This window comes from Pelmatolapia mariae, linkage group LG16_19 (genome assembly GCF_036321145.2).
Source record: "Pelmatolapia mariae isolate MD_Pm_ZW linkage group LG16_19, Pm_UMD_F_2, whole genome shotgun sequence".
Taxonomy (NCBI): Eukaryota; Metazoa; Chordata; class Actinopteri; order Cichliformes; family Cichlidae; genus Pelmatolapia; species Pelmatolapia mariae.
Window position 1 is genome coordinate 9,523,520 of NC_086241.1, and position 60,948 is coordinate 9,584,467.

Below are 60,948 nucleotides of genomic sequence, written 5' to 3' on the forward strand. Positions count from 1 at the left end.
GCTGACACTCACCAGTCCCCGGCCTCCTTCCTTCCGCTTAGCGTACAGCCTCAGGATGCTGGACTTGGGGTGAAACCCTCCATGCATGGTAAGGAGCTTTCTTGTCTTCATGTCAGTGGCTTCTATCTCCTCCTTTGGCCAGCCTATTACCCCAGCAGGGTACCTGATCACGGGCAGGGCGTAGGTGTTGATGGCCCGGATCTTGTTCTTACCGTTCAGCTGACTCCTCAGGACTTGCCTGACCCTCTGCAGGTACTTGGTGGTTGCAGCTTTCCTAGTGGCCTCTTCATGGTTCCCATTCGCCTGCGGGATCCCCAGGTACTTGTAACTGTCCTCTATGTCTGCAATGTTGCCTTCTGGTAGTTCGATCCCCTCAGTTCTGACTACCTTCCCTCTCTTTGTTACCATCCGACTACACTTCTCCAGTCCGAATGACATTCCAATGTCATTGCTGTATATCCTGGTGGTGTGGATCAGTGAATCGATGTCTCGTTCACTCTTGGTATACAGCTTGATGTCATCCATGTACAGGAGGTGGCTGACAACTGCTCCATTCCGTAGTCGGTATCCGTAGCCAGTCTTGTTAATGATCTCACTGAGGGGGTTAAGGCCTATGCAGAACAGCAGTGGGGACAGAGCATCTCCTTGGTAGATCCCGCACTTGATGGTGACTTGTGCTATGGGTTTGGAGTTGGCCTCTAGTGTTGTCCGCCACATCCCCATTGAGTTCCTGATGAAGGCTCTCAGGGTCCTGTTGATCTTGTACAATTCTAGGCATTCCACGATCCAGGTGTGGGGCATTGAGTCATAGGCCTTCTTGTAATCAATCCAGGCAGTGCACAGGTTGGTCAGTCTGGTCTCGCAGTCTCGGCAGACTGCTCGGTCTACCAGTAGCTGGTGTTTTGCGCCTCTGGTATTCTTGCCCATACCTTTCTGTGCCCCGCTCATGTATTGACCCATGTGCCTGTTCATCTTAGCCGCTATGATGCCTGACAGGAGCTTCCACGTGGTGCTGAGGCAGGTTATTGGTCGGTAGTTGGAGGGGACTGGCCCCTTCTGGGGGTCCTTGAGGATCAGGACTGTCCGGCCTTCGGTTAGCCATTCTGGGTGTCTCTCGTTAACTAGCAGCTGGTTCATTTGTGCTGCCAGGCGCTCGTGGAGTGCAGTCAGCTTTTTCAGCCAGTAGGCGTGAACCATATCAGGGCCTGGTGCTGTCCAACTCTTCATACTGGAGACACTTTCTTGGATATCTGCCACTGTGATGATTACTGGACCCTGTTCAGGGAGGTCACTGTGGTCTACCCTCAGATCCACTAGCCACCGAGCATTGCTGTTATGGGTTGCGTCCTTCTCCCATATGCTCTTCCAGTATTGTTCTGTCTCCAGCCTTGGAGACAGAACAATATATAACAATATATAACAATATATATATATATATATATATATATATACATATATATATATATATGCTCAGTATGATGTCCTATAGACAATATGTAGTTCCTTGATTATGCTAAAATCAATACTTTTTCACTTTACACACAAGTTAGCAAGGTATTTGGCAGGTAGTATTTTCCATACAGACTTGGTTTTGCTAATTGTGAGTTAGCTCCACAAATCTGCCAGTGGTTAGCTTGGAATGTTAGCTGATAAAAGGACAACTGCAATTCAGAAGAAAGACCACTCAGCATTGGATTTATTCCCAAAAACCACATGACCTCCATGAATCAAGTGCACAAATGAACCTCTATATGCAGGATTTTATGGAGGCTATTATACAGAACCAGTGAGGGTTCATAACTACCCATAGATCAGTCTAATGCTTTACTTTCTACATTCTGGTCCAAGCACTGAGCGGAAATATCATTCCAGATTCTCACTCATTTGTTAGTAACTAAGCAGTTTTGCATGTCCCTAATTGTAAAATGTGAAACAGACTTGTATTGCCATCACCGTGTGAAGGCACTGAAGCAAGAAGCAGCCTGTATCACACTTTACCAGCAGCCAAACTGAATTCGAACAACTTTATGCAGTCATTCTCTTATTTACTTCACTGCAACTTCAATCAGTAAATAAATCCTATCAATAGATAAATAGACATGCTCACTCGATATGCAGCTGCAATAAAGATCAAAAACATCCATCAAAGTGCACTCAAGACATCTCTGTTGTCTCCACGCAGTGACTTAGACCCTCAAGTGGTGCAACAATTTGCCAGAGCCTTATTTATCCCAGCTGCATTCCTAATACTATAGCTTTCTAAACAGTTTTTAAAAAGAATATCTGAAATCTATTTACTGAGGTCCTGCTTCCACCTTGTTTCAGGCGCTTAGGGGCTTCCTGCGTGTTGCTGCACGTACATTATATAACTATTTCACAGCTCACTTTAAATGTCAGTAAATAACATGCAGTTCTGTGCTGATCCCAAAGCTTCCAAAGATACCAAATATGTCAGGCTGAATAATGATGATTTCGATGCAAAAAAAAAAATGTTTTGAGTGTGAATGCCAAAAACATCGTGTACATTCCTGACAGTAAAAGTGTGCACTGAAGTACAACAAGATAAATCACTCAAAGTAGAAAAGGCGGCACTCCATGAAGGCATGTTTGTGAGTATTTAATTATAATTCCAGGGCTGGATCGAGCTCCTACAGCCACACAATAAAGAATATGATGATTTTAATGAGCCTGAAGCAAGTTACAGGGAATTAAATTTTGAAATAGTAGAAAGGGAGCCTTTTTTTTTTTTTGGTATGCAGAAAGAACATCAACTCCAGCCTATTTCAACACAGCTAGAGTCAATTTAATACTTAAGACTTTTACAAAGAAAATGAACATGTGTTAGAAGACATGAGACAAGTACAGCTGAAACAACCAGTGCCACCTTAAAGTGATTTTTCATATTTGTTTAATTTACAAAAAATCAACATCATAATGATTTTTAAACAAATGTAATGAGCATTTATATATAGATAGCATTTTAATAGAGCATTTTATGGTGTGGCATTTATACTTTCACATAATAGATCTTCCTATTTCTATTACTTTGGACTTGAATTTAAAGAAACTAAGTAACTTCAGTAAAGAAAGACACATTGTAGTAAAAGTCAGTAGGTGTACTTACTAACTGACAACTTGTGTAATGTGAAACTGTTATGAATGGTGGGAGGAGCCACAGATGTTGATCATACCAGCACCACAAACTGTATAAAAGATGGGAGCAGCTTCCTGATTTAAAAAGGGAAGCCAAACCAGAATACCTCCATTCTCTCTAAAGGTCAGCAGGGGGCGACTCCTCTGACTGCAAAAAACACTTCATAGACATCTATTCGAAAATGGCTCTCAGCTCCCTTGCTTTGTGACCTCAGTAAGCACTGTTGACTTCACTGGCTCATTCACCACTTTCAGTTCATAATAAAAACTTGACATTATGCTAATCGTTAGGCTCAGAAGGAGAATCATCTAGGGCTTGTGGTTTGCTCAGTTTCACAGTTTGACAGTAACCACTGTCACGTCACATCCAGCTTAAAAAACACCAAGAAGGTGACAGTGAAAATGCTCAGCTCAAGGCTTCATAACCAATGGGTGACCTCACTGTGGCTGCGTCCATGTTGTTTATGGTCAACACTAGAGAGTGAGCCATTAATGAAGCTGTAAAGAGGTGAGCATGCAGAGCAAAAATATAACTTGCAGGGAAAAAATACTAAAACATTTTAAACATTATTTTTCTAGCAAAATGTTTCTAGCAAAACTTTACTGAAGCAACAAGAAAGAACAAAGTGTTGATCACAGATTAAATACAATTTTTTTTATATAGAGACAATTCTTGTCTTCAGACACTTTATCAAACCTATGAGAAGCATTTGCAGTGGCGTGGAAAAAGAACTCCCTTTTAACAAGAAGAAATCTCCAAAAGAAGCAGGCACAAGGAGGGGCAGCAGTCTGCTGTGCTTGAATGTGCGGTGAGGTAAAAGAGAAGAGAAAAAAGGAGAGTATAGGGAGACTAAAACAAAAGAACTATAACAGAGAGAAGACAAAATTTAATGGCATGTAAAAGTGGCAGATTAACACACAGGGAATAAGAAGAAGGGGTGAAGGAGAAGTGTTCAGGGCTTCATGTGATTACTCTACATGCTCAGCAATCACCCAAATGAAAATAACAGGGAGGACAGGACTCCCGGAGTCCATTCCCCATGTTGGAGGAGAGTTAGTGGATATGTGATAGAAACTTCAACACTCTGTGGACATCCAGAGGGATAATGTGAGGGTCTGAAAGACAGAGAGAAAAATTCATGTTGATATTTAAAGAACCAGGTCCAAGAACAGGATCAAAGATCAGTGGACAATCACAGCAATGCTGAAATTGTGAATGAAATGATTTTGACAGCGTGTGAAAGGGAAAGTGATGGTGCACTGAAAACAGCTGGATAAGGGCAGAATCTTCCTGACTGAACTTCTGCTTTGTGGTAGAGGTCACACACAGGTCAGAGAGCATGCACAACCTGACTGATACACTCAACATGTCACATCAGGCACAGGTGAGCCCCGAGACAAAAGGACAGGGAGGAATTCTGAATTGGAAAGTGAGCAGGAAAGAGAGGGAGATTGAGAGAAAGCCCTATTTTTCTTTCTATGGTTTCCATAAAGGCAAGCTCTCTGATTGCCTGTGTCAAAGTGACAGAGTCTTTTATGAGCACTTGGCGGGTCCCCGCCCTGGTTTGTATTGCCGGGCAGTGATAGCAGTGGCCATTGTTGGACTAAGGAGAGAGGAGCGGCCCCGTGCTATTGAGAGGGGAGGAGCCCAGCCCCGCTTGCCCGTCCGAGGCAGTGTGTTGGTTGAATAGGCAGCTAAGGTGTCCATGCCCCCCAGTGCCCTTCAGTGTGGGAAAGCCAGTGCAGAAAGCACCTGCAGCACCTTGACAGCAGCTGACACAGGATTGCGTGCTAGCTCTGGACGCACAGGCCACGTGACCTGACACTCCATGCTGACGGGTACACTAGGAGTGTCACACTCCCATGCCGTGTTAACATCTCTGGTCAGAGATCAAACAGATCAAGTTCACACACACCATAACATAGGGTACACACTGCATTGTGCATGCTCATAGAGATATAGTATAAAATACACCAGCAGTGTAACCAGACACTCTTTGTGGTACAATAGATATACAATTGCTCTGATACAATTATTGCAGTGCACATGTATACAAGTTATCCAGGAACAAATTACAGCACATAATGCGGCACGCTTCAAAGCCACTCAGAAAAATGTGCTTGAAAAGGTGCTAAAAAAGCTTTTGTTTTTAAAAAACGAATAGAAGAGACACATACAAGGACAACATTCACAACCATGACACTAAAGTTGGAGGAAGCCGTGAACACTCCTGATGACAGAGTTCCTGGAGTTAGAGTTGATTGGGTGATTTTATTGAAAGTAAATTGGCTGATTTACTGTAACCATAGCCTGCTCAGAGGAGGATTTTTGCCAACTAACTCATTAAATAGGGAGCAGTGAATGAGTATAACCATAGTGAAAATATCCTACATACCTAACATTTCTAAACTATCTGACAGTAAGAGAGTCAACGCAGGCAGTAAAATAAAAGTGACTCAGGGACCTTTAGTCACTGTCCATGGAACAGCAGCTGGATGGGACTGCTTTGGGAAAGTAACACAAGAGATGACGTCGTTTTCCAAATGTAGTCATTTCTGTCGAATGTACGGCCTCCATCTAGGCTCAGAATCACCAACAATATTTTATACTGATTTCAGTCAGAGCATCAGTCATTCTCAGTCATGTGTTCCCTGTAAGGTTTCTGTATTGCAGACTTGACATTCTTCACATTCCTCCCTACGATGCACAAATGGGACCTCACAGAAAGGCAGAAAGACTGTAAACCAAGATGACATTCCTTTCAGCTGCAATCTATACTGTAGGTAAGCACTGCAGGAGAAAAGACGGCCATCTTAAAGGCAGTGTTGCATAATCTTTTAAAGAAAAAAAATTGTCAGTATTACAGTTCACAGGTGTGGAAAGCACAAGAGAAAAAAAAATAAGAGAAGGTACTAGCAACTTTTCTTATTTTGAAAATATATTATGTAAAGTGAATCTGTACTAATTTGGCCGTGCATATTTGGATATACAGTGGAACCGCGACTTACGAAATTAATTCATTCCCGAGGGTCTTTCGCAAGTCGAAAATTTTCGTAAGTCGAAGCACCCATCGCGCCTTTTGAGTGAACGATGTCGTTCAAGTGGAACAGCGCAGTGCAAGTACGAAAGCCAAGGGGGTTGTCACATGATTCGGAAGGCATTGTGGGCATTGTAGGCATTCTGGGCTCAGCCAATCAGAGCCAGCGGATTTCGTTACACGGGCATTTTGCCATAACACAGGCAGAAATATTGCCGTTAAGTGCCTTCGTAACTTGAATTTTTTGTTAAATGGGGTATTGGTAAGTCGGAGTTCCACTGTATTAGAAACAAGGAGTTCACAATAAGGAGATGATGACACACGTAATGAAAAAAAGAAACTAAATAATTAATTAGTAGATCCTTCAATCACTTATTTTAACTCATTCAGTTAAAATAGAGGGGGGGGGGGGGTTGGAAATGACTGAAAGATTAATAGGCTCTGTTTTGAGTTTTGTTCAAAAAAGAATGACTTCATATAGGGAAAAATATATATCACATATGCAGGACACCTTAAACTAGTTTTTTAATTAAGCAGCAAGGCAGAACAAAGTCGGGGCTGTATCAAGACACGAGGACTAAACCCCAATTCAACCAGACCTAGAACTGATCCGGAATTAAAACAGGACTACAACAGTTCAAAATCAGGACTACTTAGGACTTCACCAAAACAGAACCAGAATCAAAACTAGATGATAGTAGCACTAAAAATCATCATAGACCTACACTACACTTATTTTTTAATTCTACCAAAGTACACTATTTAGATTGAGAAAAGTTTATATAATTATTTAGCCTTGCTGTGCAAACAACCCTGCATAACTTAATAAATATAGTATTTGAAAAATAAAAAACCTAAAAAGAAACACTAGGTACGAGATACATGAGTACCTATGATACGGTGATACTTTTGGTAAACAACCATTTGACTAACATGCAATGTTCCCTCTAATTTTTCACGTGTCTGAGCGAACACACAAACTCCCTGAGCGGTCCCTTGGACCGCTGTGAGCAACAGCAGACGTGTGCACTGTGGTCATGCCGGCATCTAATCCATCCAAGTTACATGGTTTATTAAAATAATCAAATTACAGCATTTACATTTATGTTAGACTACTTTTAATTAACTGCTTTAGCCCACTTACAATGAAAATGCAAAAAAAAAAAATCTAGTCATTGACCTGTGCAGTATGTTAACACTATTGGAAGTAAAAATAACTTGAACTCCAATTTCGAAAACACAACTTTTTTTTTTTTTATAAAGCTCTGACTTATTATGAGTGTGAGTCTGTGGTCTGGGAGAGAGTCCTGTAACTCTCTGTCTGCAAAATATAGTATATAATGACCAATGTTGGACAATTAATTATATAGTTACTTCTTCAAAAAAGTAACTCAGTTTGGCAAACAACAACGTTTTTTGCAGCTATTTTTTTTAAATGCAGCCGAGGCATTTTTAAATAAACATTTCAAACTATTTAAACATTAGCTGCGTATATACGAATGTGAATCGCATCATTGGCTGGACTCTGGGATAAGGTGGCATCGTTCTAATCCCACACGGGAGCAGCCAGTCACTTACTGACTAACACTGCAAAACAGAATTGTTAAAGTTTTAATTTTAATTTCAGTTCAGGTTAGATTTTTTTGTGCGCAACGCAGATTTTCTGTGCGCAGAGACCGTGCCAGCAGTGCGCAATTGCGCACGTGCGCAGCTTAGAGGGAACATTGCTAACATGTCTGTCTCACCTGGCTCTTGTTCCATCTCTGTTCTGTCCTCATTCTCCTCTCCATCTCCCTCTCTGTTCCTCTCTCTCCCTCTTTGTGCTGACAATCAAGCCAAACACCAACATCATCAAATATACAGTTGAAACCAGATATTTACACACTCTTCAGATAAAAACACAAACACTTTTTTAATTGTAACATCAAATCAGACTAAATGATTATTTTTTTAGGTTGATAAATATAAAAAACATATTTGTTAACTTTAAGAGTAAAGAGAGAAACTATCTGTATTTCTTAATTGTAAATGGCAAAAATTGTATTCAGAATTGAGCCACACTTTTGGAGCTCCACAATTCTTTTCCTGGTGTTTTGGTTGATATCTCTTGATTTTCCCATTTCGAAGAAACAGGCTCTGTGTTTTGGGGGTGCCTTATATGCATCCACAGGTGTGCCACCAATTTACTCACATGGACTCTACTAACCTATCAGAAGCTTCTTCAGCTCAGAATGGAATCGTCTGGAGTTTTCTTATTAATTAACAATAAACTTAGTGTATTTGTACTCCTAAATTTGATGAAAGTGATAAAAATAGACAGCTCTGTCTCTCTTTATTCTGACATTTAACTAATTCAAAAGATATTTCAATATTTATTTATCCAAAACAAAACAAGTTTACTCTAAATTGATGTTGTACAGTAAAAAAATGTTCTTGTGTTTTCCATAAAGTGTATGTAAATATCTGGTTTCAGCTGTGAATATACTGCTGTGTATTGAAATTCCTCTTGTTTTGCACTGAAATATACTGAACAACATACAAAGCATAATATATAAAATAACATTTATCTGAGTTTTTTCTTTGAAAGAAGCCCCTTATGTCCATTGTTGTGTTCATCAGTACATAACTGAAACCAATTTAGAGTGTTTTATTTAGCCGTGGAGGGTAACAACTGAAAATATGAAATAAACACATGTAATCTAAGACTCTCTAAAAAAACAGCATTGTTGTTCGGCTTTTCATTTCGCCATTTGTTGATTCAGTCGAAGAGCAAGTAACGTAATATGGGACAAGTGATCAGTTTGATATCAATCTTTTGTGATAAACCGTCATATTTACATTATTTGCACAGTACCAATGATTTGCTTTGGTACCTGGTCAAACTTCAGTTCTCCTCTGTCTGCCTGGCTGCGTTTCTCCAACAGCAAACTCGCAGGCAGCAGCTCCCCCGGCCCCTCACTCAGTCGCTTAGTGTCTGAGCTCGGATCATGCCAATATTAGGGGGGATTTACGCACAGTCGTAAATTCCCAGAGTGTGCACTATGTGCTTCGAATATTGTGTGTAGTTTTTGTTTTATACAGTTGTCAGCCAGGCATCTAACTGTGAAAAAATTACACTCCAAAAGACCCCGGGCTTCTGAAAAAACAACCCGGGCTTAAGCCCAGTAAGCCACCCCCCCGCTCCGCCACTGGTTGGAACTAAAGTCTGCATTTGGTTGATGCCTTTTTAAAGAATTTTGTCTACGTGGAAGAAAGAAGAAAAACATCTGACAATAAATCTGTGCTGCTAAAATAAATGCATGACCTAATTTAAAATGTAACATCTTCACGTTTTCCTATATGTGCTTATTTAGCACAAACGCAACACTAATCCTACCTCTAACCTTGAGAAAGGTGTGGGTTAGGTTTAAGGTCATAATTAAAGAGAAATCAACCTCTCCCCCCAGGTGTCCTTTGGCACATCTGTTTAGTTAGTCAGCCATCTTTCAGTCAGAACCTTTTTCTACTTTCTAAGTATTCATCCAAACCTTTTGCTTCTGGCGGCCTTGTATTGATATGCTTGCCTGAATGTGTGGTGAGGTAAAAGAGAAGAGAAAAAAGGAGAGTATAGGGAGACTAAAACAAAAGAACTATAACAGAGAGAAGACAAAGTCTAATGGCATGTAAAAGTGGCAGATTGTGGCACACAGGGAAGGAGGAAAAGGGGTGAAGGAGAAGTGTGATTGCTCTACATGCTCAGCAATAGCCCAAATGAACATAAGAGGGAGAACAGGGCTCCTGGAGTCCAGTCCCCACATTGGAGCAGAGTCATTGGTGAGACATCTAGGGTTGGAACTAAAGTCTGCATTTGGTTGATGCCTTTTAAAATAATTTTGTCTACGTGGAAGAAGGAAGAAAAACATCTGACAATAAATCTGTGCTGCTAAAATAAATGCATGACTTAATTAAAACTGTAACATTTTCTTATATGTGCCTATTTAGCACAAAACTCAACACTAATCCTACCTCTCACCTTGAGAAAGTTATTGGTTTAAGGTTTAAGGTCATATTTAAAGAGAAACCAACCTCTCCCCCCAGGTGTCCTTTGGCACATCTGTTTAGTTAGTTAGCCATCTTTCAGTGACAACCTTTTTCTACTTTTTCTACTTTTCTATTCATCCAAACCTCTTCCTTCTGGGGGGCAAAGGCCTCTTATTGGTATGCTTGTGTTGAGGACCGTCTGCAGAGCCCGATGAAGCTCTCTCCAGTAATGTTGCCCTCATGCCCAGATCACTCTTGAAAAGGAGGGGTTTTTTTTATTTCAGTGAGACTTTTAGCTGGAGAAATAAAGGATTCATTATATATTATTTATTCTGAAAGTGTTCACATACCCAGAGAGTAAGATGAAAGATTGAGAGCTACGCTCCTCCAGCATAAAGTTTTACCATTATCATGGCATGCTTTCATGTGAGGTGATAGAGAACTGAGCAATGTTTTCCACAAAAATGTTGTCCATGCTTGAGGTTTTGTGCTTCTCCGCTGAACTGGATAACTGGTATCTGCCATCTCTCCCATCTTTTCTTTATTTGTTGCGTAGTGTTTAGACTATGGATGCCGCCCCTCTTTACCATGCGTCTCGGATGGGTCTTTGAAAAGTTATTTAACGATGTATTATTGTAGGGTCTTTACCTTTTAAAATACAGTAACACACCTTGAGGTGACTGTTGTTGGGATTGTATGATGTAAATAAAACTAAATTTAATTTAATTGGTTCACTGACTTCTCTGCTTTCTCTCCTTTTCCCTGTAATAACTTTACATTTTGCGAAGTTTTTTTTTTTTTTTTTTTTGGAGAATTTATCTTATTTCCTGTATGATATTTAATCACGAATAGGAAACCCCTGCAAATGTTGGTAAAAAGGACAAAAAAAATCAGCTGACATTTCTGAAATCTCTCTTTTATGTAGGATTAATATTATCAGTCATTCTTTCTCTGAGATGACTCCTGATTGGTCGCCGCTGTTTCCTGGGACAACAAGCGGCAAAGCCATTTGACACATGACAAGCAGCTTGAACTAACTTGTTTTCTGATGGGAGGGGGGACTCAACTGGGTTCACGGCAGTGTGGCTGTTGTTCCAGCACAGAAGGATTACAATTAACCAGCCACTCCTGTTGGGCTTAATGACCGAGCACGGCAAAAGCCAGCAGCAGGGACACTTCCTGAACAGCGCCGGGTTAGCCCTAATTGGTTCTGGCACAGCAATCCTCACTGCTTATCTCATAGCCAGCTGAGAAAAATCAGCAGTGAAGTGTGAATCAAAACATGTTGATTGCAGGAAATTCAGCAGCATACCTGATGAAAAGGCTTCTTTTTATGGCATCATGAATAGTCACACTTTCTCAGTTTTGTTTTTTCAGACTGCTGCATTCCGATTGTGTGTTTGTGTATAATTATTATTTACATGAAGTAAAATGGAGAATTTATTTTACATATGTCCTGTAGAGGGCTTTAGAAAAAAAATAAAGCCATAAATAACATATGACAGGGACTCCCGGAGTCATTTTTTTAATATAATAGGGACCCTGTCAACACATGTCCAAGCTCAGAGTCAAATGGGGCTGGGGGGCTTTGGATGGGAGGTCCAGGGGATTTGGGTAAACCATCTGTTGACCAAAGCTTTTGGGAAAGAGCACTAATATGGATTTAGGATATTATTCTCTCTGCAGGTGGGATGGTTAAAAACCCCTGTGGATTTCTCTGTGAGGAGGGGGGGAGCCTAAAGAATAAAAAAAAAGATTTCAAAAGAAGGAGAAGGCAGCATAAGACCAGACAAAGGCACTGCATTACTGAGGTTTTCCTTAAACCCTACAACATGCTGGAAGCGGAGTCAAGTAAGAGCAAGATAAAATGGGATGGAACAAAAAAAATGGAAGAACAATGAAATATTTCACTGCAAATATTTGCTTATTTTTGAGGTGCAGTTTCTTTCCTACTTTCAAATCCTTGCCAGAATAGCAGCAGCAACATTTGGAGCATCTGGGTGGATACCCATATAAGCCAAGACCTTGGACTTTGGTAAACCCAGAGACTGACCCTAGTGTTGGGTCAGAATCTCTTTGGTTCACTTGCCGCCTGGGGTTATTCCAAACGCATCCGTCTTTACTGGGCTTAACTGTGATTTGCCCCCTTTTGCTTACTTGTTTGTTTATCAGGATTGAACTCCAGAGCTTTAAGCTGCCAGGTGCTTTCACTCTATCTCCAGCAGGAAAGATGCACAGCTGCTCGCATCTGCATCGAGATAGCAGCAACAGGACTGTACTTCCTGTGGCCACAAATAGGCCGGATGGCTGTTACAAGTTTAAATATAATCATAATCTCCTTAAACTCCCAGACTCCCAGTAAACTGGCTTCCATGTGACTCTAAATATTACTTCTGTCTGCAACCTGCAGCTTCTAGCCTATGTCAAAACAAATCATTAATGGTATTTGCTACAAATGCTTAACTGAAGACTTAACAAACTCTAAGCCTTGAGAAAAAAAAGGATTTTCGAGTCATGTAACGCCCAGTAACAAAACATGACTTATAGAGCAAGGTTGAATTCAAGATGAAAATGTGAAATATCTTCAAGATTGTGCCATATGGTCCAGTTTTTTCCTGACACTAATATTAGACACTCAGCTGAATAAGATTGCCAAGCTATAGCATCTACCATCATGCTATAGCTCAACATTAAAGCAAAACACTTTGAAGAATTCAAATCACCAAAGAAAAAAAAAGGTGGTGATAATGGGAAGCTCTTTCCCAGCTCTCAGTCAGTAAATTACAGCTTCACTCTAATCCGGCTTTGATCCCATCTCTCCCTCCCTGGCATCCTCCCTCCCACCACTCCATTTCCCAATCTGAGATACTGAGTGAATTGATTCCGGGAAAATGTCTATTTCAGGAACAGATTGTGGCATTGTTGTTGACACAGTGTGTTAATGTAGAAGTAGACATAGCTAACACACCGGGGTACTTTAATGATTAATGAGACAGAAACACATCTGTCATGTTGGCTTTCCTCTTCTGACCTTATCATATTTAAGGCATTTTAAAGCAGATCTTTAAAACATTGGTCATCAGAAAAACTCAGGAAAGCTTGGTTGGATTAGAGATGAACTTTGTACAGACATTTATCAAATAAGTGATGGATTCCTGTGGAAATTTAAAGCAGATTAATTCACTGTTTTGCATTTTGTAGCCTTAACTTGACCATTACTACAGTCTTGCCTTAGCACACCACACTCTGCTATATATTATCACTTCTGGCCCCATAAGCATAGCTAGCCGGGTAATGCTAGCTAACTTAGTTTTCAAGCTACATCAGTAGACTGTATCGGTGTTTCGCAAAGACACAAATATCTGCTAATCTGTGCTTAGTAACATCCAAATAAAATCCTAGTATTTCACTCACCAAAACTGGAGCTCAGACTTCTTGACTGGTTTATGAGTACAATTAACTCCATAGCTAGTCCCGAGGTCCAGTTCAGGAACTCTAGCTGAAGTGAAGCTGACAGGTAGCAGCTTTCCTTAGTGAGGAGTTGGCAACTCCTCAGTAAGGAAAATCGCTATTGGCTGTCCTAAAAGTCGCTAGAAGTCGCTAAATGATGTCATTGCCTAATTTGCATATTTGGTCATGCTAATGTAATTGTAACCTACGCTGTTGGAGAGAGAAATAACATCGTGGCAGAGAGATAAAGTCAGTAAAAAACATCTTAAATGCATTTATAATTTATTTCTTTTAGCAATTATTGTTTTTTTAATGTCACAATTCCAACCCTGCTCCTTTATCCGGGCTTGGACCGGCAAAAGTGACCCGAAATAGGCACTCTGGTGGAGTTACTTTGTGTGTGTGTGTGTGTGTGTGTGTGTGTGTGTGTGTTTATAAGCAGTTTTAAACCTTGTGGTCCACAAAACAACATAACAGTAAAAGAACTGACTGCGTTACAGTCAGTGCGGGAGCAGCGGCTTCGCTCATGCGCGATTCATTTGCAGTTTGGACGCATAGGTTTGAACGTCTCCTGCCCTGATAGCAGCTGGGGAAGGACTATCCTCCGCCTGTGAGCGCTTTGGCATGGGCGAGGTGCCCACGGCAGCACCCGCTGCTTATTGAGAGTAAGAGCGATACGCGTTTTCACATCAAAAAGTCGTCATAATAAGGCTCCAATAACACCAGAAAAAGTCGCCAGATTTGTCGCTAGTCGCTTTTTAGAAAAAAAAGTCGCTAAGGGGGTCTGAAAACTCGCTAAATATAGCGACAAAGTCGCTAAGTTGGCAACACTGGTAGCAGCTACAAATGTAATCATCTACCTGACACTCAAAGAGGCCACTCCCCCAAAAATATTAATCTTAGACTTTAATAAAATATTTCCCCAAAAAACATTTACAAGAAAACTACTCTGTATAGGAAATTAAGTGCAGAGACCAAAACTTATTTATAATTTAATGCTCAGATTAGACATTTTAAATATGGAGGTCTATGGATTAACATCCAGTGGTTATTTGAGTGTGTCAGCATTGGGCAAACTGAAATTTTGACCTGAAAAAGTACATTCATCATGATCTGTGTTCCAATTTCCAAATAGGCAGTCTAAAAGCTAATATTTTACTCAAATCTGTCAATCACCTCACACTGGTACCAGAGTAATATGTACATCAGATGCCAGTCAGTCCAGTAGATTTTGGGGTATTTTACTGGATAAATACAAACAATAATACAAGATTACCAAAGTATTAAAAGGTTTCATGTCAATCCATTTAACTGCTGTAATTATTATAGTTTAGATCACAGTGGTAGACATGTCTTAAAAACACATCCTTGAAGTGACATCATTCATGTAGGTAAAAATACTAAAATTCTAACGTCAAAACAGCGAACATTAGAGGGGTCTGTCAAAAATGGAGAAAGAAAGCTCTTAGATGGATTAATTGCTCCATCATTAAGCCATTAAACACCCATCTCGGTCAAGTTATTTGTGGGGGGCCTTGGAATTAATTCATGGTCAATAAAGATGACTTAAAGCCTGATTAGTGGACTTTACCCCTGCTAGATACAGGATCTGACTGGGGTGAACCCATAAGGATATGTGAATACAGCCACTTAGGGGTCTCTGCGGTTTAGGGTTGATTAGTTTTGCGGATGTCCTTCCTGATGCTTTGGGGATATCCTGCTGCTTTCTGGTAAACATTTCTGGTTATACAGTGCAAGAAAAAAAGCATTTCCCAGCAAGCAGTTTGATCAAAACTGTACATGATCTTATAACCCAGATTTCAAAAGATTTTGCAGCTCAACATAAGACATAAAACTCTCTAAAAATGATTGACAACATTTTGAACTGCACATTAGGCTCATTTGGCTCTCTGGAAAGTGGCCAGACAGAATATTTTGAAAGCTCCATGTTACCCATTAGAAAAGGAAGAGCACGTCAAAGTAGAATGTGAGCTTGATTAACCACGAGTGATGTGCTGATCAGGGACACATGAGACACTGTGTCAAGGAAACAAGACAAGGAAATACAATCTCTCAAACTGTAATTCAGAATAATAGGGTAACTTCCTCTAGGAATGGTTCTGTTTGATTGTTTAATTGTTTGCAGACATGCGAGTGAGCTAAGTGGAATCTGGCAAGATTTTTCTCTCAGGGATTAATAAAAAGCATGTTTGGAGGAAGCCCAAGAAGGTCTTACAATCTAAAACCAGTCATTACAGCAGAAAAACGATTGGCATCCCATTGAACTAAGGAATACACACATTAAGTTTTTCCAACTTAGATCAAAAATACCTATCAATATTTCAGATGAGTATATATGCATTGTGTATATGTGCAATTGTTACAGGTTTTTTTTATATTTTAATGTCAGTGTGAGTTTTCAATCCCCTTGTTTAAAGCCATTTTAATCTCTACCTACCAACCTTCATTTAAAATAGCCTTTCAGTAACAACATTAACATCAGAGGTATGCTTGCTTTTAATTCTGTGTTTGAGATAGCTGCCTCTCATATCCTGTATCCTTTTAAAGTGTTAGTTGCCCATTGATCCATTTTCTTACACTTGTCCAATTCATGGTTGCCTACGGCCTGGTGCCTATCCCACCTGCTAAAGGGTGAGATAAATCATGGACAGATCCCCACTCTATCTGTGGATTAGCACATAGAGACAGACCACCTTTTTCACTCAACACATGCAAATCCAGGCAATGCTAACCTCCACAACACTACTGTTCCCAGAGTCAATCTGTGACTTTATAAATGAATGTAATGTGATGGAGTCCATAGGCACATTACCAGACAGGATAGCAAAAAATTTGCCAAGTTATAAATATAGTTCTAAAATAATATCTGGCAAGAGCTCAGTACCATTTTAGGAATTGACACAAAAACCTCCAAAAATACATGGAAGCAAATCCTAAAAGATTAGGTCCATGCACAACACTACAGGATGGAAAAAGGAGTGGGAATAGTGTCTGAATTATGTGCAGTGTTCAGTCATCAGACTCCTGTGGTAGCTGGTGATTCAGAACTATGAATTAAAATTGAGCACATATGGGTCTGATATCTCAGATTAGGCCCAAACGTGGTGCCTAACTCAGAAACTTCTCTACTGGAATACAAAAACACAAGTGGTATGGAGGTTAGCTATATTTATGACACAGCTGAATGTTTATGCAAACAGTGGTTAAAAAGTGTATCTCCGGTTGAAGGCTTTGTTCCATCTGCACCCAAATCAGATTCTTAGGACAGGCTGCCCTCACTGACATTTGCAAGTGTCCTTGATTTGTGTCTAGCTAATTTGCATGTATTAACAATGGAGGCATCAGTAACTATGTAGCTATGCTGGTTTCTAACAGAAAAATGAGAAGTGAAAATCCACCAAACATGTGCACTGTCGTGAAGCAGAAATATATTTTGGTTTGTCATCTGTCAACATACTGTCATCCTCCATGTTGTCCTCCATAGCCATATTCTAGTGGCAGCAAGTATTATGCTCAGTGCAATATGATGTCATCCTTTCATGTGCAGCCTGTTCTCATACATGGGACATCAATTAGTGGCATTTTGTCAAGGTTCAAGGTTCTTTAATCGTCACATGCGTAGCAGCATGTATGCAGCATGTTGTCTTCACTGGGTTATGGTTTTGTGAAGTGGGTCTGTCATTCACTCATTGTAATATTCTGGGTTGCTGCAGTTTTTTGTCCATAAACCCAACCAGTGAAAATGGAAGTGAAAAAGTGCAAAACACAGTGGTCTCAATGTGGTATGAACCAGAGTCTCCTGGTTGACAGACCTGGAATTTATGTCACTCCTCAGCCTCCTAAAACAGACTTTGGACAGTGTCGTAAAAATATTTCCTCTTCCTGATTTATTAGTTTATTAGTGCATATTTTTCACACTTAAACATTTCAGATAAAACTAATAATACTGGTCAAAAATAATCCAAGAAGACACAAAATGTATTTTCAAATGATTATTTTATTCATTAAGGGGAAAAATCTTCAAATCTACCTAGCCCTATATGTGAAAAAGTAGTTGCCACCTAAACCTAACCCAGAAAAACTTCTGAATGAAAAGCAATGCTGACAAAAAAATAACACAAAAGACTCGTCTCACATTTGCCAAAAAATATTTTGATCATCCCTAAGATTTTTGAGAAAATATTCTGTGGACCAAAGAGATAAAAGTTCATCTTTTTGGAGGATTTGAGTTCCATTATATCTGGTGCGAAAACTAACAGCATTTCATAAAACGATCATTATATCAACAGTCACTTTAGGACCTGGATGACTTGTTATAATTGATCCAACCATGAATTCTTCTCTCCACCAGAAAATCCTGAAGAAGAATTGGGTTATGCAGCAGGAGAACGATCATTGCCAGTTATAACAGACATGCGATTGCAGTTCTTGCTGCCAAGTGTGGCACAACCAGTTATTAAGGTTTAGGGGGCACTTGCTTTTTCACAGAGGACCAGATAGCTTTGGATGTCTTGATTAAGAAGGATTTGGGGGATTTTGAGTGCAATCACATTTCAAACAACCTTCAATGGCATTCTGAAGACAGTCCGAGTCTGTTTGTCCATCCGTCCATATACTAGACCTCTCCTGTTCAGGATCACAGCTGGAGCCTCTCCCAGTTAGGATAAATCAATAGGCAGGGTACACCCTGGACAGGTTGCCAAACCAGTGATGAATTTCTGTAGGAATTTATGTGTTTAAGTTTGAGAGAATTAGATTTTGAATTTTAGTCTGCTTAAATGCCAAATTGTGTGTTTTTAAATTAAAACATATATACTTGTATGTGTATTGCTCCTCCTCAACGTGAAAAATGATGGCGTTTTCCATAGTGGTGTGCAGTATTTAAAGATGGTGAGTGAAATCAACTTCACATAGCACACTACAGTACAGGAGCTCTACCTTATTTCAAAGTTAAAGCACTTTATACAACGTTAGTTTAGCAAACATTATAATAAATAGACTCCAAAAATATCACAATAAGGGGCCTAGTTTTTTTTTTGTTTTGTTTTTTTAGACATATTCTTCTTGGTGTGTCCCATACACCACACAGTCACAGTAACACTGGTTTTATTAACAAATGTACTACAACTCTGGACATAAGAACTGACCGGGAGTCAATAAATCACAGCAGCCTGTTATTGGCTAAACATTGACATTGTTCTTGGCCACACAGTCACTGTAAACCATTTTACAAGTGAAATAATGATCTCAAAATGTATTAAAGGACTTTAAGGTAAACAGTCTTTTTCACTTGCCACAGCAGTGTTCCACACCTGAAATGCATTCACAATTAGTAAATGAAACAAGTCTCACAACTACACTCCTCAGTATGCTGATAAAAATGACAGTATCATAAGGAATACCTCAATATTAGCAAGTAAAATCACAAGGGCTTTGTTTCCATTTACAGTGTAAAAAGAGTGATGAAAAAGCCAAGACAGAAGAAACTGGAAGAATAAACTGAGAACATGAAATAACTGTATCGAGTAGTTGTATCCAGAAATAATATATTTCCAGTGTCAGAGTTTCACTGCAGCTCTAATATTAGCAGACCACAGTGGAATGAGAATGCTGATCTGAGGGCAGTACATCAGACAGAACCACTAAACACTAAAACAACACTAAACTGACAGAGCAGCATGTCTGTCCCCTTTGTTAACACTAATATGCTTTATGATATATACACGCACAGTATATCAGGCTTAAGTACAAGCACTATTCCTGTTTCCTGCTCGTTGTAATGGAAGATTGGAGCCAGCAGTGTGCTTCTTTGCAGCTGTACTAACCATTCAAATATTCCTGGTTAGTGGTCATTCACCTTCAGTTCTAGTCAATTCAATTCAAGTGCCAATTTACAGCAGTTGCATCCAGGCTCTTTACATTGTAAAGTAAAGAACGGAATGCTCTGAAAGCTCTCCCATCCATTTTATTTTCAGAAACTCTATTAGGATAATAAGGTAGTATGAGGTCTTTAAGATATGATGGAACCTGATTATCCAAGACTTTGTATGTGAGGAGAAGGATTTTAAATTCAATTGTGGCTGTAAAAGGGAGTCAATGAGGAGACGCTAATATGCAAGAAATAAGTTCTCTCATTCCAATTCCACTTAGTACTCTCACTGCAGTATTATGGATCAACTGAAGGCTTTTCGTGTAGATGTTAGAGTGATCTCATAATAATGGATTACAATAGTCCAGCCTAGAAGTAATAAATGCATGAACTGACACTTCAGCATCACTCTGAAAAATTATGCTTTTAATTTTAGAGATATTACACAGATGAAAGAAAGCAGCCCTACATATTTGTTTAATATGCACATTGAGGGACATACCCTGGTCAAAAATGACTCCAAGAGTGCTCATGGTGTTACTGGCTGCCAAAGTAATTAAAGCTAAAAATATGTTGGTCCTGGCACAGAACCCTGCAGAATTCCACAACTAACTTTGCGAGCGAAGAAATTGGAGTCTATCAGATAGATATGATCCAAACCACTGTACCACATTTCCTTTAATATCCGCTGTGTTTTAATCTCTGTGGCCAGAGTGCAGTCAGCAATACTGAATGCTGCACTGAGGTCTAACAGGACAAGCACCGAGATGAGTCTACTGTCAGAGGCCGAAGATCATTGGTACTTACTGGTTGTAACACTTCACTGCCACTGCTTCGGTGCTATGCTGAAAAATACATCTTGACTGAAATTCTTCAAATAAAAATGAGACTAATAATGTAAACAAAATGGCAATGAGAAACTTTTTAGCAAGTTTGACATAAGAAAGAGCATTCTTGTATTTAATACTCAGTTCACAAAATCCCTGAAGTCTAAACGAGAGTTAGCTGCACATAGATTCCTACTGTTTGTTACTCTCAAGTCACACTTTTCTTTAGTGCGCTTTCATTTCATACGCTGTGTACTTGCTTTTTGCAGCGCACGAATTCTGACTGGATAATGTCTGCAACCTGTTAACAGAACGCAGCTGACCTGTAACTACAGTATCTGCTCATATCTTACTTACGTATTTTTGTTTGTTTTGCCGGATTACAACATAATTATAATACCATACAGGAGACAAGAAGGAACAAATGTTCTTATCAAAATAAGTGTGCAGTCAAACATGACATACAGATGGAAAATATGCTTCTATAAATATGGCAGTTTATCTAATCAGGTGACGGTGACATGATAGCTCATAACAAACTGAACATAAATACGGGTGTTTTCAAATTATATCATGCTAACTTGAAATCAAATAAGTCGGAAAAGATGAAGTGCAGTCTTTGGTTTTGTTATAAGAAACAAATACTTTTGAACTTCGTTTTAAGAAATCACAGAACTTTTCCCACCTTTTATAGTGAATGTGTAATGTGATCTATGTAAAAAGCATTGAGGATAGAACTACAAAGAAACTTTGAAATGGGAATTCACAGAAAAGAAAATACTTTTAGAAATTCCCGTTGTGTAGCTCTTCTTTCATGTTCACCACAGTACCCTTATCAAGTCTTCCTTCAAGCTCACACAGAAGTATCTCAGGGAATCAAGGGAAATTCTATTTGCCACCCAAAACTGCCAGGTGTGGCTATATGCTGCTGGGAATGCATTACATACAGTTAGGTGCATAAATATTTGGACAGAGACCATTGGTTCTGTACATTACTGTGGTGTATTCATAATTGTCTCTGGTACATTTGTTGTATGGGCAGTATGTGTTCATTGTTGATTGTGTAATTACGTGTTACGCACTGGCAATGCATGCCGGGAGACGGTAATACAGGAAGTAAAGAGTTGGTCTTACCGCACACAGTGGCCCGCGTATTTATTCAGATTCAGAGTGAGAATCACACATGGTGTCAGAAGTGCTGTGTGACTTGTAAGACTCCATACATCTGCCGAGTGTGAGGAGAAGGGGAAGGTGGAAACGAAATGCCGAATGACGACGCAGACGATCGTCCGAGGGCAGGAGTTAGCACTGCGGCTAGCACTCCCAGCGCTACGTTTAGCATCCAGCCACCGGAGCCCTTTGATTTTTCCAAACCACACGAATGGACAAGATGGGTCCGTCGCTTCGAGAGATTCTGTCAGGCAAGTAATCTGTCTGCGAGCTCGGGGGAAAATCAAGTGAACACTCTCATATATTGTATGGGAGACGAAGCGGATGACGTCCTGAGAGGACTAAAGTTAAGCGATGTAGACCAGCGGGACTATGCTAAAGTGAGAGATGGCTTCCACAACTTTTTCATTGTTAGGAAAAATGTTGTTTATGAGCACGCACGTTTCAATATGCGCAAACAAGAGCCGAATGAGACTGTTGATGCATTCGTGACTGCCTTGCATGCATTAGCAGAGCACTGTAACTACGGACCGCTCCACGATGAGCTGATAAGAGACAGAATAGTAGTGGGCTTGGCCGACACGAGACTGTCTGAGCACATGCAGATGGAAAAAGACTTGGACTTGGATAAAGCTATAAATATGGCCAGGCAGTCAGAAGAAATCAAAAAGCAACAGTCAGCTTTGAGAAGTGAAACAAATGTAATGCAAGTAAATGCAAAAACAGTTGACAGAGTGATACAAAAGCACGACAAAACAAAGTTCAACATGTTCAAAAATAAAACTGTCAAAACACAACAGCAATATAGCAAGAGACAAAGTAATAAGTGCTACAAGTGCGGAGGCTTTCCACATCCGAAACCCGAGTGCCCAGCAAATGATGCAAAGTGTCATTTATGCGGAAAAAAAGGTCACTACCAGCGCGTCTGCAGACAAAGCAAGACAGTACAAAGTATTGAGGAGGAAGAGGAGCAAGGTTTCTTCCTAGGCTCAGTTTCCAGTGACGGCCAGGCGTGGACAGCCATCATACAAGTGAAAGATGCAAAAATCACTTTCAAACTGGATACCGGAGCAGATGTGACTGTAATAGCTGACTCGGACTTATCAAAGATTTTTGCTAACGAACACAGACCAGTTCTCCAGCAGCCAGAAAAACCTTTGTTAGGCCCTGGAAAAACTCCACTGGACGTTGCAGGTTTTACAAAGCTACAGCTCAGCTGTGGAGCAAAACAGGCAACAGAGAAGGTCTATGTTGTAAGAAACCTGAGCACTCCACTGCTAGGCCTGCCCGCCATCACGGCTCTTGGCCTGCTGGTGCGAGTTGACGCGGTTTCAATGGACACTCTGAAGACTACTTACCTTAAACTTTGCAATGGTCTAGGGAAAGTGCAGCGGGCCTATCACATTAAACTCAAACCGAACGCTGTGCCGTACTCGCTCAAAACTCCGCGAAGGCTTCCTCTGCCTCTAATGGGAAGAGTAAAGGAGGAACTCCAACGAATGGAAGAGCTTGGTGTCATTACCCGTGTTGAGGAACCAACGGATTGGTGTGCCGGCATGGTTGTTGTTCCAAAGAAAAACAGCCCTAGGCTGAGACTTTGCGTAGACTTTACCGGACTAAATGAGTATGTGTGCAGAGAAAAATATGTGCTGCCATCAGTTGAACAAAGTCTCGGAACGCTCGCAGGAGCCAGAGTGTTTAGTAAACTGGATGCCAACATGGGCTTCTGGCAGAGTCCTCTGTCCGATGAGTCTGCTAAACTCACCACCTTCATCACACCCTTTGGGCGGTTCCATTTTAATCGCCTACCGTTTGGGATCAACTCAGCGCCCGAACACTTTCAGCGCATGATGGCGGAGGTCATCGAGGGTCTCGAAGGAGTGGTGTGTCACATTGATGATGTGTTGGTGTGGGGACGTAACCATCAGGAGCATGATTCCCGTCTCCATGCTACACTGCAAAGATTGGAAAAAGCAGGCATAACGCTGAATGTTGAAAAATGCGAGCTCTCCCAGAGCAAGGTTGCTTTCTTGGGTCACATCATAGCGGACACAGGAATCAGTCCTGACCCGAAGAAAACGGAGGCAATTACAGAAATGACAGAGCCAACTAATGTGTCAGAGTTGCGCAGTTTTCTAGGCATGGTGAATCAAGTGGGCAAGTTCATCCCCCATTTAGCTGAAAAAGACAAAGTCCTGCGAGATCTTCTTTCCAAAAAGAACGCATGGTACTGGGGAACTGACCAAGTGAGAGCTTTCAAAACATTACGAGATGCCCTGACCTCACCCCAAGTCCTCGCAATGTATGACCCCAACAGAGACATTAAAGTGTCAGCGGATGCTTCATCCTATGGTCTCGGAGGTGTTCTTTTGCAGCTGTGGGAAGAAGGATGGCGACCAGTGGCGTATGCATCGAGGTCCCTTTCTCCTACAGAACAACGATACGCACAAGTGGAAAAAGAGGCACTGGCGTCTACATGGGCGTGTGAGCGTTTTCGTGATTTCCTGATTGGTAAACATTTTTGTCTCGAAACGGACCGCAAACCTCTCGTTTCCTTACTGGGAGGACAAGCTCTGGATCTCTTGCCACCCAGGATCCAGCGATTCAGAATGAGACTGATGCGTTACTCGTACACTGTGCAGTACGCCCCAGGGAAATCGCTCTGGACAGCAGATACTTTGTCCCGCTCACCGCTGAAAAAACCAATGAACATGTCAGACAAAGAGCTGATGGAAAGCACAGACATATATGTGGACAGTATTGTAGCAAACATGCCTGTCAGTTCATCATATATGCAAACACTGAAGGAACAACTGAAAAGCGACAGTGTGTGTGCTCGCGTCATGGACATGTGCACGCAAGGCTGGCCAGAACATGCAAAACAAGAGCCTTTACTGAGAAATTACTGGCCTGACCGAGCCACGCTCACTGTTGAAGACGGCCTTTTGCTAAAAGACACACGGCTTGTCATTCCTTCAGCAATGAGAAACGAGGTGTTGGAAAAACTACACGAAGGACACCAAGGTGTTGTAAAATGTAAAGCTCGTGCACACCAAACAGTGTGGTGGCCCGGGCTGAGTCAACAAATCTCTGAGATGGTGCTCAAGTGCAAAACGTGTATTCAAGAAAGACACAATAACAGTGAGCCACTCATGCCAACAGAATACCCTGCCCGCCCATGGCAGAGAGTGGGCACAGATCTTTTCGAGCTGGGAGGGAAAACTTACCTTCTCGCTGTTGACTATCACTCTAGATTTGTTGAGATTGCTTTGTTGAACGGAACAAAATCAAACGATGTCATTACTCACCTGAAATCTTTCTTTGCCCGTCATGGCATCCCAGAGGTCCTCATGTCTGATAATGGGCCGCAGTATTCAGGTCAATCCTTTACAGATTTCGCGGCAGCATACGGCTTTAAACACATCACAAGCAGCCCCAAGTTTCCACAAAGTAATGGAGAAGCAGAACGTGCTGTGCAGACTGTAAAACATCTTCTGAAAAAAGCAGCTGATCCTTATCTAGCTCTTCTTGCCTATAGAGCTACACCACTGCAGTCCGGATACAGCCCCGCAGAGCTTTTAATGGGCAGACGTCTGCGAACCACACTGCCGATACTTCCATTGCAGCTGGAGCCTACACTGCTGGACGACGCACTGCTCGCTCAAAAGGAAAGGGAGAAGAGGATGATGGACATGGCAAACTTCAACAGGCGCCACCGCGCAAAACCTTTATGCAGCCTGTCCCCAGGAGAGCAAGTTTGGGTGACTGATGTCAAAACTGCAGGCACTGTTATCCAAAATCACTCTACACCCCGGTCATACACAGTGGAGTTACCACAAGGGACTGTGAGGCGTAATCGCGTGCATTTGATTCCTTTAAGTTCACCAGTGCATGAACCTACTAATGTGCCTGTGTTGCAGAAGCCTTAAACACCCAGTGTGATCCCTGCTACACCTGTTAACACTGATGTTGTCAGAACCAAGTCAGGGAGGGCAATAGTTAAGCCTAAAAAGTTAGATCTGTAAGAGAAAAAAAAAGTTGTTATATAACTGTGTTATAAGGGTTTTGTAGAGCACAGTAAAATAAATCTAAAAAGAGTTGTCAAAAAACAAAAGGTTAAAAATGTAATGCAGATTGTTTGCCAGATGTTCTTGTATGGCTTTGAAAAAGAGAAAAAAAAAAGAATCAAAAGGTAGTCTGGTCAAAAGTTCTGTCCTGAGAAAAGTAATATTCTGTTTTTGTTTAAAAGGGGAGATGTGGTGTATTCATAATTGTCTCTGGTACATTTGTTGTATGGGCAGTATGTGTTCATTGTTGATTGTGTAATTACGTGTTACGCACTGGCAATGCATGCCGGGAGACGGTAATACAGGAAGTAAAGAGTTGGTCTTACCGCACACAGTGGCCCGCGTATTTATTCAGATTCAGAGTAAGAATCACACAATTACCACAATGAATTTTAAATGAAACAGCTCAGATGCAGTTAAAGTGCAGACTTTCAGCTTTAATTTTGTTCACTGAACAAAAGGTTGCACAAAAGTGTGAGGAACTAAAGCATTTCTTTGTGTTAAAGTGTAATGGAAAAGTAGGAATAACAATCCCTGTCCATAGATGAAAGAAAAGCATCTGTGTTGGATCAAGTTCTCTCACACAGATGATTTTTTTTGTTCATTTTTATGACTCAGTGGTAATTGAGATTTAACCATAACCAAGCTAACGTCAAAGAAAAATGTATTTTGGATGAACCATTTAATCCAAGAAGTGCTCTGTCCAAGTCCAGGTGGAGGTCAAAGTACCCAGGATGGCTTTAAAGTTCCTGCCCCCATCCAGCAATAACATTATCTCAAACCACTGAAACACCCTACTAGACTGGCTGCAGGGCACATAATCTCCTCTTCCTGACATTGTACAAAGGTACATTACCACAATGAATTTTAAATGAAGTTTAAGTGCATACCTTCAGCTTTAATTTTGTTCGCTAACAAAAAGATTGCATAAAAATGTGAGGAACTAAAGCATTTTAAACACACACACAATCCCTTCATTTCAGGGGCTCAAAAAAATTAAATAAGTGAAAAAAATGTTCATTTCTATTACTTGGTTGGAAACCCTTTGCTTGCAATGACAGGCTGAAGTTTTGAACATCACCAGAAGCTGGTTTGCTCCTTTTGAATGCTGTGCCAGGCCTTTACTGCAGTGGCTTTCAGTTGCTGTTTGTTTGTGAGCCTTTTCTGTCCAAAGTTTAGTCTTCAGCAAGTGAAATGCATGCTCAGTTGCATTCAGATCAAGAATATTCCACGTCTTTGCTTTAATAAACTCGTGGGTTGTTTTGGCTGTGTGTTTTGGGACATTGTTCAACTGTATTATGAAACGCCGCCAGATCAATTTGACTGCATTTAGCTGGATTTGAAGAGACATTATGTCTCCCAAGACCTCAGGATTTATTCGGCTGCTTCTGTTCTGTGTCACATTATCAATAAATACTAGTGTTCCAGTGCCACTGGCAGGCATGCATACGCAATCCATCACACTGCCTCCGCCGTGTTTTCCAGATGATCTGGTATGATTTGGATCATGAGCTGTTCCACGCCTCCAGGTCTTTTTGCATTGCCGAGGTCACCAGTGCTTTCTTTCTTTCTTTCTCAGGATGTACCAAACTGTAGATTTTGCCACTCCTAATATTGCAGCAATTTCTTTTCTGTTTTTCTGTTTTCGCAGCTTAAGGGTGGCCTGTTTCACCTGGATTGAGAGCTCCTTTGACCGTAAATCTTCCAAATGAGAGCACCACACCTCAAATCAACTCCAGGCCTTTTATCTGCTTAATTGATAATGACATAACAAAGGAATTGCCCACACCTGCCCATGAAATATCCCTTGAATCATTTGTCCAATTACTTTCAGTCTCTTTAAAAAGAGGACTGCACATGTTAAGGACCTGAAACTCCCAAATCCTTCATCCAATTTGAATGTGGATACCCACAAAGGTGAGTCTACGCATTATTTTTATTATATAACTGTAATCAGAATATGTTTCAGGAAACAGGTAAAAAAAAAAAAAGCTTGTGTCAGTGTCCAAATATATATGGTTGAGGAGGAACAATATATGGACTGTAGTGCTCTGAAAATGTGTTTGAGTATGAAACTCTTGATCTTGTAAGTGAGCCATGGATCTAAAGAACCTTGGTACTCTATCAAGTTTGCCATTAAACTTTATATGATAACAACTACTGAATCATGAGTTGGTTATCGTGGTTACAATCTGAGGTAACCCATCGCTATAACCCCATTTTGTAACACTCACTCATAACTCCACAAAGGACATTAAAATTCTACTGAGGCAACATGTTAACTTTGTTACCTGTGGTGTTAATACAAAAGCCTTGACCCAGAGTGTATGCCAATTCTAGCCAAGCAGCCAAAGCTTGATACTCAAAAGCTATCAAAACAGATGAACATCCATTTATTCGGTCACAATAATCTCGGTTAAGATCACAAACTGAAAAAATAGTCAAAATCAAGTTAATTTATATGGCACCAAGTCAAAACTACAGTCAATTCAAGGAGCTAAAGTGACTTCATCAAAGTTTATTAAAAAAGAAACATGTCTTTTTATTTGATTTGATTTTATATATTTAATTTTAATCACAATTCAACTGATCATTCAACCAATAAACTGAATGAAAATGAAGTGAATTGAGATACACTAGTGTCTTTCAAGGAAAAGTGAAGGAAAAGAAATGAGTAAATTACTGTAAAAACAGAATGCAGCAGCATGGCAAAGGACACCTATGAAAGCAGCTTTGGTGAAACTGTAGTAGTTTATGTCCAGTCCCAGGATTGGACCAGTGTTATATCAATTAAAAACAAACAATATTTGCACTGAAGTCATTCAAATTTGGTTGCTATTAGCTTTGATTTGTTCTCTTATATGTGGACTTAATTCAGCTCAGGGAAAAGTCCTGTACTGTCACATTATACTGTCTATTCAGCTCGTGGCAGGCCTTTGAACAGCACCTGGGATGAGGCTACACTCAGAGCTATAAAGAAAACACCTGGTGTGCCTCTGTCCTGAATAACATCACACACGTAGATGTTGTCATTGGACTGCATCAGGCCAGCTGGTACAATAGTACTGTTGTCACCATATAAAAGGCAGCTTATCTTCTTTCACTTTATTCAATCACAGCAACAAATCTCAGCTGAACCTTAGCTGAACAATCACACCAACAAAGTGGATTAGAGCTGGTCCAGAAACAGTGTGATGGCATTTGAATTAAAATGCATTTCATCTACTCTTTAGTGTTATACAAACATCTTTACACTGCAGAAGAACAAGTGCAAACATCTGCGTGGAAGCAGAGAATTTATTGCTCCTTTATTTACACTGTTGCTCATTACATCGACATATATAGTTTTACAGTACATGGATGTGAGTCACGTGTTTGTCCATGAGGACATCACCTGGGAGCTTGCTTTTCTCTGACAGGACGTGTTCTCACTTGTCGGCTATCCCCTGAGTTTTGGTTACGCCCATGCAGATCTATCTGGAAGGATTTCCTCGCTTTGAGCCCTCTGGAAGTAAACACACAAATATGCAGTTTGTTAAAAAAAATAGAGAGAGAGAGGACATCCAAACACAGCACTGGGAGCTTAATCATATGATGAAAAAAAGAGATGTCAGCCCTTGGGCCTCTCACTCTGGAATATTCAAAAATGGCAAATGCTGCTGCTTGACTACAGAAAATCACACTAAATAGAACATGCTTCTACCTAGCAACAGTGAAAGATGAGCATTTTTTATTATGCACACAGTGTTGGACGTAAGCATTATGTACATACAGCTGGACTTTAGTTGGCTAAAGTAGCCTCGGGCAGCAGACGGTATAAGGGAAATCTAGACGTTTGGCCTTAAACTGTAATCCTCGTCTCTTTCATCACATGCACGTGAACACACTGAATACCTGGTTTCTGCTTTATTCTGTGTCTGGGCCACATGTCAGATGTAAAGCTGTCATATAACACGAGAAATAGGCAAAAACAAGGAAAGAATAGATCCCTCTCAGCTGCACCATCAGTTACAAAATCCGACACTCACCGCTGTTGTTATTCTGACCTTAGTTCAGTTCCTAACTGAGTATCCAAAAATCTATATTTAACAGATTTAAGGATGTTTTTAGTTCTTTTGGTCTGCAAATCCCATGAAAACACAGACTTAAAACCAATGAATGTGACCCAAAAAAAACCCCATGGTGTATACGATATACCAAGTGGCGACAAAATTGAGAGCTAGAGAATGTCAGTGTGATGGTGGGAAAAAAATGTAGATGCTGTATTATCCACTTGAGGCTGTCTCAATCGTCAATCCAGGTCATCGGCGACCAAATTAGTGTTAGACTGATTAACATCCAGCTTCATGGGGTAAATCAAAGAAAGGTGGATGCCAAAATTTGTGTGACTTCATTTGAAATCTTTCATTTAGTTACTGAAAATTGATGATTTGATCTTTAAATGGCCAACTTGCATAGAGATATTAGATATCAGTCTCTGTACCTGTACTGAGTTTTAAAGCAGATTAGTATGTATTTATGGTCACGAAGAAACATTTAATTTTAAATGAGCTTAAAACATAAAAGTAGCCAGGAAGACTTTAAATCAGAGACTCTTTCATCACTGAAACTGTAGAAGTATTTCTTTGTGTTAAAGTGTAATGGAAAAGTAGGAATAACAACCATTGTCCATAGATGACATTTTCCTAAGAGAAAAACATCTGTGTTGGATCAAGTTCTCGCATACACAGGATTTTTTTTGTTCATTTTTATGCCTCAGTGGTAATTGAGATTTAACCATAACCAAGCTAACGTCAAAGAAAAATGTATTTTGGATGAACCATTTAATCCAAGAAGTGCTCTGTCCAAGTCCAGGTGGAGGTCAAAATACCCAGGATGGCTTTAAAGTTCCTGCCCAAATCCAGCAATAACATTATCTCAAACCACTGAAACACTCCACTAGACTGGCTGCAGGGCACATAATGTCCTCTTCCTGACATTGTACAAAGGTATATCCCCAGGTCTGCTATGCAAACATTGCTTTGTGTAACATTTCCCTCAACCTTTGCTTTTAGGAGGAAATGTTATCCTGTTAAAAGCAATCTGCAAAAACAATAACATTGGGACAATTATATTGTTTTTAAGATTGTGTGTTAAAGATTCAACTTTATTAATAGGAAGAAATCCCAGTTTCCCAAGAAAAGAGATATGGATTCAAAATAATAATATTTTAAATGTTTGGAAACATTCCCTCAGACCTTTGAGACAGCAAATACATGATTGCTGGGATACTTCCTGTATAAAAGTCTAATGGGTTAACAGTTCAAAATGAGAACATAAAGACACCAAAGGCTGTGCTGTAGAATCTAAGAAGTACTGTTTCTATGAAATGTGTACATACTCGTTAAAATAGCCACAGTGGAAAGCAAATGGAAGAACCAGCTGTCAGAGAGAGCAGGGAGGTGCGGTTAGGTTTATAAAGAGAGCCCAGTGGGTACATATTGAGGAAGACAAAAACCACAGAAACTATTGTGAGCTGCACCACATTTATTCTCAACAGCAACCTCAATCCATCGTGTAACATGGAAGTGCCACATATTGCATTTCCTCTGATGTCCACTTTAGATTGCGGCAGTGAGTCACTCCCCTTAGGCTCCCTTTTTAAAATGTGCAGCTATACAGCAGAAAAAACCTGTTTAAAGACTGCCACAAAAAAGTACCAAACAAATTTACAGTTTTTTTTATTTTCAACACATGCAACTCAATTATTTGGATACTCGTAAAGCTCAGAGACTGCAGTACTAATGGCAGTGGCCTCTTTGACTGACAGGTGGATTTTGACAAAGGCAGCTGTAGCTGCTAACTGTTTGCTAGGCTTCACCTCAACACAGCTTTGCCTTGATGTAATTATCTGACCATTAATATGGCTGCTGTGGTGCATTGTACTAACATTACACATACACAAGATGTTTGGCAGTTTTGGCAGTTTCAAGTGATTCACTTGTTGTATTAGTATTCAGTTGCTTAGCATTACTTAGCTGTTATCGGCCTCTGTCCATGCATGCTGTTTGATAACCAAGATATCCAGTAAGTTAGCACTCTACCCTATCATTCAATTCAATTCAATATACATATTTTATTTATTGCAAATAAATCTCCTCAAGGCACTTTATATTATAAGGTAAAGATCCAGCAAAATAGAGAGGAAACCCCCAACAAATGACTCCCTTTTGAGAAAGCACTTGACAACAGCGGGAAGAAAAGACTCAATTTTAACAGGAAGAAACCTCGGATAAAATCAGCCTCAGGGAGGGTCTCTTGCATCCAGAAAATCCAAATATGATCACTTTTGGCTCCTCTGTGGAGTCCAGAAACCAGTTTCTGTGGCCTTCTTTTATACACAGACTACATGCGATATTAATATAATCAGTATGATAGCTATCAACCTTTCACCCAGGAAGCTGTAGCTCATGTCTCACACGTGAGCATCAGGGCATTTCAGCAGTATTATCAAAAGATTTTTCATCCACGTACCCACGTAACTTAACTGTAGATATTTTTTACTTCCCTTAATGAGAATGATCAGAGGGGAATTTCACGTTAATCTGTCATTTAGGTGTTAATACATTTCAGCCATTATGGAAGTGACTGAAAGTAGAGATGCATGTTTTTCATTTTGCACGACATCAAAGTTTTAGTTCTGCTGTGGTAGCTTTGCAAACACTGTTTAAACAGCAGGTAGGTATATACTGGGCATCATATCCAAGAGTAAAAAAACTTTGAAAAACTAATACCCAAAAGCTCAGTTCGTGAATTGTCAAAGCTGCTGTTTTGCTGTTGTAACTACAAGGTGTCAGATGATCAATGATCAGGTTTGATACTAAAGCTTAAACCCAAGTCACAATCTTTTCTTAATCCTAACCAAGTTATTTTTAGTGCTTAAACCTAACTAGCCAATAAAAGCAAAGACAAAAAAACATGTTATATACTACATTTTATAGTATATTTGACTTTTAAATTTAGATGCTGAGTTTCAATGGAAACATCCCCACTGTAAGGTAAGGTAATGTAAGGTTTGCATAACTAGCCATTATATTATGTAGTATTTATAGTAATGTTCCCTGCTTTAAGTTTTAATATGACTCAGGAAGCTGGGACAACATTCAAGCCAGGTCTGAAGGTCACCGTATGCTGCCATGTGGGCACAGGTAGCACTCTCAAAAATGTATGAAGTAAAGCATGTTGCATTCCCAAACTAAATCTCTTTTTTCTTTCTTTCCTTTTTCCTTTTTTTAACAGCCAAGCTCATAAACAAAGTCAGCTCACAGGCATAAATGCCACTGCTGCTGTTCTTCTCACTCAAAGCTCACATTTATGAGCATGCAGTTAATTTCCTCAGAGCAGATTTTCCCTCCGCTTTGAAGTGGAAACAATATAATTTTTTGTGCATTCTTAATAACATCACTTCTAGTTTGGTGACTTTACATAAAAGGTGTTTGTGTGCACAGCACTGTGCGGCAGGAGGCCCTTTTTATGGCAGAATAAAACAGGCTTGGCCTTCATGTTTTTTTACAGCTGAAGGCTGATCCCGAAACCCCGTGTTTCAAAGCTTCTTGAGCGCTCCCCCCCACCCCCCCTCCCACCTCAACTACTTCTCCTCTACAGGGCTGCTTACAACAGGGCCCCATTTGTGCTATCTTCTTTTAAACACCACTAAAATCTTTTACATTTCCTCAGCAGGTTCTTGAAATTCAGCTGAGTACAGTGCATTCCCCCAGAGTCTCCTCCTGTCAGGTTTTCAGATGGTGACCTCTCTGCTTTCACTTTTTTTAGCCTTGCTTTAACGCTAGCTAACCTTGAGGAGATAACCAAAGAGAAAATAAGCTTTGGGTACCTTGTTTGTTTTCCTGGGTTGCCTTTTGGCTCTTTTTGACACATGAGAAGGGTGCCTTTATGTAGAAACTGTTACGAGCACACGTCCCAGTTGCCTGAAAGTATGTTGAACTCCCTCCATCCTATTTCCAACCTCTTATTACCTCCATGTGCCTTCTTCAACATCCCTACATTGCTTCTCTTCTTGCCACTTATAGCTCCATACCACCCTCTCTTTCCTTCAGTCCTTCATCATTCCTTTTCTCAGTCCGTTCCTTCCCTCTCTACTTATTTCCTCCTCTTTTCTACCCTTCACTCATTCCCTACATTCTTCCCTTCTGTCTCTCCCTCTTTCACTCCCTTTTTGCAATTCAGTCAGTCTTCAGTCCCCTCCACCCCTCAGTACACCACCCTCTTCTGACATACTCCCTCCCCTGCCCTCTGTCCCGTTTTCTATATTTTCTCCTCCAGTTCTGGCCTCCGCACCCACATGACCAAAATCATGAGAAAACCCTCATGACAGTACACTCTGCCAACTCTGCCATCCTGTTACACCCCAGGAGCGAAGAACAGTTTTTGCACAAAGCTTCTCTGGTGAGTATTGTCTAACCTCAGTTCACTCTGAAAGAAAATACAGCTTGCTTCCAGCAGGATCTTTTCAAAGATCATTTTATGGGGATCCAGATCTTCAGCTGCACTTTTTTCCCAAGGAGCTAGAATTCAGATTCTCAACTATAGGTCAATGAACTGTCCAAAAATTCGCTATTTACTACGACAAATAAAGAGTTTACTGAGCCAGTCTACTGTGTATCAGTTGTGAACAAGGCGTCCATTGCAGCAATGTGCGATGATGTCACTCCCAACTTGTCATTTTTCAGTATGAACAGCCAGCTTTGTGAAAGGGCATATTTTAAGCCAAACTCCAGTCCTTTCCTAACCCTAACCAACTACTTTAGGTCCTTAGTCTTAGTATGAGAACATCACAAAAATCAAAGGCAAGGGAAACCTGGCTGATAAACTTAGCTCATGCTGTCACAATCATTCAACTTCCTACCACAGACTTTGTAGGTCTGTAACATGGACCGTTATTCCTCAGTGGCTAATATGAACACAGCTGATACTAAGGCACAGACACCAGAATATACCTTGTACACAGTGGTGAGATGCCCTGTGTTGAAAAAATGTTGTTTGACTTGATTTGCAGGATATAGATCAGACAGGCAGCAGTGCAGTAGTTAGCAACAAGGTTCCAGGTTCAAACCCTGGGTTCAGATCCAGCCTGGGGCCATTCTGTGCAGAGTTTGCATGATCTGAGATCTGTGTGAGTTCTCTCTTGGTACTGTCATGTCAAGACATGTATGGAGTTAGGTTAGCTGGTGAATTTTAAATTGACCGTAGGTTTGAATGTTTATAGATTTGTGTCCAGATATACCAGTTATATCCCAATATAAAGGTTCTGGTTAGAATCTGAATGTAACTAGTTAATGTGAATTACTGTGCTGGTAGATAGCAAGAGATTTGCAAGTTTCACAGATTTATCACAGTTAACTGTTGTATTATCACAAACAGATTGTGTGTAATTGCCTGCTTGCCCTATTTAATCACAAACTGATAGTGTAGCAATATAAGAATTGCTACATGAAGTGTGAATTTTAAACTCCATAGAAATAAATATATATATATATATATATATATATATATATATATATATATATATATATATATAAACAGATGAAAAAGTTCAAAATGCAATTAAATTACTCAATACTACACCACACAGAGCTAAAAATAAATCGCCTTTTTTATAGTATTCATCATGATAATAAAAGGCCACCATTCACACATTTTATTGCCTTTTCAGCCCAGTTATTATCACCAGTATTAAGAGTGTTAAGTGCTCCAAGTACAAGGGTGCAAGTTCTGACAATGGTTTCTCAAAAGGTGTGACAGAATTTGATACAGCACTGTTCAGAGGCGTGGGTGTTAACCACTGCACACTGTGAGGCATTTCTAGCATGAATGCAGCCTACCATTAGCCTAGCAGTGAAGATAATACAACTTCCTCTATCCACATGTTAGAACCTGACAGCCAATTGGAGTCATAAAAGTCCAGAAGGTTCCCATAGCCAACAGTTCACACCAGGAAGACTGTTGTTAATGTTAATGAGGTGTGATGGCAGGCTGCTTGGTTGTCAAGGTCAAGGCTAGCGCTGCTAACAACACACAGCAGCAGTAGTATCAGGGTATGAGACAATACATCTCGATATAACAGAGGTCAAACTGATTCCGCTAATGATGACTTTAATAAAAACAATAAAAAGACCAGAAAAAAATGACTGAAGACTATTTTAAATCACTTTCTTTGGTCTTTTATTGTATCAAATGAATGCTTCAAATGACCTGTTTACACCGGCTGTTGCTCACCTTTCTAGATTTCCTTCTTTCTACAACGAGATTAAAATCAGGTTTTTCTGGTAGGACTGAAGGGGAGAACACTAAGGTGAACATGCACAACTTCTGCAGTAAAGGATGAAAGGTCTGCATGCACGTCTTTATTGCTCAGAAGCAGCTTATACCTATATAAATTACCGTATATATACTATATATAGTATGTATACTGTAAATGTGACTGTGTACTATCCTGCATGTCTCTATTAGAGTTTTCAACAACTTTAAGATGAGCTTGTTTATTTTATCTGGGTTATAAAATCCAAATCTCACACTTTCACTCTATTATATATGGCAAAGAAATAGTAAGAAAAAAGTAGAGGTAGTCACAGCCTATTTTTTGTAGCATATTTGACGCATGTGTATCCTGGTACGTTCTATATTTTTATCCAGTTAATTATTACTGTATATTGTGGGATTTTTTTGTTTTGGTAACTGAACATCATAAAGTTGTATTTGTGTTTTGTCACTATAAACATTTAAATGAGGGATAAGATTTGGGAATGATCAAAAGCAATAAACTCTATGTGTAGCAGATCATTTTCATGCTCTGTCTAAGACCCAGAAATGATCGGTCTTCTCAACACATCTCCCATGGGGGAGACTTGCTTATGGAAGAACGTTACTAGCGGCTGATGGCCAACAAGAGTTTCTTATTTGGTGCAGTGAGTTTGCAGGAAGGTTGCAGTATTGACCAAAAGAGGAAACAGAAGGGACAAGAGTAACGACCCTAAAACCATATGGAGAAAGCCTTTTAACTGTGGTTTACATGCTTTTAGACAGACATGTATTCACATATTATCTATATATATATGTATATACACTGTGGAGATAAGTGCTGTGGGAGTTCCATAGGAGACTGATGATATTTATATAAATACTCAGGAGGCCAACACAGTCCAGGTTCTGGATGTGGCTTCAGAAAAATCACAGGGCCTGGGCAGCAGTGTAGTCTTATCTTTCGTCACGGCGACCCCACGACACATCCTGACAAGGTCAGGTCACATATTTAACCTCTGACCCCACCACCACTGTTGAGTTTTGCTGAGAACCACTCCAGAAAGGATACAGGGATACCCAGAGCGGATAGCACAGAGGCAGAGAGTGTGTTTATGTCAGGCCCAGTCCAGTGTAAACTGCTTGGATGCTGTCTGTCACTACAGCCCAGTAACACGGTTGTCCTGTTTTTACTGTGCCATTTATAGCTGTTATGAAACTGCTTTTAGAGGACGGGGCTATGAAAACTTCCCATATACTGAAGCAGGACCCGGGAGATTTACGGTGCTCTGAAGAGATGGAGGTAGCTTGTGAAATTACATCTGTTTGTAAGAGGAAACAACACTGCATGTTTACTAGAGGCCAGCGATTCTCCAGACTGATAGAACTGATAGGAAGTGTTCTCCTTGCTGACAATGAAGATATCTCTGGTTCTTCCAGATGGACAGTGGAGGCTGCTCTATAGCAGGTGCTGAAAGGCCAAAACCCTCCTTTTAAGCACTATACAGCCTTGGATTTCAAATCATTAAAAACTTCATTTATCAGTGCCTTACTCACTGCTAAAACTAGAGTGGTTAATTGATTCAGAGTGCCTTTAAGTAGGCCATCAACTTTTACAATTAATAGATTGAAATTCTGTAAAACAGCATAAACAACAGAGTGTGAAGAAAATAAAACATAAACTGAATTCAATTTATTAAACTTGCACATTAACATCATTTTTCATTTCACAATAAAAGCTAATCGTTTAAAATCAAGTATTTATATGATCTAAGAGTTAGGAAAAATCAGTCAGTCTGCCATCTGTAGTTTATTTTTTTTAAATCCTTTTTTTTGACTGTCTCCTAAAATGAATCCACTGTGAATACAAGCGATTTTACTCATGTATAGAATGAAGTAAAGGTATGAGCATAAATTGACAGGTATCCTCATCATCGGTACAACAGCTGTATCGCTCCTCAGACTGCACCAATAAATGTGCCAGGGTCATGTCCTATTTTACGCTCCAAACGTCGTCACTGAGCTTGAGAAAATGTTTCATCTAGTTTAGTCTGCTGCTGCGCTGCTTATTGCCGGACGCACATTGTATAAATAAAGTGAAATATCGCTCACGATATCACTTGAGCCTGTCAAAGGTAAAGATTATAAAAGCAATGGGTTTAGCAGACGTCTGTAGCCCACCCCTCATATCTGTGTCCTTGTCAGAGGCCTGAGTCCTGACGTCAAATATCATTGCTTTACATATCTGTAGTTTTTGCAGCCACAATATTATCCATCCCATGAGCTGGCTGACTGAGATAACCCTGCTGACACAATCAGTTATTTTCCCATGCTCAAAGCTGTCCCAAAGCCTCACAAGATATTTACATTAGTTTCCAAAAGCTAAATACTTCTGTGAGTTACAACTTATCACAGATTTATGAGTAAAATCTGAAACATTAGAATTGTTTATGCAAACCGTTACAGTAAGAAACAGTAACAATATGATTCCTTCGGTCTTTTCCTCAAACAGTATTAGATGTCATCTCATCTGGAGTCTGAAGCTGACTCCTGATATTAGAGACATTTACAAGAGTGAGAATCAAGGAACTTTAATGGACTGGTGCACTAAAATTCCAGTTTGTATGCCCACATGCACAGCAACATCAGTTTACAATGACCAACAATAGTGAGAGTGACTGATGGGGAAAGTGAATTCTTTGATGATGCATAGCTGTGTACCATGTGCAGAGCAGTGAAAGTGATTGACAGAGCACTAGTGACCTGTTTAACATTAAAGTTAGGTTCATATGCTGTTGTCACCTATTTGGCATACATACCCGAGGTCATTAAAACACACAAAAACATAAAATAAAAAAAAAACATGAAAGTTCATTTGAAACGTAGCATCATGAGCATTTGGTGAAAATACAACCTAACCCTAACCATGGCTTAGCCATGGTTAGGGTTGCGTGGTTATGCAACTGCAAGACTATACAACAAGTTCCACTCATCACAGAGAGAGTAATCGATTAAGAGGCACTGAGGTTTATTTTGCACACTATCTGTGTGGAGAGGTGTGTAGATAATAAACATGATTGTCTGACAGAGGTTTGGTGGAGAGAGGATCTAATATTGATGGTAATGTTGGTAATGGTTTTCTGCTATAAAGGCATCTCTGGAACTGAAAAAAAGGGATTTTTTTTAAATAAAATGATCTTGTGAATTTTTTTCTTAGATTTAGTTTAGGAAATAATTCAAGTCTGGCTTAAAAGAAGCCCCATAAAAACATTAACTACACGTTCTAAATATCCCCCCAAAACCAAAACATCATATGTTCTAATTTTACAATCTTAATCTTAAGAATGATCTGCTGTGGATTTCTACAGTGGACTGAATTCAATTACTGACACTGTCTCGAGTGACTTTCTGTCCAACCTTCAGATGTCCTCAGATTTTCTTTCTCTGAAACACACTTCATGTGTTTCTCATTTCCAAATCACCTCACAGTATACACAGTGCATACCTTCCAACTTACCACAGTCGGTTGCATCATTCATATCCTATGTGTTTTTGCATTCATGTCATCCTGTAACCAGTTTTATTCAGACCTCTGCTACCTACACCTGTCAGCATGTCCAGCTGCCTGGAAGCTTACAACTGCTTATTTCTCCATTTTTTTAAAATTCTATTGTTTTAATATATGTATCATACGCTCCCACTCTCACAAAAGTTAAGATGCTCTGTAAAATTTAAATAACAACATAATGCAATGGTTTACATTGCAAGTCTTTTTTTTTATTCAGAACATCAGAAACACATCAAATGTTTAAACTGAGAAAATGTAACATTTTAACAAAAATATGAGCTAATTTTGTACTTGATGCTAGACATTTTTCCCACTGTCTAGCATCCTTCCGTTAACAACGTCTGGGAACTGAAGAGACCAGCTGCTGGACTTTTGGGAGAAGAATGTTTTCTTATTCCTTTTGAAAATTCCCAACGGAGAATTCAAGCTGCTCAATAGTCTCGGGTCTTCTTTGTCATACGTTTAATTCCATGGTGTTCCAAATGTTTTCGGTTAGTGAAAGGTCTGGACTGCAGGCGGGCCCATTCATGAGCCTTGACTCTTCTACTATGAAGGTATGCTGTTGCAATAGGTCCAGTATGTGATTTAGCATTGTCCTGCTGAAATATCCGAGCTCTTCCCTGAAAAAGACTTCATCTGGATCGGAGGATATGATGCTCTAAAACCTTTGTATGCCTTTCAGCGCTGATGATGCCCTTCCAGAAGCACATTGTGCGGTTCTCTACTGCATATGGAATTGGTAGGGAACAGTTCTCCACTTTACTCATGAGATTTAGCACAGAGAAAATGGCAGTTTGATTTTTGCGTGATAGCACGGTGGCCCTGAAGGGCCAAATGGACTACAACTCAAGAAAACACCAGCAATAAGAAAAATGCTGCAAAAGCACACAATACACGGAAATAGGAAAAACAAAAATGGAAAAAAGAAAACAGAAATAGGAAAAAACAGATTTCCAAAACCACAAGGGAAGTGTTTCTGGGGAGACAATAACACGACGGACCAGTTGCAGGAACCAAAATATGCTAAGAATTGTGCTAGGAGACACTTAAACGAAGTGGAGGATCAATGGGTTTTGTGAGGAAAGATAAGATGAGAGGTAAGTGTGTTAGCCTAACTATTAGCCTAAAAATCCGTCATCAGTATTATATGAATCATGAGATTAAAACACACTTACCTAGCATGTTTTGGTTCCTGCAACTGGTCCGTCGGGTTATTGTCTCCCCAGAAACACTTCCCTTGTGCTTTTGGAAATCTGTTTTTTCCTATTTCTGTTTTTGTTTTTTCTATTTCTCATTTCTTTTTCTCTATTTACATTTTCTTTTGTCCCATTTCCGTTGTTTTTTGTGTGCTTTTGCAGCGTTTTTCTTATTGCTGGTGTTTTCTTAAGTTGCAGTCCGTTTGGCCTCTCAGGGCCACCGTATGATAGAGCTTTAACCTGTATTTGTGGATAGCAACAGTGTTCACAGACAGTGATTTCATAAGTGTTTCTGGGCCCATGCAATGATTTCCATAACAGAATCATGCCTGTTTTTAATGGAGCGCTGCATTATTCTGAAAATGTTGCACAATTTGTAGACTTGCAAGTCATTGCATTCTGTGTTCATATATATTTTAAACAGCATCTCAATTTATTGGAGTTGGGGTTATACTAGTTCTCTATATTTGACTCCTAATACTTCTACTCTTGATGCAACATTGACTTGAATCTGGGCTGTCTTGTTGATTAGTAGTGCATTACATACATTTGGTTTATAGATGAGCTTCACTTTCTCCCTTTTTAGCACCAGGTTTTCTTCAGCATCACCTCAAATTTTCATTGTTTGTATCTGCAGCCAGTAGATTTTCCCCCCATTCAATATTTTTATATCTGACAGCTGCCAAAACCTTTCTAGAACCAAACCAAAAAAAATGAAGTAAAGCAGAGAAACGTCTGAAAACACAAGGTCAGTGCCCATGTCATTCTTCTGAACTCCAGATTAATCGGTCCAAAGAAAACACGTTCCACTTCTCTCTTCATCATCTCAGATCTCACAGCCAAAGAATGTCCAGTTGTTTATACCATCATTTCTAAGTGATGAAACTTGTAAACTGGAGCACATTCTTTGCTAACACACTCACTTTCAGAAATAATATTATGAGAAGAAATATGCTCTAGGTACTCTCATAACCAAGTACTGGTAGAAAGTAAATTCTTTTGTAGCTTCAAAGGTTCTATGATATGCTGCCTGACAAATAAATTCCCTGTTGTATGCTTCACCTTTTAATCTTTTCAATGATACTTATGAATATTTATTACAGGCATTAGTGCAAAGTGAGAAATGTGCTATGATATTATACATAGAGTCAAATTTCTCTATCATGTCTCTCTCACTCTGCGGTAAACTGAGTTTGAGTTTGTAGGCTGTGGGAACAGAAATGAATGGCTGTCTCTATGTGTGTTAGCCATGCTCCACAATACAACCACTTGGCAACCATTTGTTTTGAGTCTTCCTATCACAGACGAGTTATGCTCATTGGTGCAGACTGATTCAGACTGACTGTGACATGTTGACAATTTGTTTGTGTTTATATTAGACGGCAACTACTTGCAAACCTTCACCAACACCAATCTGTCTACAAATGACCCCAGTTTGTAGACAGTGGTCTGAGGTGGACCACAATTGTTTGGAGACAAGTTGCCTTCAACCAGGCACCTTCTGCATTTGCCTTCAGGTTGAAAGCGGTTGAGGGTGTTGCATGCTCAACCTCTGAGCAATCAGGTTGTGACTGCAACTACTTGTAATCGGTTGCTGAATCCAGAAGGATAGTTACACGGTGGTTGCTGTCCTTGTATTACTTTAGTGTGAATGAGCAAAAAGTGGGAGAAAATTGAAGGTAGGTAAATTTGCTTGAGTATATAGTTATTTAACATAAATATGAAATTACTCCCAGCTCTGCAACCTTTTCCCAAAAAAGTTCCCTTAGAACTAAAAAGTAAAACAGGTTTCACTGTCAGCACAGAGTGTTTGTGTCTTGGTGCACTTCTAGCAACAATAGTGAGACTGGTGTCACTTTCAAGTCACATACAGAAACTTGACATCACAGTGTATCACACCGGGTACACCTATAAGCATGCTTTTACTGCCTGAACCTAACCACAAACAGCAAGTGAAAGTTAAGTAGCAAAGCATGGCATAAACCGCAGTCTGCAGGTTCTCACTATCAGTTATAATTATTATAATTATCAGTTGCAACTTCATAGTATTCATAGAGTATTCATGGATGGTTTTCAAATTAAGTAAACCTACCAGATCATTGGCTTGGTTAATGTCAAGCCTTTTGAAGAAGAAGAAGAAGAATTTTCTACTGAAAAGACGAATGAGACTTTATTTGAAATGTAACACCTTATGTTTTATGAAAATGTGTCTATTTAGTATGTCCTAACACTGACCCAATATGGGTTGCTTAAGAGGTTAAGGAAATTGGCATGCTGTTCATGATCGCAGCCTGAGTTGGGTGGGTTTTGTACTTCCTTTTTTACTTTGGTACCATGCAGCACCATCTTCCACATTTTCCTAAAGGGACTTCCAGTGTGTCCAAGTGTAACACTATGGGTTCCTTACCAGGCATCAGTTTCTAAAGAGTTGAATGATGGTGTGAGTAAGAATGCGTTGGCTCAACATGTCTTGCTCTTCTCTGAAGACATCAGTCTTTCAGCTATGCTAGCCCCCAAGTCAGGTGCCAGGCAGACTGTTCATCCAGGCCAAGTTACACTCATTGCTCCTCTACTAACACATTCCAGTTTAAAGTCCGGGCAACGTTCAAAGGAACCAGGCAATTACAGTGCAGCCGCCTGCGTCACTTTTTTGTTTACTTCCAAAATGTTCTGAAGTCTTTAAGCCTTTTGAAGTATTTTCCTTGTGCTAGGGGCTCCTCTTTCTCTCAGGGTAGGAAACTAGCTGTGAGCAATGTGCAAAGGTCCAGATGTGTGCCATATTACCAACTCACTCCTGACTGGGCTGCAGTTTCCATTACAGTCACCTTGACAGAGGGATCATACAATGGTCACATGTGTTGAGCGTGTGAGAACTGTTGAAATCTGTTTTCACACAGATTTTATCCCCCAAAAATCACAAAGGTAGGAAAAAAACAATAAAAAGAAAATGCAATTAAGCTGCTGGAATACTATAGTGATTTATGGTAAGTATAAAAAACAGTGATGTTTGCACTACAAATGTTTCTGTCCTGCAGAGGTGTTTGGCAGTCTACTGAGGTTACCCTACTGTGGATTATTATGTGATCAAACAGTTCTGGGAACAAGTCCATAAAAATAAAAAGCCTTGCCCAATTTAAATTTGGCCAGTCTCCTGTTCAAAGGTCATCTTTATGGAATGTCCAGACAGCTTCCAGCACATCTGTACCTTTAGATCTCTCCCTGGCAGTCCCGTCCTGACCACATGCACCATGGCCCCTGAGATTTTACCACAGACCTCAAAGTTGTGCAGAAACCAACCAACTTTTCTCTAAGACTAGCCTGAATTTCATGTAGTGGATCATTACTGATGGTGAGAGTCTGCAGATTTTGCAGGTGGTCAACCAAGCAGTCTTTAGATAAGGATTTTTCAAGCCAGAACAGCATGTCACAGGGAAGAATGAGACCAGAAGAATACTCTTCATTATTTTCTTCTCAACGTATATTGGTTGGCGCACTGTGAATCCTTCCTCTTAGGGTCAGGCAGTGCCAAGCTTTCCCACCAACCTAACACATCAGATTTGCTTCTCAGTGACTTTTTTAAACTTTCCCAAAATCAAATTCAAGTTGAAGAACACAAAAGAAGAGATTCACTGCAATATAACACCAGAGAGCAGGACAACCACTACAAATATAAAAATTGTCCAGAGGTCAATGTGAAGATGAGCTTGAATTAGAACGTTAAGGTTTTTTTTATTTTTATGGGTTTATTCTTCAAATACTTGTGCAAATGAAATATGAGTCTGTATGAGTTGATTTAGTTGAACTAGATATTTTATTAATTTATTTTAAATGAGGTCGGTATACCCAGATAAATCAGCAGATGTATTTTGCAAATTATTACAATTTTAGATTTTTCAGAAATCATTGAGTTACTTCTATTGAATACACATAAAAACTTGCATTTTGCTCCAGCACAGCTATGTACTCAAATACAAGTATAACCAATTTTCTTCTGAATCTCAAATACAGTGGTTTCAGGCTGATAAAGGTGGCCTGAATGTTCCTCCAAATGGCGCTATGCATTTATTGGTTTAAGCTTCCTCCCAGCTGGACATGCTTGCGCTACTTCCTCATCAAGGCTGCCAGGAAGGATGCTAATTAGGTGCCCATCCAAACTCAACAGGTTGCTTATTGTAAAAGCAGCATATATTCCTTCCTTCCTCACAACCTTTCCTGTTCTCGGGACAGGCAGACAGTCTGTGAATAAACATCATGATTGAATTCTCACTCCCTAGACCTCATCACCATGACAAAGCTGGAACATACTGTAGATCTGGTGATAAACTAAAGAGGAGCTATTCTACTTTTCTCGATTCTCTTCATAGATCTATTGTTCAAATGATCATATTATACATGATCAAAGTTTTCAGTAAGTTAACAGACTGCTCCAAACATTCAGTTTATCTCAGTTTTTTCTAGTTTTGGATGCATGTGATGTCATAGATAGAGGATATTCCTAGTATGGCCATTTCAGCCACATAAGCAACACCTTCCTGCAATTCTTTTTTTCTTGAGAAAGACAAAAATATTCACATTGAGCACAGTTCATAGATTGTCTTCAGGCAGAAATTACTAAACACTGAAGGCCACAATCACATCATTTACAAGAAGCAGTCACATCTCTGGTGTTTCTGGTTGTGGGTAACAGTATCAGCAGGCTATGCAAGATAGCCCAGATGCCTTTGTCTGTTATGGGAATGCTTTAGGAACTTATGGCAAATTATATAATCTAGCTATTGTGTTCCACTCCTGTCCCAGGGTCCACAGCTAGTTCTTTTCACGTTAGGTATCCAGGAGCCATCTACAGTGGTTGCTACAAGTATGTTTACCAAATCAAGCATAACATTAGTTCAGACATGCCACAAAGTGAAACTCAACTTTCCATTTAACTTTCCATACCTGCAGTTTCTACTCCCCAGGTCATATGCAGAGGTCTCAACGATTCTGTCTTGGCCTTAAAAACAAAAAACAAAAACTAATTTTATGTTCCTTTTACATATTTCATGCCCTGCAAAAAAACTAAATAAACAAAAGTGATATGGCTTCTTTGAGTAATTTGATCTAGACGATTACTTTTTGGAAAAACATTGCTATGTCACTTTTTTCCACCAGACACTATTTGTTGTTTGTTTTTTGGTCTGCACATAATTGCTGAACATTATGTGCAGCAACCCATCCCCACCCTAGCTCTTCCTTTCATCTTGTGTCTGAATCGGTGTCATATCTGTTATCACTGATGCCTGCACTTGGAAGGGTGCAGAGGTGTGGTCTGCTCTCCTTTGCTTTCCATGTCTGCACGTGAGAAGGTGGAGGGGTCACCAGAACTGAGTCATAATATCAAACATGAATTACTGCAGAGGGGTTTTTTTGACTTTTGATCTCAGATATGAAGAAGACAGATGCTTCTTCTGCTGATAAGCAACACAAGCACAAAAGGTTTTACTCTGCTTACAGGTCGCTTCAGCTGAAAGAATTATTCTCTCCCTTGATAACTCTTCTTTCTCCTGTGAGGTGACAGACATTTGCTCATAAACACTTTGTTAGCCTATAGGAGGCCCCCCGCCCCTGGCCAGTTCAGGCTAGCTGCTCTCAGCGAATGAAACCAGAGAAATGGCAATGCTCATGGGAGCAGGGTTAGTGACTCAAAGACAACCATTCACGAAGAACACACTCCTCTCAGGGGTGTAAGTCATACAAGTAGCACACATTCTCTGTTGTTACCTACATGGAGTTATTACTATGGACAGTTTGATTGATTATTTTAGAAAGCTTAGTACACAATACCTGACTTTTATTGACTTTTGAGAGGCTGCAGTTTGTTTAAAATGTCATGCATTCATCTTTTTTGGACATTGGCTGCATTTTCCCTCATATTCAGTCCAGTCCATGTACCTGACCATTTTCAAAGGAATGTTTTTTTGTTCATTAAGCCACTTAACACTGACCTATGAATCATTCATGTATAAAAAAAGCCTCGTAACTCAATAGATGAACAAGATAAACTTTTAAATAGCTGCTATCAGCCTGTCCTAAAAACACATCATTTGTTCTATTATTTATTTTATTTATTTATATAGCACCAAACCACAACAACAGTCGCCTCAAGGCGCTTAATCCTATAAGGTAGACCCTACAGAAATACATACAGAAAAACACAACAATCATATGACCCCCCATGAGCAAGCACTTTGGCGACAATGGGAAGGAAAAACTCCCTTTTAACAGGAAGAAACCTCCAGTAGAACCAGGTTCAGGGAGGGGCGGCCACCTGCACTCATTACTTTAGTTGAATAGTGCCTAAGATTAAACAGTTTGACAGGAATAAAATAATATTTTTGCGCTTACAAGGTGATTCCCAAAGAGCTATTGGCGCAAAACTTGACATGGTGTGCAGTGAGTGCTTGGAAAAATATAAGTAAACTGGAGAAGTGGAGAACAAAAGCTTCAGGTTTTAAAAAAATATCTACAGTGCCGTAAGTTTTCAGCATGACGATGATCCCAAACACACTTCCAATGCTATAAAAGCAACTGTAAACAACACTATCAGTCATGGATTGGCCTCCCCAGAGCCTGGACCTCGACATTATTGAAGTGGTGTGAGATCATCTTGGCAGAGAACAGATCAAAATGCAGCCAACATCCACAGAAAAGCTTTAAATTTCCTTTAAGACACCTGGAGAACTATTCCTGAAGACTACTTACAAAAATTACAGGCTTGGCTGAGAGAGTTTAGTTCATGTTTCAATAAATCACTGCACCCGTTTCCCATTTCCTAGGGTATATCAAGACTTTTAAACTGTAATGCATAAACTTCTATTATATGCCATTTGAGTACCACACACACATATTAGTGAAATACTTAAATCCAATAATTGTATAAAAATGAAAATTATATAGTTAACCATCAGCTGTTCCATAAAATAATTTATTAAAACTGCAAGTCTAAATTTTCCTTTTAAAATCCTATTTCTCGCCTGTCTATTCAGATAATGGCTCAGCTATTGTTGTGGCTACAGCAAATCATGTAAAGGCCTTAATCTAGCTATTATCATAATCTGGATTTTCACCGCAATCAAGTTGTTTGTGAATGTCCCGTGTGAATACTGCTTTTAAGCAATATTCTCATGTTCGACTGAAATAACCCCGCCGCCTGCTGCCTGTCCCCTGCTGCCCTTCCAAAATAACATCACACACTAATCAATATGAATGCTAAAACACCATAATCTCCACCACCACCCCCTCCCTCTCTCTCTCTCTCTCTGAGTGCTTTCTCTGGGCATCCAGTGCCCACTTTTCAGTGTCCTGCACCTCACGTGGTCGTTTAGCACACATTTAACACATTAAACAATTAGGCTCTAACAGAGGCTGACACCCCCTCACTCCCCCTCCACCCATGTTCAACAGTGGAAAAGCACATATGTCAGAGTGCACGTGGGCAGAAAAGGAAGCAACAGCATGCTGAACATAACCGTGGTAGATGGTTAAAGGCAAACATACATGCACAATGCCCACAGTTTATGAGCATTAAATTTACCAAACAAAGTGGGAACAGGCAGCCCCGGGGACAGGTGCAAAGGGGGTGGGGGGTGGCTTGGTGGAGGAGAGGGAGGATGAGGAGAAGGGAATAAGCTCTCAAAAAATATTTAAATTGTACATTAGCTTCAAATCTATTTACTATAATGAGTGGAATTAATTATAGCTGTCATAAAAACACACACTGGCTTCAATAAAATTAGCCAAAGCACAATGTGTGTCGTAAAATGCCAGCAGGCTACGCCAGAGATGTACTGTTTCTGCATATTTTAAACACACAAAAATAAAGTCTTAATGCTTTCATGATACAGTTTCTCATTAATACGCTCCTCTTTTGCAGTGCGGATGGCGTCCGAGCTTCTGGTCCCACCAGCTGCCAGCAGTGTCACAGGGTTAGTGGGCCCTTGAGCCACACAGATAATCAGCTTTATTAGTGCTGCCGCTAAAACCAATTTAAGAGCAGACTAGAGGGATCAGACGGGCCAGCTGTCCACACCAGTGCCTCGGCAGGCACCCTGGCCCCGGCCCACACAAAACACCAAAACAACAACGAGCCAACCGCGAGCGCTGCCAATTCAACTGTGTGAGCAGGCTTATTACCATATTTGCAACCCTGGCCCAGAGCATGAAAATAAAGCCACACACATGACAAATTCTGTTATTCTCCATACATTTTGGTCAATGCTTATTTAAAGTGTGATTATTTTAGTTGATTTTTTTATATTCCAGGTTTTTCTGGTTTCAGTTTGGCCACGATTCAACCTATTTTATTCTCTCACACATCGAGTCAGTGTTCCTGGAATTTCCACACGGCACCTGAGTCATCAACACAGTCAAAACATCCTCACCTCATTAACGACCCTCTGACCCCTACAGGGACCAGACTCATTACCTCATTGCGTTTCCTGTCCACCTACAGTCTATCTCCCAACTTGCCTTCACTGCTAATTACAGAGTGGCGAAAGGAGGCTAACTCCATATTAGTCAGGCCAACACGCTTTGCAACACGCTCCAGGCACGATTTCAGCCTTACGTCACGTTTGTGTCTGGGTTGACAAAGAGACAGAGGACGTTAATCTGGCCTGGTCACAGTCTCAGTCACAGTTGCATCCTTTACACAGGCCCAGATCTCGTCTGTTCAGACAGAGGTTTCAAGACCAGATTAGCCGCAAAATAACAAGTGAAAACAGGAAGAAGAAATAGATGGTCTTGCCAGTAGCAGGGCACCAGGACAGTAGAGAGACTCTCTCACAAGTGCCTCAGTAATCTGTTTCAGTCAAAATCAATCATGAAAAATCTCACATTCTTGGTAAATCTGGGATATTAACAGGTTGTCTAGTGTTTAGAAACCTGTGCTGTCTTTCTTGAGTTTGTCTTTAGAAATTACCATAACATCACCATTAAACATTAGGTTAAGTGCTTTAGGTTTCAGATTGTCTGTTATAGAAGATGTTCACTAGCTTAAATGAATTCTGTACACTCAGGTAATTAACATTAATTGTGTTTCTATTCATGAATGAAGCAACCCCTCCCCCAGCTAAGCTGAAGGTGACACCTAATTCCTAATCCTGAAAAGATCTGTTTTGCCAAATGTAAGTGTGTATGGTAAAAAAATGTTCTAATGTTTTAATCAGTGGACAGATGCTTTACAATTAATGCTACTCCTGCTTTTGTTAAGGATCTGCAGAAAATAAATGTGAAATTTGCACTTCAGTTCAATGGTAATATAAGCTGCTTTGATATTAGAGTTGAAATTACAATTGATATAAGAGCTGATGTCAGTTTAAAGGCAGTAAAATGTGAGTTTTTTCCAAAGATTTTTGAAAAGGTGTGAAAAATACAGACAATTCCACACCCACTATACCTGAAATCATGCATTTAAACAAAGGAGGAAGAACACGAATCATTTTCCCTTCTCTCTCTCTCTCTCTAAGTAGGAAGAAATATACTCATGCTTACTATAATAGATATATCTTATCAACTGCTCATAACTGCAAATATTTAATCGGCCAATCAAATGTCAACAAGTCAGTGGGTTTAGGCATGTAGACATAATTATAATGTGGCATGGTTGTTGGTGCCGGATGGGCTGGTCTGAGCATTTCAGTAAATGCTGATATGCTCAGATTTTCCCCAAATAACCATCTCTAAGCTTTGAATGGTCTGAAAGACAGAAAATATCCAATGAGCAGCAGTTTTCTGGGAGAAATGCCGTGAAAAATGTCAGAGGTCAGAGAAGAGCAGCCAGACTGCTTCAAGCTAATAGGAAGGCAACGATAATTTCAGTAACTACTCATCACAACCAATGTATGCAGAAGAACACCTCTGAATGCAGAACACATCAAACCTTGAAGCAGATGCAGCAGCAGAAGACACCCCTAAATCTTAGCTAAGAACAAGAATGAGGCTCCAGTTGACACAAGCTCACCAAAACTGGACAACAGAAGATTGGAAAAATGTTGTCTGGTCTGATTAGTCTTTAAGTCTGTAGTCTCTAAGCAGCTAAAAAATTCTGATGCTATCATGTCAACATGGATGAAAGTCTCTTAGGAATGTTTCCAGCACCTTGTTGAATTTTTGCCATGAAGAATTAAGGTCTGAAAGCAAAAGTGACTCCATCCTGGTACTAGCAAGTTGTAATTAATAAAGTAAGTGTAGCTGACTTTGTTTACTTTGCTTTGTGACAATCCTTCAATATCTGCCAAAATAAGCACCATGTTATATGCATATCTGTCAGGAACCCACAGGAATCTACAACTTCAGTTACATTTGAACACCTGATAAGTCCCAGGAGGAATGCAGCATTGCATGGCATCATGTGAATGATCTACGTGTGGGTCCATGCACACACACAGAGAAGCCTATTTTTCAGTGTGTGTCTGTGTGGATGTGTAATTCTGCATGTCCAAGCATGCAGACTTTTCTTCAGCTGCATGTGTGCATGGCATATATATATATATATGTATATATATATGTATATATGTGTGTGTGTGTGTGTGTGTGTGTGTGTGTGTGTGTGTGTGTGTGTGTGTGTGTGTGTGTGTGTGTGTGAGAGAGAGAGAGAGAGTGATCTGTGTGTGATCAAGACTGGGAGCATAGATCTCACTTAATGTGCAATTAACGGCTGTTTAAACAGCCTCCATAAATGTTTAATGGTGCAGCCTGTACCCGATTGAAAGAGAAGCATTTTGCCTCATGCATAAACAGGCCACCAGGGGCCTCAAGGGCCCCCCCCTTGACTTGCATTTAATGTGTGGAAGAAGGCAGTCATTATCAGCCTTACAATGACACAATTCACTCTGGTTGTGTGTCCGATATCCCATTTGGATTGTATCAGGGCCCCAGTCCTGCTGATGGCTATCTAATTGGAAGAGTTAATCAAGAGCTAATGTCAGAAGAATTGAGGTGTCTGTGCCTTTTCTTTCAAAGACTGATTCCTCTACAAATCCAGTGGAGCAGAGCCAGAAGAAAGGTTATGTTCAGACTGGATCTAACAGAAAAAACAGAAGATGGGGGTTTTTGGTTAAATCTTTGGTATGACTCTTTCCATTTTGAGCTAATATTTCTGTGCTTTAGCTTTTCCTCCCCATCATAGCTCAGAAGTGGTCTGATAAAGTGTTTCCAGAAAAATTAAGAGAATGCATGTATGATGTGATTTTTTTTTTTTTTTTTTGTTATTTTAATGATCTTGACCTGCAAAGTGTGAAGCACAATGTTTTGAATTTTTATGTTCAGATAAGCTAAGGCTAGAAACAGCTTTAAATGCTTTAAATGTTTAACTTTAAACATGGTTTTGAGGTCAAGACAACTTCTTTCCATATGAGTGTTTTAGCCAATTTTCTGAAATAATCTTCATGTATCTTAATACATCAGTAAACGTGTCACATTTGTGTTTACTATTTTGTAATCGTTTAGTCTATCTAGTAGCCCTTAAATATTTACTGCCAAAAGCTACTAAGAGAACCTGTTTGTCCAAGGCACTACTGATAGCTGGAATTCAAGAAAAGCATGATATTTTTGGAAGTAACCAAGAAGCACTGAGATTTCTCTCCCTTCTCTCCCAGCTCTCACCTCTCTTCCTGTGGCTAAATAAAGGTGAACTTGAATCATACAACTTCGGCAGCATGCAAACAGCAATAACCTTGTCCTTCATTTGTCATTATCAGTGGGAATTTGTGCGGCTGTTAAGTCTGACATCATTAGCCATTAACAGCTCCAAACGCTCTTTCAGTTCCCAAAGGTAAACACTGAGGTACCATGCATCCATCTATTGACTTTCTTAACTGCTTGGGCAGGAACCTACCCCAGCTGACATAGGGAGAAAGGTAGCTGCAACCTGAACAGTTTGCCAGTCTACCGCAGACCCAATACACAAGGACAAATCCCCATTCACACCTACAGCACATTTCACATCACCAGTTAACCTAAAAAGCATGGTTTCATACTGTGCAAGGAAGTAAACATACCTGGAGATAACACAAGTGTTTGAGTCACGAGTTTGAGCCACTACACTGCCATCCCATTAAAATCATTTCTGTTCCAATTGAATGATCACTGAGGTCTAAGCAAAGACACAAAAGCTAAATAGCAAAGTTGTGTTGTGAAGTTGGGTTGGTTTACAGTATAATGATGTGCTATATTGCTATAAAGGTTACTTTCTGCTGCTCCCTTGACACTAGGGGTCACCACAGCAGGTAGCTCTGCATGTTTATGCTGGAAGACTTTTATACCAGCTAGCCTTGCTGACATGACCCCATGTTTCTGTTTGGAGCAAACCACCAACATTTCACTTGCCACTTCACTATGGCGCACCATCTACCAAACATACACTTAAGGACATCACTATGGTAACTCTAATATAAACACATTAGCACAGTTATAAGGGGAATGAGGGTTAAATGCTGAGGGTCCCTGATGAACAGAGACAAACGTCATCATGTAACAGAAAGAAGATTCTGAAGAACTGAACAAACTTCAGCCAAGAAAACATCTGATAGTGAGTAATTTCAGCCACAGAGTGTGACTCAAAATCCTGATGCTAATTTTAATTTTCACAATGAAGTCTTAGTCGGTGGAAGATTTATTATTTTCTGTGGGACACCTTCAGCCCACATGCTGTGGGTACAAAGTGAATTTTTAAAACTGAGCTTATATACTATGCACATGAACAGTGCTGATAGAAAGCTGGTGAGGCTGAAAATGACCAATCAATAGTTTTGGGGGTATCAAAAAAAGATGAGAGTGCGATCCAACACAGGAGACTATCAGACTGTAAATGGGTCGATACATCAGCGTGCAGAAACTTTGCTGTGTGCTCAACATGCCACATCTCTCTGCCACATGGCAATTTCTTATAAGCTGTGAATGCAAATTAAATTAAACTGTCTTGTCATTATTGCCAGACAAAAAGTATTTTTATTCAGATTCTGACAGGTGCCAGCATTCACTCTATGTACACTTTGTCATCATTACAGGGATACTATTTATACTTCTTAATACCAGTTGTTTCTTACAACATGAAAGTAAAAATAGGCCCTCTGCCCATTGCTTCTGAGCACAAACACACACAGGGCCAGTAGTGTGTGGAGCACAGTGACTGGTGCATTTAAGAGGGCAGGACTCCCTCCACTCAGCGCTCTAGTGGAGCACAGTGATTTACTGTTCCTCTCAGCGGTGCTATAAACGCTGCTCCATTCCTTAATGAGCCACTGACATGCCGCATGTTTCCAGCGTGTTTTCCTTTGGCTCAGTGGGGACGGCTGCCTGATTGCTGGCCCCATTAAGAGGGCATTCCCACTGACACCAGCGCATGCTTTCAGCCATACGCACTCAGGCATTACAAGCAATCAACTAAGGCTGGGTAATAAGGGGTGTCTATACAGCACCTGCTGTGCCACTGGTTGAAAACAGAGCCAGGAGGTGATGCATGCATTCAGACAACTTAGCATTATTAACAGTGTATTCCAGTCATGAGAGGCCAGAAAGGCACTTAGTCTGGCAACAGTAACCAACTTATGTCTCCTATAATGAGATGATTTGATGGCTCGTTTCAATTGTTTTATTTATGTTTTTCTGTAGAATCAATGCAGTGGCTCAGGTCTACATTGGTCAAACCAGCACTTAACACACTATGCACACTGCTATGAAAAGAATTCCACTCACCGGGTATGTGTTGAAACCCTAAGTGCTGCTGCTCCAGTGTTTTTTATAATCCGGTGGAGTTGAAAAATAGAGGAAAAGAAGGAAAAGAAAAAAGGAAAAGAAAAAATCTTCCTTGTGAAACCTACCTCCAAACACACACAGTCCAAGAACTTGCCACACAGCCAGTCTAGAAGTCAATCCAGCAGAAAGACAGGTGGTGACTGACTAGCAGCTGCCAACACAACAGCTGATACCCAATATCTGCTCGCCGCAAGTTGCAGCTGGACCAATGGGACGTAGCAACAACCATTGCTGGGTCAGCTCTGGTTTATGCAACTAAAGCCCAAGACTTCACTCTGAGGACCACAGATCCCAGTGTGCTCCAGTTTGTCACTCCTGCGTGACCAAATCCTCTCTCTAGGTCTGTCTGGACCTGCCATGCAGAGCCGCCAGTCCCAAGGATGCTGTCCAGACAGCATACGACTCTCGCTCACGCTCTCCTCATAAGGCTGGATTACTCTTTAACCACCTGGCCAGAAGGAAAGCACACTGAGCAAGTTTAAAATCTGTCTACTGTGAATTTAGTCTATTCGGGAAACACATTTTCTATAAATCTGAAAACTAAAGAGCATTCCCTATAAATATATTATGTGTACAGTAATTTGTGTTATGTTTATATGTGAATATCCCAGGTTTTCCTAGTATCACACTTGTATCCACTTTATGTATATCAGCTTTTTCTAGCCTATGCAAATAAAAAAGTGTAATTAAATAAAGCTATTAAAAGCAATAACTAAAAAAAGGAACACAGGGCACATGAATTGTTGTTTACTATGATGCAGAATTGGTCAAATGTAAAAATCAACTGAACAAGCATTAAGAGACAGAGAGCAAGGTTTTTGCCTTTGCTCTCACAGTACATGAGCTAATCCACCCTTTTACAGACGGGCTGCTGCTTTGTCTATTTTACCTTCACGTATTTTAGAGTTAAACAGCTCGCCACGCAAGCCTGTGACACCTTTTCAGAAATTCTGAAGCTACATTTTTGTCCCTCAGAGAGATTTAATCACACTTATGATGTCTCTCCCCCAGAGGGACAGATGTTGGATCTCTTCCCACTGTGCATCTTTAGGAACCACATGGAAATTAATAAAACCCAGCAGGAACAACATCTTCTGACTCTGGTCAACAAAATATGATGTGCAGCTGTTTACACTGAAACAAGTACTGTTCAGGTTCAGTAGAAAGCAATAGCAATAATCAGCTGCAACTGGGCATCTGTCACAGACGTTTTAACAAAGTAAACTTTTGTTTGCAACTTGAAATCTTCTGCCCGGTTTGTGTAAATGCAGATAGTAACATACTCAAAAAGTCAGACTTCACAGAAGTTTTAGATTTTTCCTCTATTAAACATTTTCTTATGTTTAAATTGGTTAGAATGTATCTAAATGTTAACCAGATGTTAATGTGAAAGACTCAAGATGAATTAATTAAAAAGAAAGAAAGCAAAGAAATCAAAGAATGTGAAGTTGGTGCTCCAAATGCTTCAGTGTCTCCTATCAAGAAAACCGCCAGTACATCACAAACTACACATACAGACAAATAAGGAAGACTGATATGGCTTCACATATGATTTAAATAGAGACCACATTAGAGAGGGAGCAAAACAAATAATGTGTCTCAATTCGCATGCTTCCGTTGGTATGCTTTCATGTTGTACAGTACATGGCTTTTGGTAGTGTTGCCTTTCATCCAACATTGTCAAGACGACCTGCTGAAGTTCAAAGCAAGCATCAGAATGGGGAATAACGGCAATTTAAGTTACTTTGAACATGGCATGGTTGTTGGAGCCAGATGGACTGGTTTGAGTATTTCAGAAACTGCTGATCTGCTGTGATTTTCCCACACAATCATTTCTAGGGTTTACAGAGAATGGTCTGAAAAAGGAGAAAACATCCAGTGAGCAGCAGTTCACTGGAAGAACCTTGTCGATTTCAAATGTCTGAGGAGAATGGTCGGACTGCTACAAGCTAATAGGAAGGCAACAGTAATTTAACTAACCACATGTTAGAACCAAGGTATGCATATGAGCATCTCTGGACACACAACATGCCCAACCTTGAAGCAGCAGGGGACCACACTCTTGTAAGCTCAGAACAGGAAAAACAGTCTACACAGCTCTCATAGCCTTGTACCAGCAGTTCAGGCTGCTGGTGTTATAATGGTGTGGGAAATATTTTCTTGGCACATTTTGTACCACTTAGTACCAACTGAGCGTTGTTTAAACATTAAACATCACAGCTTAACTGAGTATTGTTGGTGACCATGTCCATCCCTTTATGCTCACAGTATACATACCTTCTGATGGCTGCTTCCACCAGTATAACACATTTGTTTGGTCTCCCCTGTCTTTCTGCTTTGTAGTTAAGATGGCAACCACTGGGAGTGCAAAATGTGTACAGTACTACAGCGTCAACGTTTTGAGTACACAATCTGGGTGCTTGTAGATCACTTCATGTTATCTTATTTAATAGTCCATCCATCCATCCATTCGCTTATCAGGGTCGCAGGGGGCGCTGGAGCCTATCCCAGCTGTCATAGAGCAAGAGGCGAGGTACACCCTGGACAGGTCGCCAGTCTGTCGCAGGGCCAACACACAGGGACAGACAACCATTCGCACTCACATTCACACCTATGGGCGATTTGGATTAACCAATTAACCTATCCCCACAAGCTGCATGTCTTTGGACTGTGGGAGGAAGCCAGAGTACCCGGAGAAAACCCACGGAGAACATGCAAACTCCACACAGAAAGAGTGTGGGCCCCGGCCTGATGGTGGAATTGAATTCAGGACCTTCTTGCTGTGCGGCAACAGTGCTAACCACCGTGCCACCGTGCTGCCCTTATTTAATAGTGTGAATGTATTTATGCTTTCAAATTAGCAAGTATGCAAACTGAGACACAGGAGATGGTTAGCTAACGATCTAGCAGCTTTGCTGGATGGCCAGCAACTGGTCTGCATTAGGGATGAGTACCGGTATGGCATCGGTTCTGACATAAATGGTAGTAACCAGACCGAAAAGCAGTGCACATTTCGGTGCTTTATTTTGGTGCTTTTTTTTCCTGAGATGTCATACACTTTGGATTCTAGCCAATCATTTTACCTTTCCAAGGATAGTAGGCGGGCCCAGGTACGTACGGATGATTATGGCAGCAGCAGCCGTTCTTCTCTGCGTGAGTAGCTTAATGTTGTTCGTGTGTAATTTACGTTGAGTAGGCTAACCACGTTATTAAATTAATGCATGTAAGGTGAACTAGCAAACACCGTCGTAGTTACATGCGGCTGTCTTCTTGTTTGATGGCATATACTCCCTTCACCCTGGCCAAAAAGGCTAAAATGACCAAAGAAAAAGTGGAAAACAGCTAAACATGAGAGGTTTTTGGACAAAGTTTGTGTTTTTTCCATTGTTTAAGCACTGCTTCCAGCCAAGAGTGATACCATATATGCCCTAAAGCTGCAGAAAAGGCTAACATTGTTATCTTTTTAGAAAAAAACAGCTAAACATGAGAGGTTTTTAGACAAAGTTTGTGTTCTCCATTCTTTAAGCACCGGTTCGAGCACCATTTAAGCACCGGCACCGTTTCAAAAGTACCGGTTTGGCACCGGTATCGGATAAAACCTAAACGATACCCATCCCTAGTCTGCATTAGCAGGCTAATGTTAGCAGGCTAATATTAGCCTGCTAACATTAGCGGAATATGCCTTTTTTATTTTATTGAAACTCAAATTTATTTTGATTTTCAATAAAATAAATACCACCTTCTGTTTAAAAAATATTCTTTAATCACGGCCCGAGTGATTTTTTTTTTATTAACCTGAGGATGACAAACTCAATTTTATCTAGTCTGGGCAAACATTAGGTTGACCGATGTTGCAAGCGTAAGACTAGTGTTAAGATTAGCAGGACATTCAGGGACGTTTGTTTGGTTTTGGTTTGGGGATCTTATACGAGGTATCACAATTTCATCCTAACCTCTAAACTTTAATTAAATCCGAACCTCTATGAGACAACGAGAAAATAGACAGTTATAAAGTTAGTGTGTGTGTGTGTGTGTGTGAGTGCATGTGACCATCCATAAATGTAGTTATATGTGTTTGTACATAATAAAAGTGTGTATGGTCTCTCCGTGTGACTGTGTGTGAAAGCTTACACCTGCTGGACCTCAGGGGGGTAATAAACACTACCATGACACATGAGGAGTTACTGTGTATTGAAATCTGAAATATGTGTCACATCATAACCAAAACACAGAACAATGCCTTTATAATTCACATGTTATGGATACTACAGGGACACAAAGGAACAAGAAGCCAAATAATCACAATATAGGCGATATAAGCTGAGTTCCATTTCACAGCAAGGACCTCTCTGGCCTCTCACACGATTGGAACAAAGAGACAGAATGTATTAAATGAAAAGCACTGTACTCCAAAAAAGGCTGAAAAAATAAGGCCTACATTCATGTTGGATGACATACGTATTTTATTTTTATCAGAGGTGTTACTGACTGTGGAAAGATTAAGAAATTACTGTATAATCTGTAACTACAACAAGTGAGATTTTCCATGACACCACTGATACCGGGAGGGCCTCCACTCTAATTTTCAACCAAACATCCCAAGGTCCAACACAGTGAAACCAGCCCCAGGCATAAATGACTGTAGGAGAAACTATTTTCTGTTGCCCTGGTATCACCAGCACAGAGCTAATAGATAGCAGGTGAAGGATGAGAATGAGCAATGTCAACACTGCAATCGGAGCTCCCCTTTGGCAGGCCTCCAGACCTGCTTAGCTCTTTAAATCAAGTGGTACTTTAGGGCTCAGCAATGCCAACATGTGCACGTGGGGAGGAACCACTGCAAGATATCCAACTCCATCATTTAGTTTTCATTTAAGCCTCCTCATGTGGAACAGATTGTCGTGTGTATGCGGAATATCTGGAGAAACTCCCTGCAAAGATACACCAAACTCAGCTCAGCAAAGATTGAAGAGTGCTGACCATACTGGATTAGCTGGATGTTGGGGCGCTGCTGGAGGTTAAACAGCAGAAACAGAGCACAAGTGATTATGGGAGAATTTATGCATTAGTGAATGTTACACTGCAGGCATGCTTGAAAATGACCCATTTCTTTTCCTAATCACTTTTTCCTTATCTCAGTTGAAAAGTTAAGAAAAAGTAGGAAGGAGAATCGGACTGCATTTCATTCAGCTATTTAATGACGCAGCAGCAGATGTATTTGACGTGAGTCTGTTGTGACTAAATTATAATGCTCCAAAGATTGACTACATTTGGGCTACTGCATGAAGAGTCTAGCTCCATGTTTGAAGAGTCTTTCAGATACATACAAAGGCAAGCCAGTGATAAAGTCACTGGGAGCATGGTGAATGGCAACTTTAATTACCACACTGTATGTCCTAAAGTATTTAAAAGTAGAATGGGAGGGAGAGCCTTCAGTTTTCAGGCCCCTCTTCTGTGGAACCAGCTTCCAGTTTGGATTTGGGAGACAGACACTATCTCTACTTTTAAGATTAGGCTTAAAACTTTCTAGTTAGGGCTGGATCAGGTGACCCTGAATCCTCCCTTAGTTATGCTGCAATAGACGTAGGCTGCCGGGGGATTCCCATGATGCATGGAGTTTTTCCTTTGCAGTCACCTTCCTCACTCATTATGTGTTAATAGACCTCTCTGCATTGAATCGTACCTGTTATTAATCTCTGTTTCTCTTCCACAGCATGTTTTTATCCTGTTTTCCTTCTCTCACCCCAACCAGTTGCAGCAGGTGGCCACCCCTCCCTGAGCCTGGTTCTGCCGGAGGTTTCTTCCTGTTAAAAGGGAGTTTTTCCTTCCCACTGTCACCAAAGTGCTTGCTCATAGAAGGTCATATGATTGTTGGGTTTTTCTCTGTATCTCTGTATTATTATAGGATATACTGTACAATATAAAGCGCCTTGAGGCGACTGTTGTTGTGATTTGGCGCTATATAAATAAAATTGAATTCAATTCAATTCAACTGAAATTGAATATCTACATTTGGACAACTGGCCTGTTTATAAACAGAACACACCATGACATGAAATCTATTTTTTTGCAGATTTTAAATCTTTCACAGTTAAGTAGCTAAGGTGCTGCTTCATGCTGCCTGAAGGCTATTTACATGTGGAAACATAGCCTGCTGCACAGTCTACACTTAGTAAAAAAAAAATGACAACATTCCACTTCATTATCAGTGCTGGAATAAAAAAAACAATACAGCAGTTATGCTCCAACCTTCACTTAACTTTGGTGATTTTTTTATAGGTTATTATCTTTTTTGTAGTATTTCTGAATCCAAGTTAAAAGCATGTATAAGGTATAAAAGACAGTCATTTTTTCATGGTCTGAGAAGTGAAGGCGATGTGGAAGTGCCCAAAGCTTGTATTCTTTTTAACAGCCAGCAGGGGGTGACTCCAGGCGTACAGAAATCCAGGGTTACTTGTACAGAAGTCTATTTGGAAACT

The 60,948-nt window shown here is 40.2% G+C and overlaps 1 long non-coding RNA gene across 1 annotated transcript; it reads right to left on the minus strand.

Annotated features, from left to right (window-relative positions):
- Nucleotides 1-28,898: 28,898 nt before the first annotated feature.
- LOC134646240 (uncharacterized) lies at nucleotides 28,899-54,871 on the minus strand. Its single transcript, XR_010096632.1, has 2 exons — nucleotides 54,410-54,871; nucleotides 28,899-29,120 (listed from the first exon to the last, which is right to left on the minus strand). It is a non-coding gene; the product is annotated as an uncharacterized LOC134646240 (long non-coding RNA).
- Nucleotides 54,872-60,948: the final 6,077 nt, after the last annotated feature.